Source organism: Camelus dromedarius, chromosome 31 (genome assembly GCF_036321535.1).
Source record: "Camelus dromedarius isolate mCamDro1 chromosome 31, mCamDro1.pat, whole genome shotgun sequence".
NCBI classification, from domain to species: Eukaryota; Metazoa; Chordata; class Mammalia; order Artiodactyla; family Camelidae; genus Camelus; species Camelus dromedarius.
Window position 1 is genome coordinate 5940905 of NC_087466.1, and position 59795 is coordinate 6000699.

The following is a 59795-nucleotide window of genomic DNA, read 5'->3' on the forward strand; positions in this document are numbered from 1 at the left end:
GCAGGGGGGCCACACGGGGCAATAATTACACAGCACTTAAGCCTTCACGACCTGCTGAGCCAAAGGGACCGCTGCATTTTACAGGAGGGGAGGCCGGACTGACCGACTGACTCGCGGTCACTTCAGACCTCAGCTTTCTGAGCTCAAAGCCCCGTGTCCTTCCCGCGGCCTGCCCTGTCTCCACCGAGTGTCGTGTTGGTTGGGAATCCAAGTCTTCAGATCTTACCGGCCGGAGAGCAGCTGTGGGTCGGAGGTGTGCGGAGCTGAGGGATCTGGAGACCCTGCCAGGAAGGACTGAGCGGGCGTTTGCACAGAGATAGGAGGAGCATGTGGTCTCCAGCCTGAGACACCTTCCTGGGCCCGGAGCTCCGGGAGCCTCCCATAAACACGACAACCCAGGGCCCAGCGCTGTTTCTACAACAATGAGAATATTTATTTTCTCCAGGCAGTAAAAATAACATTTTTCTCTCTTTTGTAAAAGTTAAGTACCATTACATTCCATTTTCTTAAATAACAAAATCCTAAAAATATATATTAAATTGTATACAGTGCATCACACTTCATCTTATATTTTAAAATACATGATGTTTCTATTTTATTCTCAAAGTTGCATATTAAGAGCATATTTACAGATAAAGCCTTGTCATCCAAAGTCAGGATCCCTGCGGGAAGGGGAGCCTGGATGTGGGCAGGTCTTGAGGCTGGGTGGACCCCACGGGGCGGCCCCCGACCCCTCACCCCATTGTGTGCTCCTGAAGACACGTCCTTTCTGAAGCAGTGATTTACCTCGGACTTTCTCCCACATCCCCCTGCTGCCTCATTGTGACAAGACAGGAACCTGTGAGGTGGGCCCCCCTGGGGTCCCTGTGGGCAGAGAGTGAGGCCCCGTCTCCCCCAAGCCACCAGCCTGAGGGGAGGCAGCTGCGGCTGGAAGGTCTGAAAAACACCCCACGCCAGGCAGCTAAGCTGAGAGGCCTGGCCAGGAGGTAGAACAGTGCGGAAGGTAAACAAAGACACGGAGGAGACAATCAGAGGGGCAGACATTCCCAAGGGGATAGCAGAGCAGACGTCAAACACCAAGGAGGAGACGGGAACCCAAGAGGGTCGCAGTTGACTGGGCTTTGGAGTGGGAGCTGGTCCGGCCCTGCAGACGAGGGGACCGGGTCTCGGAGGCCGATCGCCTTTAAGTGCTCTGGAAGATTAAGCGCCCAGGACGCACGGGGCTTGGTGACGGGCTGTGTGCCCCGCTGGTGTCAGGATGACCTGGCCGGACACTGAGCAGGTCAGGCAGACTCCCGCCTTGGGCTGACAATGGGACGTGCAGGCGGGGCCGTGCCCAGGCACGCCCCACGGGTTTGGCCTAAGGGCCAGGGCAGCTGTGCTTGCTAGTGGTTTGATCTTTGCGGGTTTCCAAACAATTGGAAGCTTGAGCCAGAACCCACACTTCAGAAGTTACAGCAACCTGGTTGCCACGCTCACACCCAGAGAGGGACCTCGACCCTGTTCTGACATGGGGGGCTGGGGGTGGGGTGCTGGGGGTTCATTCCTCCTCCTTCTCAGGGAAGAACACGGGCACCATGTGCCTCACAGAGAGGCCAGGAGACCCAGGTCCCGGCTGGCGGGGGCGGCGCACACTGGGGAGGCAGCACACACAAGGATGAGGAGGGCACACAGCCTCCTCCATGCTCTGTCACCTCAGGGCTGGGGCTCTGGGCAGGATGCTTTCAGAGCCCCATCCATTATGGTCCCCGAAGCCCCTACCCTCCTTCTTTCCTAAGCTTCTGTGTGATCTGTAACATGCTTTTCTCAGGGTCACCCTTTCCAGTCACCTCCAGCCCCCACTTCATCTCCTCCTTCGAAGCTTCAGTGAACACCTCCCCTCTTCTGGGACAATTTACATCTCTGTGTTTACTTAGCCACAGGGGGCCTGGGGGAGGCGGCTGACAGGTTCCAGCCAAGGCCACAGCTGGATTGTGTTTGTGGAGGTCAACCTGGGACAATTTATGGCGTCTCCCCAACGCTGTCCTGAGGCCGGTGTAGGTGTCCCGGGGCTGTTCTCGGGACAGTAAGTGGATCCAGGGGCACTGGGCTGTGCCAGGGCTGGCAGGAAGGAGCACCCTGGGGTCACAGCACTTCCGGGACCTCCAAAAAAGGGCTGCTCCAGCTGCTCAGACGGCACACAGTGACCCTTCACTATGACCCAAGTGTGAGGAGGGCAGGGTGGGCAGGTGAGCCGAGGGGACGCACCAGAGGCCAGTGGTCAGAGTAAGCCCAACTGCCTCTCGGTCAGGCGAGCCCCTCCCGGGTGGAATCCCACATTCCCTTTGTGCTGCACAAGGACCTATTCCCAGCACGGGGCCCTTTGTGACCACACGCACCTGACACTTGTGTTTGAGAGGAGATTCCATACAGGCCGGGAATAGCTTAGAGGGGAGACGGCACATGGCAGTATATTCCAGGGGTCCCTGGATGCAGCAGGCCTGTCTCCAGACCTGAGGCCAGTGGACAGCTGCCCCAGGGTAACGCCCTCTCCAGATCAAAGCATGAGGAAAGCCTTGCAGCTCGGTGCCCGTGGCCTCAGCCGGTGCTGGGGCAGCGCCCCCGCCCTCCTGTGGACACACTGCGTTTCCCCCCGAATGCCCCCTACCTGCCAGCTCCCAGCATCTCTCCTGGTTGGCCCCGTCTTTCTGGGGGCCAGGCGCAGACGGGTTGCTGGCGGAACCCTAGGGAAGGCCACATTTGGAAACTCGGGGAGGCAGGCAGGCAGGCAAAGTGCCCCAAAGAGGGAATCGGGGAGGCAGGAGGCCAAGCAAGGCCCAAGGCCCAGTGCCTGTGGGAGAGCCACGCTCCAGCAGAGCCCAGGCCTGGCCTTCGGAGGCACAGGTGCTGTTCCCAGCTGCTGTAGACAAAGCTGGCTTTTGACGGCGGGCCATCTAAACAGGAGGTGGCACCGACTCACACAGCCCACGGCCGCCACAGCTGCAGCTCTCAATCTTAGGAGGCCTTTCCTCAGAGGGTCTCCAGTTCCCAAACCCACCCTCCCCCTTGCACGCCACTCTGTGGGTTCCCCTCCCCATCTGGGAGGCAGGGTGGTGTGGGACCAGGAACAAGAGCCCTCTCCTTCCTGGCCGAGCCATTCCAAACCCTGTCCCCATAGGAAGGGGCACAGAGGCCCCAGAGACCACAAGCTGGGGAGTATCTTTCATCCTTTTTAAAAATGAGGGACACTAAGGGAGGGACTGCTGGCACCCGCCTCACATGATGCTGCCTGGATGCTAAACCACAATGTTTATACTCCCTGTTCTGAACCGAGAGTCACCTTAGAGCCATGGGGACAGGGCCTGGCTCAGGCTCTGCAGGACCACGAGATGCTCAGGGGAAAGGCCAGGCAAACCCATTCCCATGGGGAGTTAGGCAGCACCCAGAACGCTTTCAGCAGAGTCTGCTGTGTGAACAAGTGAATGAATGTTCTCTATGACCACTCCTCAAACTTGCTTTGCTGGTCACCAAGCTGTGAGAAGAAGCTACAGAAAGAAGCCTGTGTGGAAAGTGTCAGGTTCGATGTGAGTGGGGGTTGTCAGATCCACTTTCCAGGCCCCCTAAGGTTGCAGGAGGCCCATCCTCGTCCAGAGCCCAGAGAGCAAACCTGAGTCAGCACAGAGCATGGGCCTCCATCATGCTTTGGGGTTCTAACGCCCAGAAGTACAGGACCAAGCCAACCCTCGGGAGAGCCTCAGACATCTCTCCACCTGGCCCTATTCCAAACAATAAAGATCAGGAAAAAGTGATCTGTGTGTGGACAAAACAGAGAAGAAGCATCACCTACCCACTCCCTGACAGTCAGCTGGAACGTACCTGAGCCCAAAGCTGGACACGCCACCTCTGTCATCCCAGCCCCACTATCCCAACACCCCCACCCAGTCCCAGATTAGAGAGAGAGGCAGGAGGGGGGGACCACGGGGCCTTGAGTCTCTCCTAAGTGCAGCTGATGAAGCAGGATGAAGCCAGGCTACGCCTGCCTGGCCACAGGGAGCTCCTGCCTGGTCCATAGACGCTGCCCCTGAAGAAGCTGCGGGAGAGTCGATCAGCGGAAACCACGGGACAGGTGGTCTCCAGGGGCCTCGGACTCAGAGGGGTCTGGTGTCCTGGGCACGGAGTGGGGATCTTCTAGTCACTCACAAGAGGATTACGGTCATCTTGTTGACTCTGACCCTTAAGCTTCTTCTTAAAGATGGAGATTGACGTAGAAGGCTTATAAAAAATGCTCCAGATCTCCCCCGATGCTCCCGGTTGAGGACAATCCCGAAGGCCCCCTGTGGCAGGAACGCGATGGGACCTATCAAACAAAAGCAACTGACTTTTTCAAGCAGAAGAGAACAAAGCGTCCAACACCTCCTACCATCTCACAAGATACCTCCACCTGTAAAATGGGACACTTGGTGAGGCGAGGCCTCAGGAAACCCAACAGCTGCCTTTAGAGACCCGAAGGGCCGCCGTGTGGACAACACATGTCCTGGGGGATGGCAGCATGGTGGGGCAGAACTGGGCTGGCAGGATCATTTAGACCTGGAAAGGGCTGGCTGTGAGATTGTGAGTTTTCAAAATTCTTCTTTTTTTTTAAGTAGAAGAATTCTTTTCAAATGACACCGACCTGGAAGCCCACCTAGCTAAACAGGGTAAAAGTAAAACTGCTCTGCATGAAGCGGGTCCTGCCTTTCCACCAACACCCGCCCTGCCCCCGAGCCAGCCTCTGGGAGCTTGCAGAGGAGCTCGGTGTGGGTGTTGGATGGAGTCAGACAAGCGGTCTGGAGCCTCAGCGTGAGGTGAGCTGTGGGGCCCTACAGCGAGCGTCCTGCTCTCCCTGCCGTGGGGGACATGCAGACAGGACCGCGCCCAAGAGGCTTCCCCAGAATGCGTGCACTGCGACTCAAAAAAAAAAAAAAAAAAAAAGCAGCTCAGTAAACAGTAATGACGTTCTTTCCATGAAAACTGTAAAGTGCAGTGTGGAGAGGCCTATGGGTGGTGCCCAAGTGGCCAAGGGCAGCCTTCGGAGGGCAACGGAGGAGCCGGCATTCAATGTACAAAAAAAGCCTGCAGCCAAGAGCCAGGGAGAAGGTCAGGGAACAGGCAGCTTTTATGGGACACTGGTGCTCAGGAAGGCCGTAGAATGGGGAGAGCCTGTGTGTCAATTCTATCTCAATAAAACTAGGGGAGAATAGGAGACAGCCCGGGCTGGGAACCTGCTCTGGAAAGACAGAGCAGGGGCCTAGGGAAAGTGAGAACTCCCCTCTGTAAGTACACAAACGTGTGCAGCATGAGCAATCACCCGTTTCCTGGAAGGCAGAGCTGTTAACCTGAACAGTGGCAGTAAGGGAGGTAAATGTTTTTTTTCCAAATTGGTCAAAATCGAAGGATGAAGCTTTTATAAGCTTCTTAAACAATTGTTTTAAAATAATTTATAAGCAATAGTTAATGTTAGAATTCTCTCCCTGACTGTCTCAGTTTCTAGAAGGCATCAGGGAAAACATGCCTGGTGTTGTCTGAGAAATCTTTGTTCTTGTGTTTGTTCTTGTGTTCTTTAAGGGGCCAGCACAAGCCAAAAAAATGGAAATTGTTCCTTTTTATGCCCAGACTGTTTCAATCCTCCTTGAAATCGTATCCTTTGGACACAGGAACAAACACAATCCCTCAAACCTTAGTGAGATTTGTTCAGTTGTACATTTCACTCTGCAGAGAGCAAGGAATGTCTCCTGCCTTCTGTCGCCCAGGACCGAGGGCTCTGGAATCATGCGCTGACATTACAGTTGTGCTCAGACAAATGAAGCGTAGGGGGAGAGGAGCTCCGAGCCGTCCCTCCTGGAGGCGGGCGGCTCTCGTACTCACTTGAACGTGATGTGCAGAAGTATCTTTGCTATAATGGCTGTGACCGTGAGGACGAGGAGTGTTGCCAGGCCATACACCGTCCATCCTGCAGGTGCAAAAGAGGGGGCTGATCAGACTCCGTGAGCTCACTTTCCAGAAGGAGGTGTGTGTGAACCCCGAGTGAACCCTGGCAGTACAGAGGCAGGCCTGGCTGAGGAGTTCCCTGCAGGTGGCGACAGCCACGGAACGCAGCTGCGAGCCGGGCTGGCGCGGGGCCCCAGGCCTTCTGAGCACCTCGCCTTGCTCTAGAGCTTCTCTTGGAGGGAGGCAGGCAGTGTGGCCCAAAGCGCACGTGACTTGGAGTTGAAAGGGGATGGTGTACACTCTGCCTCTACCCCTGGAACCACTGTGCAGCCATGGATGAGTTACATAACTCTTCCAGTCTCAGTTTCCTCATCTGAGGAACGGGCGGTGTGACCTGTGAAATCCTACCAGATACATAAACCACAGGGTACACAGGGAGGGGCTCTCCTCCCTGACCTTCTACTGGGAGTCCTGCAGGGGAAAGCCGCTAGTCTGGGTAACACTAACACTCTGCAGCGCTACCAGCTCACAAAGACTCCAAATTTCTTGGCAGAAAAGAGAGAGTGAAAGTTCATACCCCACCAAGTCAGCCAGCTCGAATGGCCAGACCACCACCCACTCTGCCCCTCCTGCAGGACCTTCCCTCACGGCGCCTGTCGCGCTCTGACTTTTTATTTTGCTGCTTGTCTTCCTCCTCCCACTTGTAAGCCATAGGAGGGCAGGGATCTTATTTGGTTCACTGGGTAGTCCAGTGCCTACAACAGAGCCCGGCACCATTAAAGCACTTACATGTCTTCCGAGTGACTGAGTCAACAGAGCTGTGGCGACTGCCAACGCATTTAGGGAGCTACAGCTCGGGGCTGCAGAAAACCCTTCATTAGCTGTCAATCACCGTGTACTAAAGGCACCCGCGCTGGATCTTGGAGGTGAGCGCTTTTCCCTAAGGACTAAGGAATCAGCTGAAGAGAAAATGTCTCTCTGAGGCCAGAACAAACAATCTCAGAGCCAGGACCCCTAACCTGCCTCAGAAAGAGAAACACCCAAGAGCACTCTGTTTCTGTCACTGCCAAGGGCACCGCCTCCAAGCACTGTGGCTTCCCCCCTTTGATGGTGTCTGGGATCTGCTACCTGGGACGGTCTGGGGGGGGTGGCTGGGGCTGGTGGTGATGACGTAGAGGACTTTGGAGGACCGGGCAGCACTGACACTGAGGTTGGCCTGCTCCGTGATCACCTCGGCCAGCGTCTCGTTGGCAGGGGGCCTCTCCTCTGGCAGTTCTTCCTTGACGGCTGGAAGGTCAAAAGGAATTAACTGGGGGAGAGCCACGGAGACGACAGAGAGGAGGAGGCACTGGGCGTGAGGAGGAGGCAGTTTTCTCTGATTCAATTTTGGGCTCAGTTCCCTCCAGTGGCTCCGCTGCCCCAAAGCAGAACCTGCCAGGCTCTGGCTCTGAAGGAGCCACTTGACTGGTCTCTACAGGGACAGCCGAACACACTTCACGGTTTTCCTTCCCTCGTGCCTGGGCAGCCACGGTCCCTCTGCCTGGAGGGCCCTCTTTCTTCCCATCTACCCACCCCAATCCTGCCTGGTCCTCAAGCCTCTCCCACCTGCGGGGAGGCCGCCTCCCTCTGGCTTCCTGTAGCTACACACTGACTGAGCTCTTCTCGAGGCCCCCGACACCCAGGACAAGACCAGGTCTTGGATGCCTGCTGTGTTCTCATGTGCTGGTAAAGAGGTGTGCCCAGCACTCATGTGTTCACGTTAGAGGGACAGGGGAAGCTCCACCTTAGGAGGGTCTGAGGAAAGATGGAAAACCAGTCTTTCAGGACTGGCTGGGACGTTCAGAGGCAGGAGGATGGACCAACAATGACTTCTTTGGAGACTTCTGATTCTACCAATCTCAGCTCTTTCTTTTCATTATTCTTTTAACCTTCATGTGAAAACTGTCATGAGAACTACGAAAGTAGTAAAATTGACAGGTTTCACCTCTTTTCTGTATTATGAAATGTACACAAGTTATAAAACGGGAGTTGAGAAGATCTGCAAATCTGGTCTGAGGCTCCTGACTCACACAGTCGTCCTGGCAAGAACCAGCCCAGATCCGCAGGTCACAATGGGGTATGCGGGGAGCCCTGGGAGGCCAGAAGCCTTACCTTGGTATAAGACAGCAAATCCCTGGGCCTGATTGATGCGATCAGAGAAGAAATACAAGATGACAAAATCCAGAGAGACGTTAAAGGACAGGGGTGGGCGGTTCCTTCCGCTGAAACGGACCAGGACGTTGTGGGTGTAGCCGTCCAGCAGCTCCACCATGTCTGCGGAATCCCTGATGTCAAATAAGGTGAAGTTGAAGTGGATGTGGGAGGCTCCCGGGACCCGGATGGTCCAGTAGCAGACCCTCCCTGTGGCGTAGGTGTCGGGAAAGTCAGGGGAGTAGACCACGGAAGTCATGGCCGAGTAATTCCCACCACAGGCGCCGACCAGAGCTGCAGGAGACAAAAGGACACCAGCCCTCAGCCTGGGGCCCGGCCACAGGGCTCACTTTTCAGCCTGTCACAAACAAAACTTCCTAACTGATGTGATTCAGTTTGGGATATTGTTTTTTGTCCGTAAAACCAGACTGTCTTATGTTTCAGGATCGAATCACAGAATGAATCACTGAAACCCTGAACAAATGACTGGAGGCTTCTTTTTTTTTTTTTTTTTTCCACCCAGGAGACCTTCAAGTCAGGGCACAGCACAGCAGTGCAGCCCAGGTTGGGGCTGGGCTGGAGTCAGAGAGTCTGGGCTCGGGACCCGCTGGGCCACGTGATCCCAGGGGCCACACCTCACATCAGGCCTCTCGCTTCTTTCGGTTTTGAGGGCGGAGAGACCACCACCTGCTCCCGTGTCACGAGTGTGTGAGGACAGATGAGATAAAGCACCTGAAAACAGGGGGCCTCTCCGCAGCAGGGCACTCCAGGAAGTAAGGTGGTTAAAAGCCAAGGGTGTCTCCCTGGTACCTTGGAGGTGTCAGTCTCACACAAGGGGCCACACTTGGTTTTCAGGTGGGAAACTGTGGCACAAGGACTGACTTCCTGCACAGGGGAGACGCATGAGATCTTGCTGGCTCTGCGCCCCCACACTGGAGGTCTCTGGTCCCCAGTTTCTGCTGGCAGGTTCTGGGAAGGGGATACTACCGCTGCACTGCATCTTATGTGCTCACATGTAAACAAGATCTTGGAAATCAAAGTCCCTGGGAGGGAGCGTAGGGCTAGGATTTGAAAAATAGACTCGGGGGGAGTTCCACCTCCCTTTAGGATATAGAAGCTGCTTCCACCCCAACAATGACAGAAGTCTCAGAACTTTGCTTCAACCCATCAGAAACCTGAGCTCTCCCGACAAGCAAGGGAATTTAATTCTAGAAAGTAAGAAGCCCCTCGGAGGAGAGTCAGGCCACACAGTGTTTAATCTTTGACGGAGCAAAGGAGGAAGAGGCGGCCACCATGAAATCAAGTAAGAAGAAAGCAGCTAAAATTTTAGCAAATTTCTAAAGGCTGAATGTGGGCTAGCTTCTCAGTCTAGGTTAGCCTGGGGCCCAGACACAAGGGGAGTCTGCACTCACTTGCGGGCCATTCTGTGCAGGCCTCCACCCAGTGCCCATAAGGAGGAATGGGGGTGAGCGGGAGACCCAAGGGCCCCCACTGGGGGAACCAGTGAGCAAGTGGTGATGAGTAGGAGTAAAGTAGAAGAAATAACCGAGGAGATAATGGCCAAGAAAACTCCGAAGTTGATGAGAGGTAACTGAAGAAACTCAGCAATCTCTAAGCAAATAAATTAAAAAACAAAAATAAAAAAACAAACAAAAAATACACCTAGACACATCATAATCAAATCCTGAAAACCAAAACCAGAGAAAGTCCTGAAAGGAGGCAGAAGGAGGGAAAAGGCTACAAGCAAATATAGAGCAGGCATCTCCAGAAACCATGAAAGCCACAAGACAAAGGAGCAACGTTTTTGAAGTACTGAAAGGAAAAAAAAACTGTCAGCATAGAATTCAATATCTAGCAAAATTATTCTTCAAAAATGAAGGTGAAATATGGCTTTCTCAAACCAAAGCTGAGAGAAGCCATTAACAGCAGACCTGCATTAGAGAAAATGCTAAAGGAACTTCTTTAGGCCAAAAGAATATGATACAGATCGCAAGTAAGAACATGAAAAGGCGTTCAACATCCTTAGAAATTACGGAAATGCAAATTAAAACCATGAGTTACCACTACACACCTGACAGAATGGCTAACATTAAAAAACAGACAATACTAAAATTCAGGTGACGATGCGGTGCAACTCAAAGTCTCACGTATTGTCAGTCAGAATGCAAAACGTGACGGCCACGTCGGAAACCAGCTGGCAGGGTCTCATAAATGCCAAGTACACACCTAGAAATGCTGGAACCCCCAAGTGCTTACCCAGGAGAAATGAAAACACACATTCACTCACACAAACACCTGCTCGTGCGTGTCTCTAGCAGCCGCACTGCATCTTCGTCATGGACAGTCTGACGTCTATCGGTTGGTAAATGATGAACGAGTTGTGATGCAGCCGTACAAAGGCGTGCTTCTTAGCAACAAAAAGAAACTACTGAGGGGGGAAGGTATAGCTCAAGTGGTAGAGTGCATGCCTAGCACACGTAAGGTCCTGGGGATTGAACCCAGGACCTCCTCTAAAAATAAATAAATAAACCTAATTACCTCCCCTCTTAAAAAAAAAAAAAGGAACTACTGAAACAACTGAAGTGAATCTCAAAAGCATTATTTTAAGTGCGAGAAGCCAAGACGCAAATTTTTAAGTATTGTATGATTCCATTTATGTGACATTGTTCAGAAGGCAAAACTATACAGATAGAATCCGGGACCAGTGGTTGCTGAGGGCTGGGGGGTGTTGACACAAAAGGGCACAAAAGAATTTTTTGAGGTGATGAAAATATCCTATATCTTGACTGTGTATATATTTGCCAAATCTTATTGACCTGTGTAACTAAAAGGGTGACTTTTACTGTATGTAAATTATACCTCAATGAACATAAATTAAAAAAAAAAAGATTTCCAGGTTCTAACCCTGACTTTACCACATACTATGAATTTGAGCAAGATACTTAACTTCTATATACTTCAGTTTCCTCATCTATAAAATGAAATTAAGAATGGTTTCTCACTTATGGGGTAATAAGAATTAAAATGATTTGATATTTGTAAAGTGTCTAGTATAAGATCTGGCACACAGTACAACCTCAATTAAGTTTTAGCTACTATAATTATTTGAAAACAATAAAGTATGCAGGTTAAACTGATACTTTGTTCTTTTTGTTTTTAATTTTTTTAATTGAAGTATAGTTGATTTACACTGTTGTATAATTTCTGGTGTACTGCAAAGGGATTCAGTTATACATATATGTTGTTTTTCATATTCTTTTCCATTATAGTTTATTACAAGACATTGACTATAGTTTCCTGTGCTCTACAGTAGGACTTTGTTGTTTATCTTTTTTATATATAGTAGTTTGTATCTGCTAATCCCAAACTCCTCATTTATCCCTCACCCACCACTGCCTTTCCCCTTTGGTAACCGTAAGTTCGTTTTCTGTCTATGAGTCTTAAACCGATATTTCAGCAGCAAAGGCAGACCTTAAACTGAGAACTTTCGACTCCCGGATGTGTGCTGCCATGCTGGCAGCACATCCAAGTCAGCAATTTTGAGAAGAAACACATGACATCTATGACAGGTTATTAAAGTTCAGAGATAATTCAGGAAATAAACTTATAATTAAGATCATAAGGGAATCTGAAATTTAGAAACAGGTTGAAGATCTTATTTTTTCAAGGGGACATTGGCCTGACACACACAAGCTACGCCTTTCAGCCAATGTATGCCGTTAAAGTATAACTGGAAGCATTGTTTTCCCTCAGTGGTATGTGAAATAAAGTTGTCATCACGCCCAAAAGAAAACCTGTGTCTGTCGAGCAGTTGCTTCTCATTCTTGCCCTCCCCTTCGCAACCATTAATCCGTTTTCTGTCTGTATGGATTTGCCTATTCTGGACATTCCTTACAAATGGAATCATGAACTACATGGCCCAGTGTGTCTGGTTTCTTTCGCTGAGCATAATGTTTTCAAGGTTCCCCATGTTGTGGCAGGTGTCAGTACTTCATTCTCATGGGGGCTAAACAATACTCCCTTGTGTGGACGTACCACGTTCTGTTTATTCGTCAGCTGATGGACATTTGTGTTGTTGCCACTTCTGGGCTATTATGAATAATGCTCCTACGAACACTCGTGTACAGGTTTTTGTGGAAACATGTTTTCAACTCTCTCGGACATACACCTAGGAGGGGAATTGCTGGGCCATAAGGTAATTTTGTTTCACATCTGACGAACTGCCAGACTGTTCCAAAGGAGCTGCACCAGTTAACGCTTACACCAGCAATGTGTGAGGGTTCTAATTTCTCCGTAGTCTCACCAACACTTATTTCCCATTAAAAAAAAAATTAACACCATATTCTGTTTAAAGTCAAACAATGGAGGTGAACCCACACAAACTGCTTTTGTTTATTTGCCAACTATTCTCCTTTAAACATCAACTAAGGTTCAGACTTTAACAGAGGTGCTAAAACTGAGCATAACAGGAATGCATAGGAAGCCACTGGTCCTATATGGTCTCCAACAGTCACACAACTAAAAAGACCAACAGGGGTTCTGCTTGCCAGTCCTTCCCTGTCCTCCCCACAAACACACACGCTGTAGACAGCGTCTAAGCTACAACCTGCAAAAGCATGTTATAAACTCGGGTTGGGTTTCACAGTCGCCGTTCGTTGTGGCTGAACTGTGTCCTCTGAGGTCTATTCCAGTTTGGATGCCTGCTCTCTCTGACTCTGACCTTCCTGGAAACAGGGTCTTTACAGCCGTTATCAAGTTAAATAGACTGGGGTAGGTCTAATCCAATGACTAGTGTCCTTATAAGGAGATACAGAGTGATGCAGAGGCCCAGACACAGAGGCAAGCCAGCCCCATGAAGGAGGCAGCGATTGGAGTCAAGGAGTGCCAAGGACGGCCAGGAATGACCAGAAAGTAGGAAGAGGCAAAGGAAGATTCTTCCCTGGAGCCTTCGGAGGGAGCATGGCCCTGATGACATCGTGACTTTTGGACTTCTGGCCTCTCAAAGCAGGAGGGAATACATTTTGGCTGTTTATTAAGCCACCCAGTTGGTGATAATTTGTTATGGCAGCCCCAGGACACCACATGACAGTTTTGCCTAAAACTGAGCCACTCTGCCTGGTGGCAATGTTAAGAAAAGACCCACGCAAGCCTAGTGACCAACAAAGATGCTGTAAACTCTATTGCAAATTGCAGTCATCTCAAGCCTTTCCTTTTGTCTGCTTCATTTGTGACTGTCCTTTCTACCACCTTAAAATCTGACGTTTCACCAGCACTACAACTCTCACAAAGGCTCACTACCACTGAGTAGATTGGGTAGATTATGAGGGACTGGGTGGCCCAGCGGCCAGAGAGGTCAAGGCCCCAGACCATACCCTGCTCAGACTCTCTGCCCCTAGCCACTGGCTCACCAGGGTAGTGAGTCAGGGAGGAGGTGGGGCAGGGCGCACTCAGTACCAGGACTGGAAAGACAGCTCAAAGCTTAGGCTCGCTTCTCCGCTGTATCACAGTGACATAAATCTCAAATGCCTAAGAAAACACTAAAAGGGTTGGTAAGTTACACTGAAATGAGAGGATCTTAGAGCTCACGCTGAGCAATTACATCAGCGTCCCCATTACGCTGGAAGGGCTGCCTTTTCTAGGTGGTCTAAGCACCTCACAATAGGCCACGTCTCTGCAAAGCACATGGCGCGCCGTCATTAATGACTTGTTAAAGGTCTGTCCTCCCTTCTAGAGTCTTCTTGTTCAGTGCTGTATCCTCAGGGTTGGGTCAGTGCCCAGCCTGCAGCAGGTGCTTACTAAGTACTACCAAGTGACCAGAAGGGAGGGAGGTGGGCGGGCTTGTCCCTCGGCCCACGGACCCCTGTGCCTGGGACAGTGCCGGGCACACGGCACACTCACTGTCAAAGAGGATGATCCTGCCGTCGCCGCCACAGGGCTGGGTGTGGTCCCCGAAGCAGACGCTGTTGCACTCCGTACTGGCCGCCTCACCGTACTTCCAGTAATCTGGATTGTTTCCACAGAAGCAGGCGTAGCCCGACTCCATCCCGGCAAACTGCCATAACAGAGAAGCGGTGCTAGGTGAGTGGCGGTCAGGGGTGTCGTGGGGCCTGAAGGAACCTGGCAGGGTTGGGCCCCCAGCAAGCAACCAGCTGGTCTTCCCAGCCCATGGTCCCCAGGACCTCTGCCTTGTCCCACCCACTCACCATGCTGCATCACAGGCTGACCAGTAACTCCGCTCCGCCACGGTGCTCCCTCTTCAGTGAGCACCCCTTATTAATGTTCCCATTTCTACCACATTTAAGTAAGTGGTGGTGGGGAATCCATTAACTTGAAACACTGATAACAACAACATTGTATTGAATGTTTACTACATGCCAAGTGGTAAGTGCTTCATAGTCAGTCCTCAGAGCAAACTTATTGAAGCCCCCATTTAAAATTCTTATATTGCCGGACAGTAAAACTATTTATATGGTGTTCAGTCTTGTGAATGCTAACCCATGTATAGAGTTGAACCACCACCACTACAGTCAGGATACCGAACAGGCGTGCCCCCCCAGCAACCTTTCTTGTGCTATTGCTGTAAACCTCCCCCTCCTAGAGCCCCTGGCAACCACTAATTAATAGTTTTATGTCAGGAATGTCATATGCTATAGACTGCATGTCTGTGCCATCCCCTCTAATTCATATGTTGAAAGCTAATTCTCAATGTGATGGTACTTGGAGGTGGGACCTTTGGGAAGTGGCTGGGTCATGAGGGCAAGCCCTCATGAACACGATTAGTGCCTTTATAAAAGAGACCCCAAACCTCCCCGGTCCCTTCGGCCACGAGGACACAGCAAGGAGACGGCCGTGTAGGAGCCAGGAGTCGAGCCACCACCAGACACCAAATCTGCCAATGCCTTAACCTTGGGCTTCTCGGCCTCCAGAACAATGAGAGATGATGAACTTTCACCCACTGCGGCGAAAACTTCTATTCCCCATCTGTGAGGATGTGGAGTATTTTCATTCCTTGATATCTGTTCTCTGCGTCAGTTATTACTATGATGGTTGCCAAATGCTGAACTTTCTAATTCCATCATTTCTTCTACATTTATTAGTTGGTTTTCTCCTGTAAGGAAATGCTTTTCTTCTCCTCATTTATTTACTCACTAATTTATTTATATCAGCATGGATTTAAGGACTCTTATTTTATTCAGTGGAGTACAATTATTACTATTACTATTTGTTTTGAAGCTCAAATGTTAGATTTGGCCAGTGGGCGCCCCTTCAAGCTGGTTCCTGTGCCTTTTTGACGAGCCCCTCGCATTGCTGACTTTCCTGTACAAGATGTTTCGGGGTCATGTGCTTTCTCAAAATTCAGCAATTTTCTCCAAGGAGCCCTAGTTCTTTTTAATGGAGAACAGTATTTAGAAGCCAAGATACGAGTGCTAAGTGTGCCTTTTACTGTCTCACTGTTCCAGGCCCTCTCAGTGGACAGAGCTAAGAAATACATAAGTATAAATACACAAACACACACACACGCTTTCATACTTACAATTTTTTCTAGATCTATCTCTCTATATAGCGAAAATCATGCATTAGACTAATAACTTCAATCCCTGTCCCACACTACAGGATCCATCCGTCTTCTTGGCCCCCTCCTCCTACAGTGAGAAACCCGGCTCCCATTAGCCTCAATATGTTTACTTACATACTCAGTCTTTTGTGAGCAACCAGCCACCTGATCACGTTGGGCCAACTGTCTTGCTCAGCCACCTGCCTCACACAGGCCCTGAACCCCACGGGCTTTTCTCCCTGCTGGGGCCTGATTAATGGCCTTTTGACTGAATTATTAAAGAAGGAAGGAAGGGACTTTTCTTTTCTTTCTTTCTTTTTTTTGATATGACAAACAATAGCATTATTGTGGCCAACACATGAGTTTCAGATAGAAGAATGGAAAGGAAGGAAAGAAAATGTTTTGGACTGGTGTCCAGACTGGGGCCCCTTCGTGTATCACAGAAGGGATCACTACTTTGGCTTATTCCCAGGTCCCCTCTGGGGCCAGAGATGTCTCTGCTCATAACATACAGGGGTTTAAGGAAACATCGGACTCTGTTGGAGGCCAAAATGGGATGCAGATATTAGGGGCTTTCCTCCCCTTTTCTCTCAGTCTTTGGACAAGAGTGCTGCCTCACCCCCTGAATTCCCCTGTTCCTCTAACGTCTCCTTGGCAGAAAAGCAGAGTCACATGGCCTCACAGGGTTTTGTTTTTTGTTTTTTGTTTTTTTAATTTATACATTTTTAAGAGGCATCTCAGCAGAAAGCATTTACACCTTTATCCTTTCCCGTAAACATGTGGCCACAGAACCGTCACCTTGAACCTCTGACTCCGACAAAAGCTGATGCAGGTTTGTATGGTAAGTTTGTTAGACGTTTTACTGGCGCCAGTTAGAGGAGGTGGGTTGCCATGATCCTTGTAGCAGCCGAGGTTTCCAGGCACTGGAGAAATAAAGAAAAAGAAAAGAGTTTTACAACATCTGGCTGTGAAACACCAAGGAGACGCGTGTTGTGCCAGGTACTCTCATCTCAGCCAATATTTCCACTCCTAAGGTGTAAATCACTAACAAGCCAGAAGCTTTAAAAATGGAAGCCTCAGTGTCCTCTGCGAACTGCTACGTTTCTGCTTTATGTTGACGAGTATGTGAGGCCCATATAACTAACCCTAAGAAATTTTTTACCTGTTCAATACTGATAGGATTTAATATTGAAGAGAACTAGGAGTAACTTCCTAAAAAGAGAGAGGCTACAATATGTAAATTATGTTTCAGAGTCCCTGGAGGGCACAAAAAGCCCTTGGAAGCTTTTTGCCTTATGCTTCCCCTTGTCCCTTAAAAAGCCCCACAAGTTGGCTTCTTTGGGTCCTTTGGTGAATATATTAGCTTCCTATTGCTGCTGGAATAAATTACCACAAATCTATCGGCTTAAAATAGCGTAAATTTATTGCCTTATAGGTCAGGAGTTCAGAAGTACTACATGGGTGATATGGGGCTAAAATCAAGGTGTCAGCAGAACTGTGTTCCCTCTGCAGGCTCAGAGGGACAGTCAATCCCTCGCCTTTCATCTCCTCACAGCCGTCCCTGTTCCTTGGCTGGTGGCTGCCCCATTCCAGCCTCGGCTTCCATCACCATCTTGCCTTCTCTGACTCTGCTGCACCTGCTTCCCCGTGTGATTGCACTAGCCCACCTGAGTAACTCAGGATAATCTCCCCATCTCAAAATTCTCAAAATTCTTAACTTAATCACATAGGCCATGTAAAGTAACATATTTTAAGATTCCAGGGATTACAACATAGATATTTTAGGGAAGGGGGATTATTCAGTTTACCACAGTGACAACATCAGAGTTTCACAACCACACAATCAGATGGTCTGGTCTAGTAGAGAAAGCTGTCACTGAGAATAAATGTACCAACTGTGGTAGAGAGCTTTCAAAGCCAGCGCTCAGTGACCCCCACCCCCTAGTGTCCATGCCCTTGTGTGATCCCCTCTGCTTGAGTGTGGGTTGGACTAGTGACTTGCTTTTGTCCAACAGAATGTGGCAAAGTTGACGGGATGTCACTTCTGTGATTAGGTTACAAGAGACTGACGTCTGCTTGTTAGTAGACTCTATTGCCTTCTCGGCTTATATACTTTGATGAAGTAAGGTATCATGTCAGAGAGGTCATGTGGCAAGGAACTGAGAATGGCCTTCAGCCAACAGCCAGCAAGAAGCCAAGACTTTCAGTGTCTGCAAGAACTGAATCTCATCACCAGCCACGTACGCCTGAAGTAGCTCCTTCCCCAGAGGAACGTTCAGATGAGACCCCGGCCCTGGCAGGCACCCTGACTGCAGCCTCGTGAGAGACCTTGAAGTAGAGGACCCAGTTAAACCATGTCCAGATTTCCAGACACTAAGTTCTAGGGTAATCTGTCACACAGCAATAGAAAATTAACACACCTTAAATAATATATATGAAATACATACTTACTGAATGAATGAATAAATGAATGAATGAATGTATTGTAGGCCGTGGACAAATCAACCTCTCTGCCCCTTAGTTTTCCATCTGTGTTATTAATTTATGAATCACTCCATCGTCAGATGAAATCCTTTCCCTACATTCTGTTTGGTTTCTCACAGTGGATATAACTGAAGGTATAATAAGACACGAATGAGGCCTGGTCCTCGCACTTCTAGGTCAGTCAAGAGTTACACATTATCCAGCTTCAAAGTGAGACATACAGACTCTTAGAAAGCACTTTTCCTTTATGTTTCAGACTGGAAAACAGCATGGTCCAGTTTAGCAAGCTTCATATCCATATTAGTTTATTTGGTATATAAAAATTATGCATGTGTATGTATATATGTATACACACACACACACAAATTTTTAAATTTCTTCCATCATCTACATCTAACCAGCTCATTTTAAATTGGCAGGAAGCTAACCCGAAACCACCCTTCCCCCTCTAAGCCAAGTGGTCACCCTTCTCCCTTGCGTCACACATGGTTCAAATACAACAAATGTGGCTCACCACACAAATGTTAAAATGCATCTTTCGGAAACAAACCAAATCTCTATAGTAGCAAATGTAAACAGAAAAGCTCTAGGCAGTAGGAGCTCAGTGTTCAGCGGGGGCCTGGCTTGGGAATGGCTGGGTTTTAGAGTTTAAACAAATGCAGCGAGTTAAAGCATCTCCCGTTGGGGGCATACCATATAAGCTGAGTTGTTAAAGGGGCCTTATGTATGGAGCCATGTGTTTAATGGTTTTTAATAAGAGCTACTTGATCATGATCACCTTGGTCATTTACATTGATTTCTATCCCATTTATTCCATTATGCTCACAAGTAAGCATGTTATTATGTATTCGTTTATAGACAGCCCAAGGCACATAATCATAAATGTTAAGATTAGACACAAACAAGGCCGTGGTTTGCACTGATGCAGCTGGAACCTATAAGCTTTATTCACAACAATTCGGTGAGCAAATCCAGGCAGCTCATGTTCCACTGGGGCAGTGAGGTCCCAAAACACACCAGGAGGTAGATCACTGGCAATCAGACCACACCGTGTTGCTGCTCCATCCACCTGAACGTCAGTGGCCTTAGGTATTATCCTTGCCACCCAAGTCAACCACCTACCAGACACTCAATTTTACCTCCTAAAATACTGCAGACACCTGTCCACGTCTTTCTACCCACGTTGCCATCTCCCCGGTCTAGGCCACGGCCCCCTCCCCCCTGGACCAGTCCTATTCCATCATCCTGTTTCTAGGGTCACCCTACTCTAACCCAGTCAGTACACTGCAACCAGAATAATCTTTATGGTGCATTCCAGGCAGAAGGAAGGCCAAGGGCAAAGGCCTAAGGCAAGAATGACCTTGGCCTTTGCAGGAACACAAAGAAGTGAGTATAACTAGTGACAGAGAGAGGGAAACACGGCAGGAGCTGGAAAGCTATGTGGCAGCCCTGCCTAAAACCCTCAAAGCTCCTGGGTGCCCTTTGGGATGAAGTCCAAACTCTCTCCCATGGTACACAAGGCCCCGCCTGATCAGTGCTGCTACCCTCCCCTCCCCGTCAGCATGAGCCTTCTCTCTGTCCCTCAGCCCACATTCTATATGAAAGTGAAAATAAATCATAGCGTATTTGCAGGTTTCCCACCTGCACATTGCTCTCTGGCCTCTGGACTTTTGTGCAAGCTATTCCTTCTGCTTAGAATACTCTTCCTGCTTAAGACTGCAGCCTGAGCATCATTGCCCTTGGGAAGCCCCATGGGCTTCCATCATCCTCCCATTCCACAGAAAAGAGGACATGCCCCTGCTGTGCAGTCCTACAGCAGTCTATACTAAGCTTAAGGGGAGGACTGTATCTTCTGCACACTGTTGTATTCCCAGGGTCTGGCATGGTCCTAGCAGGTGCTCTAAAACTGTGTGCTGAGTGAACAAAGATGGCCCATGTAGCCCGCTGCAACTGTGGAGTGAGCGGTCCAGGTACCTCTTAGGCAGCAGTGAATGAAGAGAGCAGAGCAGAAGCGAAAGGCAGAGCTGATCGGCATCAGGACGTCCACTCAGAGCCAGTAACCACTGGTCCTGACTCCTCACTGCCCTCTTTGGCTACCTAGAAACACCATTCCAGATAACCAAGTTCTCCATAAAGGTTAATTTTAAAACTGAAAATTTTATCTTCATCATTTTGGATGAAACTTTTCTAAAATGCAATAGCTACTCAAAAAAATATTGGTTTCACCTATGTACTTTGTTTTTCTTGGTGGTTTGAGGTCCTCAAATGCACGTCACAGAATGGCCCCAGCCTGGGTGTGCTCCTCTGTGTCCTTGTGTCTGACTTTAATAATCTGTCTCTTCGGTTACTTACTGCTGGGGCGGCTGAACACTCAGAACATTAGAACTGGAAGCATCTACTTCTTGCTACTCTCAGTGCCTGTGGTCAGTGCTTAACCTCTTCTTAATTTGCTGCTTCTTAGGCTTAGAACAAAATCGCTGAACTCTGGCCCCTCCACCACGGCCTTTCTAAGCTCAGCTTCATCCACAGCGGAATGAGGAACAATAAGAGCCTCAAAGGGTTCTTGTGAGAAATAAAACTAGACAATGTAAATAAAGTAAACACCGCAAGGCCTGGCAATATCTTGTGCTGAGTAAACAGTGCTTATTCTCATTATATATAATAAGGCTTTCATCATGTACCATGCAAGCAAGAATAACCTGCTTGGTTAACAGAAAAGTAAAACAGCACTGAGTGAAAAGACAAAAATCAAAGGCAGCCACCTTGGAAAACCGGGCTCGATTCCAGATATTAAAATACGAATCTCTTACATCTGGCTAGACACAGTGCCCTTCCAGGCGAGCATCTCACAGGAACCTCACAGCCCTTTCAGGAAGGCGGGCAGGTGATGTTCTTCTGAGACGACAGAGAAGAAACCACAGTTCAGCACAGTTAAGGTCCTTGAGCAGGAGAGAACACGAGGTGGAAGTGGAGAGCAGAGGTAAGCTCTAGTGTTGCAGAACCTCACTCCACGGTTTTTTTCTTAGTGTCCCTGGCCCCCCCTTTCCTTATAGGGCCAGTCTGGGAGCTAAATGAAAATGACTTCCTGAGATTAAAGACTGAATTTGCAAAAGCGTTAGTCCCTCAGTGCTCTGTGCACCACAAGGCCGATCTCTGAGGGCTGTCACTGCCCTCTGACTTGCACTGGAAAGTGTGGCTCGAAGTCTCGCCGAAGAAGACACGTCATTGTAGTCTTCAAAAGCATTACTGGTCAACTGAGTGGATTTCCAGACTGTGTCCCACCCCCAGCTCTTCCCAGAAGCAGGGAGGAAAAGTCAACTTGAAAAGGGATATTTGTTCTCAAATTCCTTTTTACTTTCAAGACCACTTTAAAGTCCTGTGGCTTGGTCATGCATTTTTCCTCTTACCAAAGAGGCTTCATCACTTTCAATTTTTAAAAAATCATCTTAAAATACAAGTGGACCCCTTGTTTATCACAGTAGATGCTGTAACACTCATGACAGTTAGTTACCAACATTCTCTTCAGATGTTCAGAGTCCCTAACAGAGATAAAAGTTTCAGAGGAGGCTGAGGGAAGATGATCCTTCACTAGGATTAATCCGGGAACTACTGTTCTTTTACCACCACGAGGAACTGTTGGGAAGCAACCTGGAAGGCTTCCTAAACAACCATTAAGTTTGGGTATAACCGTGGCCTCACTGTGAAGGTGCTACACATCCCGCCATGGGGGCCTCTACGGCCAACAGCCCTTTTCTCAGAACCACCTTCTCCCATGGCACCTTCTCAGAGGATCTGCTCCCACAACTGCTGCTGGTGGGTAACAGGCCAAAGAACCCCACCCTCTGGTCTCCCACTGGGGCCACCAGGATCTCTCTCCTAGGATTCCAGTTAGTGAATTGCAGACATCGGATTTGTAGGGTTCTCTCAAATAGGGATTAAGGCAACCTGCCATGTTCGGGCCACATGAGTTGATGAATGAGTTGCTTCTGCTGGTCCAGCAAGAGGAAGAAGACTGGACGCCATGCCGAGAGAAGGGCAGAGATGGGAGACCATGTGGCTCCAGAGAAAGATGGTAAGAGTGGGTACTTTTTTGTCCCAGGTTCTTGGGACATAGGGATTGGGTTCTATGATATACTCCCAATGTCCTTCCAACAAATCTCTTTTGCTCAGGTTAGTTTGAGTGAGTTCTACTCCTGGCAATCAAACAATTCCTGACAAAGACAGAAAGCATGCCCATTACGGTAAAAGCTCCATCTGAATATAAACCTTCAGATGGTAATTTGCATAAGAAGTCCTGACTGGTTAGTGTGTTTTCTATTCCAGTGCTCTGACCAAATCTGAGATACCTGTTTAGGAAAACAGAAGCAAAGCTCTTGTCTTGTGTTTTAGAAAACTCTTCTCCGGCTCTGCAGAACTCCTTTTACTTTTTCTTGTAAATAAAATCTGATTCTGCAGATATGATACAGCGACTCTACTTATTTTAAATGTCATCTAACCTTGTGTGGCACAGACCATCTTCTGCCTTAGGGGCTCCACACTGGTGCCTGAATCCTCCCTTCCACGGGAACAAGGACTAAGCACACATGAGATGATACTGCTGGTGTCCTGTTGGAGGACCAGTCATTTCAAATACTCCCTTCAGAGCATCAATGGCTTAAGTGTGGATTGTCCCACACTCTCAGCCGATGGCCCTGAGCACACTGTACCCGGGCCTGTCCACCTACAACTTCCGTTCCAAATCTGAGAGCTGCCATCTTAGTCCAAGTCCTTTCATAACATGGCCCCACCCAACCGCTATAACTGTATTTCTAAACATCAACTCTCATTTTCAGTCACTCTGATTCTCGTGCCTCTGACTCACATATCGACTCACCCAAATAAATACGCATAGCCTTTTCTTTCCCTAAGAAATTTTAGGGGAAGGTAATAAGAGTTCCTGGGGATCCTGACCTCTGTGTGGCCCTGATGTGTCACAGAGGTAGTCTTCCTCCTGTGGGAGTTCCTTCCCTGAAACTTAATTTCCGGCGATATGATGTGGTAGAGACAGTCTCCAAAAGAGGCTCTAGCCATTTCTCTCCTCCTCATACGTGAGTGACTCCCCATTTTAAAACTTGGAATCAATTTCCTCTCCTCTTGAATCTGGGCAACCTTGTGACTCGCTTTTACCAGTAATAGAAAGTGGTGGACGTCCACGTTTACTCCTTAAGAGGACTGGCAGCTTCTGCCTCCTCTCTCCTGGAACCCAGCCACCACACCAGCGGTCTAAACATGTGCTGGAGAGACAGGTCGCCCAGGTAGAGGTCTGAGGCCGTCTTGGACGTCCTCGCCCCAGCAGAGCCCCCATGTGGATGCAGCCACCTGACTGAGCCCCAACAAGAGGAGGAGGAGCCCCGACAAGAGGAGGAGGAGCACTGCCGAGCTGAAACTCAGCCAACCCACAGAATCAGGAGAAATTACAAGCTGTTGTTTTAAGCCACCAGGGTTTTGGGTGGCTTGTTATGCACTATCAGACAACTGAAACACCTTACTCCACAATGGGTCAGTCTGAGTTCGAGAGGAATGATGCAGCTGTGCCTCTGGGAAGAAGAACTCAGTTTGTTGACTTGAACTTTTTTTTCAGGGACACCACAAATATCCCAGGCAAAGAACCACAGAGTCATCCTTCACTCTTCCTGCTGTTTCACCCCTTACATATTCCACTTGTCATCAACTTCTGCCTTCCCCCTATGTGCATCTTGGATTTAACCCTTCCTGCATCATCCCACTGCTGCCGCCACCACCTTATCCCCTGCACTTAGAAATCGACACCCGTCCTCTCCTCCCCAAATTTCCTTCCTCCCCACCATCCTATAAGTGGACACTGAGCTCATTTTCCTAAATGAGGGCTTCCAGCGTGTCAGTCCTCATCTCAGCACTGGCTTTCAAGGTTCTAAACTGGCTCCCCTCCGTCCACGCCTCTCCTCGGGTGGCATGGTTTCCACTGCGATGCACAGCAACCCCGAGTCCTCCTTCCAAGTCTCCGTCAGGCTGTTCCCTGACCTGCTGTGCCCTGTCCAGCCCCATTGGCCTTTCTCTATGAGGCCTCCAACTTTCCAAGCCTCACTGAGCCCTCTCATCTTCAAAAACTCACAGCATTCTACCTCATAATTCAACTTGATTTATATAACTGGTGGGCTGGTCTCCAATTTTCTCCTGTGTTTACAGCAAGTACAGATTTTCAGTAAAATCATCCTTATTGATCTGAACGATTTTCCCTTTTTAAGTTACTGGTGTGCTTTAGAACATTTTGGAATTGCAGTATACATAGCTGTCACTGAGGAAAATGTCCACATGGTTCAGAAAGTCTATTTTTTAAATGAAAAATTAAATAATATCCACTGCCAAAAACAAAGAGTAATTGAGTATACTCCAGATTTGGAACCATAAATCTGCACTGTCAGAACAAATGCAGGGCCTCCTGTGTTCCCTGAGTGCAAGTGCCACATCGGAGCCCAGGGGGACAGCTTCCCAGCAGCTGAGGCACGCTCCGGAGCCCCTGGAGCCAATCAGATAGAGAAGGAATGGACAGAAATAAAATGCAGGTTTAGGAATTAGCTGACAGGAACATGCCAGTGGTGATCTATTCCTTGGGGAAAGCACAGGCCCCCACAATCCCTGCCAGTCCTTTCATGCCTACAACTTGCTAGGTCCTGGACTTAGAGTCATGCATATTTTACTCATTTAATCTTCAAAATAACCCTGGAAGGCACAGATGAGGAAACCAAGGCTCAAGGGAGAGTCATTTTGCCATGAGCTATAAAGTGAGTAACGATTCCAGCCTAAGCCGGTGTGACTCTGGAGTCTACATTCTTTCCACTAAATTGTGTTGTCTCTCTTGTTGGAAGAGCTATGACAATCGCATCAGCAGGAATATTTGGTGAGCACCTGTCACGGCCTCCGCCGTGCTAAATGTTGTGGAAGGGTGTTAAAATATACGGCTGGAGTCGGGGAAGCACCCATAAATTCCATCAGCACCCTTCCGTAAATAAACGTACATACAGTCCAAGTAAAATGAGGGTGCCTGCGAAGCAAACACAGCTTTCAGAGAAATCCTGGAGCTCCCTTCTACCCAAAGTCTCCCCGTCACAGAGATTCCACAGCTACCCCTGCACGCTATCTGAACAGCTTAGTCCAGCTGGGAAAACAAAACTGCTCACATAACCCAAGAATAAACAATAAAAACAAGATTCTGACTGTGCTAATTTGGGCAGTCTGAAAGAGTTCAATTAGACAAAAATGTTAAGTAATTACAGTGGAAAGAGAGAAAAGGTAAAAAAAAAGTCTGTATAATTTATATTTTTAACGTTCACTTCAATATTGCTTTGGCTATCAGCTAAAGTCTGAGGTTTCGTTTCGGCTGTAAAGTATTAATGACGTGCAGAGATGTGTCTTTTTCAAGGTGAAGTTCAGCCCAGGCAATGGAAACGTGGTGCTGGGAGAGAGCTTGGGGCCTGGACAAGGTCGCTGATGCAGGGCTTCACGCAAAGGGTCCAACTCTGGGGACCCCCTTCCCAGCTGAGAACAGCTGGGCCGGGAACACCCGCGGAGACAGGCCCAGCATTCTGCACAGCGGCTCTGCCTCTGCCTCTGCCGTGCAACAGACGCTTCCTGGATGCCATCACAGCCTGCTTACTCCGGGGACTTGGGAGTTCCCAAACTCAAAGAGGGAGAGAAAATGACCTAGAGCCAACAGCTTGAACTGCAGACCCTCTGTCGCCACTGAGTTAATCCTTTGGTTTCCACAATGTGAAAAAGGCAATCCCAATAATTCAGCATACTATCAGAATTTCAGACTCTAATTCCCAAACAACCCACAGAGAAAAATTCTCAAGAATGACCTCAACAGTAGCCTGGATCCATCCCAAGGCCCCCCGTTTTTAAGGAAATAAAGGGAACGAGGCTGTTCTCAAGTACTGGATGGAAAGGGCTCTGGTCTTGCCATTAGGAGTCCTAGATTCAAATCCTAACGGCTCAGAGGCTCAGAAGGTAATCCTCATCAAACCCTTAACTACTCCAGCTTCACTTTCCCATCAGCCCCAGGTGGGCAGGAGGGAGGGCACGTACCACCTGTTTCACAGGCCTGTTAGAAGGTTAAACAAAAAAAAAGGAAATATAAGTGCTTTCTACATGCTAAGTACTCAGTAATAACTGAAATAAAAGCTAAAACATAAAAAAAAAATCAGGGTTGACATTAAAGTGCAGAAAGTGCTGACAGGAATAAAACATTTTCTGTAACTGAGAGACTGCCGTGACCACCCCCTGACAAAGTGCCCTTGGCTTTTTACTCAAACTCTGAACTTAGCTTTAAAAATTCTTATCAGGGATCACAACTGGAAGCTTTCAAATCCTGTTTTTTGGGGGTTGCATTTCTGTAAGGAACAACAAATCTGTTTTTAACAAAGTCAGCGTGTCATTCAATTAAAAGGAACCTGAGCCAGGGAGGTCACTGGCTGGAGGTCCCATAGGGCAGGGTTGCCAGAGCTGGTTCCTCTTAGGGCTAGTCTGCGAGGATGATACAGTCGCTGGAGACCATCTCACGGATTAGGAGGAAGAAACCTCATTCCATTCTGTAACACAGGGAGAGGCTTAAGACATGGTGGAGAAATGCTTCTTTCAGACACCCCACACCCACCTCAGCCTCATCACCAGCTCCCAGGCCAAGTTCTGTACCCCAAACACAAGACTGCCATTATCTGGCCCCATCTGATTCTTCTTGGACCTCACCTCCTGCCCTTCCTTCTTAAATCTGATGTCTCAGCAACACTGAATTTGCTTGGGAATTTGTATGTGTGTGTATGTGCGTGAGCGCACGCGCGTGCACACGTGCAAACTCTCCCCTCTGCCCCCAGTGTCCTCCCTACTCTGCCCCAACCCTGACCTCTAGAACCTGGCTATTTAAAGTGTGGTCCTGAAGCTCTAGCATCCCAGGGGCCTGTTGGAAATGCAGTCTCAGGTCTGTCCCAGAACTACTGAATCAAAACATGCATTTTATTTATTTATTTACAATTTTTTAAAATTTTTTATTTATTTTAACTGGGGGGTGGGGTTAGGTTTACTTATTTATTTATTTTTAGAGGCGATACTGGGGACTGAACCAAGACCTCGTGTACGCTAAGCATGGGCTCTACCACTAGAGCTATACCCTCCCCCTCAAAATCTGCATTTTAATAAGATCCCTGGTGATGGTATGCACCTTAAACTTGGAGAAGACCCACACTAAGGCCCTACTTCTTCCAGAAGCTCTCTGACAAAACAGCAGCCCTGCCTCCCACCATGCCCAGGCAGACACCCCTCTTCAGGGCTCCCAACCCCTGCTCATCTCACTTACTGCAGAGCATCTTGCATAAGCTTATCTGTTCACGTGTCTGTCTTCAGTCCTACCCTCGGGGCGCGCCCTTCCCACAGGCTGCAGACGGCACCACCCTTGTATCCCCCACTTGGTACAAGGTCTGGCATGTGGTTAGAGCTTAAATAATGTCATGTGTTGCAGCTAATAACTTCTAAAGTCCCTGTGATTTTAAACGTTAATAACTAATTTTAAATAACTGACTTTAACTTTAATAACTAATAGTTTTAATGACTTTAAATAACCATAGTTTTAATAAGTTTAACAACTAACGTTAATAACTAACTCAAATACCTGCGAGCTATGTTTAAAGGTACTGCAATTTAGGTTAGTCATGTTACACACTTGAATCTAGACACTTTGAATGTTGTACTTATGCCTTCACTTCTTAATTTTTAAAAACTTATAACTTTTTAAAAATATTATGAAAATTATTTTTTATAATTGAAGCTTTCAAACATACACAAAAGTAGGAGAGAATAGGAGCCCCTCACCTGTTATCAACAAATATTCCCTTTTTTTAAACCATTCTCACTCCATTTATTTCCCTCACCCCCCACCCACTCACTCTTTGGAAAGCTAGATCATTTTAAAACAAATCCCAAAGATGGTATAATTTCCACCACAAATACTTCAATATGTATCTAATTTAAAAGGACTTTATATATATGTAAAACTACCATGCCATTACTGCACCTAATAAAGTTAACAGTGATTCCTTAACATAATCGAATGCTCAGTCTGCATTCAAATTTCCCTATTTCAAAGGTGAATTTTTATAGTCAGGTTTGTAGAAATCAGGTGAATGTTTATTAGCAAGCCAAAAATAGCTCTCAGAGCTGAGAAGATAAGTTTCTCATGCATGTAGCCTCAGGCCCGAATCAGCTAGCTATGTGAAGAAAATTAAATTTGCCTTTAAATGCCATTTGCAGGTTCTGCTCCCCGCCCTCAAATAGATAATTTACTTTCAAAAACTGTACAAAACTTTATAAAGAACCTATACGTAAAAGAGAGAAAAGCAAAAGCCATGCTGAGGTCCACAAGAAAGCCATGAAGGAAACAGGAATTGCAGGGTGAGGATGACTATTTAACAAGAGACAGATGTGCAAAGCGCGGACATTAGGCAGAATGACCTCCCCCTCAGCAGCCAGACCAGCAGGACTTAGAGATTTAGAAGGTGGGATATAGAGAGATGGTACACTCGATGATGTTGAAATTTCCTTTTAAAACTGCATTTCTTCCGTCTGCAGTAACAATGGATTTTCTGAGAAACACGGGCAGAAGCAGTTTGAAGAGCAAATCCAATTACCTCGGAGCTGTTCTCCTTTTAACAGTAAGTTCTGATCCATGCTCCACAGGTCAAGAGCACAGTCAGATTCCTCTTTGCCCCCTTTTGGGCCAGACTTCGCCTCTGCCTCCTGCTCATTTTAGCTGTCGATGTCACGCACCGAGGGGCAGGGCTTCCGGCCTCCACACAATGGCCCCCCATTCAGCCACCCTCTGCTCCGTCCCTGAACACTCATCCCCCCGGGCTCCTGCTGGGTTTGTTATATTCAGATATGAACTTTCCAGGAATCTGATCGTGTCACAGGCCTTTTCCTGTATGACAAGTTCAATGCTAATCATGAATAGCGGGCTTCACACAGAGGGATAGTATTATTCATGAAAATTATGTCTCCACATCCAGAAATAGGGCAAAACTGCCTAAAATAGGCAGCCTACATCTCTGTTGAGTCAACCAGGCAATCACTAAGGCCTCTTGCTGCAAACAGCACACACAGGAGGTTTTCTCAACGATGTTAATCAGACACGTTAGAAGTGTGATATTCTTCCAGACTCAAGGTCTCAGGCCTGGCTTGGTGGGCAGCCCTGGTGCCCACGGGGTGAACAGAACCAAAGCCAGACACTGCCCCCACCGCCCACATCCCCAAACCAGGGACTCCCCAGTTCTCAGCCCCAACTTCTGCCTGTCTCCCCACCTGACTGACTTCAAGGCTGGCTTTAGAAGATTTGAGAGGGTCACCAAAGCACCTTAAGAAAAAGAAATGTATTTAACCTTTCTTTTTTGAAATAGTGAGGAACATCTGACAAATATCACAAATTAGAGGAGAACTAGATGGTTGATACTGTTTTGCTATAATCCTCTTCTGGAACACAGCCTCAGTGACCACATGAGTCTGCTCCTGTTGGCCCAAATTATATTTTATAAATGCAAGTTGAGGATTATCTTTCCAAACAGAATAGCCCAGATTGAAACGCCCTCTTCGCCATTCCTGAGAGAATGACAGGCTGGTGCTAAAAGACTATCTTTGTGTAGAACAAATGGACCGAGGAAAATCTGCTTTCCTCTCCCCCTGCCCCTTTCCTCTTTACATAACTGGAGCCAAATGAGATGTTTTTCATTTTAAAACTTCTGATTAAGCAGACTGGGCAAACGCTCACGCTTCTGGTCTTTACTATTTTCTCAGTTTGGGGGCTGAATCAAGGCACGCTGGGTTGGAAGGACAGGGAAGCGAGGGCCTGACTGCCAGGCAGTGGTGACGTGTGGAAGTTTGGTTCAGGGAAGACGAGCACTGGTTCAGGGGGTGGCCTGTCCCTTTGAGGCATCAGAACTGAGACCACTGTCGTGGGCATGAGTGAGAGGGTCCCAGGTCCCACGTGAACCCCTGTACCCTCTTTGTACGCAGCCTCCTGACCTGAGGAGTGAGAGAGCTAGCCAGGTTTAAATAAAGAAAAAAAAAAAAACAGGTGGAATTGTTATGAACAAGCTGTCCTTTTCTTCAGCTTTGGAAACCGAGAAACCTTGTTCCTTTGGCATATTTAACAGGATATTTTAAACATCATGTTAGTGAACTCCTTCCAGTATCTCGTTTGGTTTTGGTTTCTTTGCTTTAAATCTTCCCCCAGTATTTTCCACCTGTTTGGAAGTATCTTCTTAAGATTCCCTGCCACATCACATATTCCCTGAGGGTCGGGGTATCTTTCTGCCTTTGCAGCTTGCATATGAGAAACAATTAATACAGAAATGAATGAATGAACCAGTTAGAAAACAAGTCTTGAGCTAAAAGGCTGGAGAAACTGGGTTTTCTGGTAGTAGAGAGTGACAAGTTTTGTGAGTTATCAAAACAACAATAGAACATCTTTATGCCAACGTGAGGAGAGGGATTATCACATTGGCTTTGGAGGGGACCTAATTAGACATTTACTGAATGCCATTTTTCGGGGGACACAGCACGTCAAATCTGAACAATAAGCAGTGTCATAACTTAGTTTTACTGTCTATAAAGGGCTCTTCATTCATTCTAAAAAGTTAATTCTCAGAAGTGCAAGGTCCTTTTTTTTTTTTTTCTGGACTGCTCCTGGGCTGTTGTCATCTCTAGCCCTGAAAGAATCAGCATGAGGAAATTAAGTAGCAGCAGAAAATCTGGTTGGGTTTATCCGTCAAGGGACTGGGGTCCTCTGGGAACCAAGCAGTTTCTGAAAAGCCTCAACAAGAGAAATGAAAAGCCTCAGCCCAGGTGGCTTCTCCTTCCATCTGCTCCAGGAAATCCACCTGCCTGAACTACCTGCCCTCTGGCGACCGCCTTCCACTCCGCACTCTTAGCACCCAGGGTGCTGAAACCTCCGGACGGTGCGTCAGAGGCTTACTCTGGCAAGCGGGAATCTCACAGTATTTCCAGTAGACACCGTCCTCGTGCTCCGCCACGTAGCACCAGGGGCTCACATCTCCGTCTGGGTTTCTGTGGAGGGAAAAGGACACACCCCGTAACATTCCCATTGTTTTAAGTCACTGCTTTTCTGCTTTAACAAAAAAAGGAAAACAAAAACCACTTCAGCTTCTGTGTTATTTCTAATAATTCGTAGGTATCTCAATGCCACCTCTTACGAAGAAGAAAACAATGGCGATACCACGAGAGCAAAGTGTCTGACAGACACTTCAGAGGTGGGGGGCAGGGAGTGAGCAAAGGTGAGGGATGTTTACACAAACTCACAAGAGTGTAACCAGGACAACTGAGCACTGAACGCATGGTGCCAAACAGCACCGGCACCCGTGACTCCACGGCTGGGGGAGAGCAGGCGCTCTGGCGACTGCGGATAAAGATGTGAATGGAGCAGGAGCAAATGGTCATGAGGGTCAAAGACCCTAAAAATACACAAACTCCCTTTCCTCAGCAATTTCTCCTTCAGCACTATATTCCAAGGAAATCTTTACATACGAAGAGGTTCACCACAACATCTTTATAGTGTGAAAAAGTTAGAAATAACAATTAAGGATTGGTTAAACACGTTATGTCCATATAAGGATATGCTCGGCAGCTAGTAAAAATGTGGTGTGGGGACACGTTTATTAATATGGAGAGATAGTCACGATGTCTTGTTAGGTTTTTTTTTAAAGGCAGCCCCAAAACATGACGGATGACACAATCTCATTTCTGAAAAGGTGTATTTAGGGAAGGATACACACTAAACCCTTTAAAGTATTTATTGCTGGATGATGGGGCTATTGGTAATTTTAATTTTTTTTCTTTTCTTTTCTGATTCTCTTTATTTTTTTATTTCATCTACAAATGAACACTGATTGTGTAGTTTTGAAACCATAAAATAAAATTTACATCATCTAGACTCCGCTGACATGCTTTCACCAGGATCAGGCTGGTCAACCCACGCTGGATAGAAATGGGTCCTATTCTTACCTCAAAATGCTAACTTCTCAGAGAATTCGGAAGAAAACAATGCCAATGAGTTTCCGCCAGAACATACAGTCTTGTAAATCCTGGTACCAGCCTCTGACATGGCAATAATAATTGTAAAAGGCTCATTTCACATTTCTAAATGAGTGGCTTGGAATAAATGCCTTTAAGGTCTTTTCAACTCAGAGACGCCATGACAAAAATGGGCAGAGCTGCTGAAACAGACCAAAAAACGGCAGGGGTTACAGGACACACAGGAAAGCCTCGCCTCTCGTCACTGCTTCCCGAGCTCCCTTTATTTTGAGTCAGGACACTGGAAACCTGACACTCCGGTTAGGCCGGAAATGGGCATAAAGACCCTACAGCGGAGCTTGGGAGCAACCCCTATCAGGCCTGGGAGGGAGCAGCCTATTGTGTAGCTCAGAAGATAAGCTACCGTGAAGCACAAAGGGTCCTTTTATTTTTTGTACCCAAAGGCAGGTGCCAGCGCCAACTCTGCTCGTCCCAGTCTCTCTGTCTCCCCGGCCTCAAGCCCAGGGAAGTGCGTTCCCATCACTCGCTGTCTCGCAGACATCTAGACTGGGACGGGCCTGGAAACATCGCACAAGACAAACATGGTGTCGGATGTCAGCTGAGAAATCAAAGTAGGAGAACTTGTACAAAGCCCTTCTTTAAACAGTATTTCACTGTCATTTTCCCTGCTCTATTCAGTGTTTGGCTTTGATGTAGTATTTGGTAAAGGCCTTAGAAAACAACTGTTTATTATCAATGTCAAAACCATTTGGAAAAAGCATCGGAATAGCTTATAAAGAACAAGCGAATTCACTTTTGACTCTGCTGCAGTGCTAAGACAAAAGGCCCAGACTCTCTGATGTGGTAATGATCGACGATTTCAGTATCCCTTTTTTTGAAGGATAAACTGGTAGTTCAGGTCTGGTACATTCCATCAAATCAAAGGAGAGGGCTGCAGCCGGCCAAGGCTCAGGAGGAAGGCAGTCCTCCCTGGCTCTCAAAGTTTTCTTAATGGATATTTACTGCTGCATTTCTGGGGGCCTTAAGGGTAAAAGTGAGTGCTACTCTACAAGGGAAGATTTTTTCTTCATATAAATTAAACATCATTGGAAATTTAAAATTTACTTCAAAGTCAGACTTAAAAACAGAAGCACTGCTGAAAATACTTGCTTGATAGAAGGCGACAGAATAACAGAATAAACCAACAGCCTAATACCAAGAAACACTTTAGAACAAGAAGTAACTATGTAAAAACAAAAAACAAGCGCTGGTTACTCTTCCTAAATACTCTTCTTACCCCAACTCAACTATTCCTATGAATAGGAAAACTAGGGGAAGGAAATAGACCAGAAGTGGAGTGGGGTTAATTTTTTCAACTATGCAAGAAAAAAATTAACAAACATTGGGGGGAGGGTATAGCTCAAGTGGTAGAGCACATGCTTAGCATGCACGAGGTCCTGGGTTCAATCCCCAGGACCTCTAAAATCCTCTAAAAATAAATAAATGAATAAACCTAATTACCAACCCCCTTAAAAAAAAAGAAAAAAAAACAATAATAATTAACAAACATGTGTAACGTTGAAAATAAAATGTAAAAGAATTATTTAACGAGCACGTGTAATTTTAACAATAAAATACAAAAGACAGCAAAATGTGAAGTGGCATGTATACAAATGGCTACCTCTGGGAAGTGGGGCTTGTTGGAGAGGATTTAGGAGGAAAGAGTAAACTGGGGACTTTATTTGAACAATTTACATGTCCACAGTGTTTTAGAATTTTGGGGAGAAAATTTTCCAATACTTTTATAACAAACAAATAATAAAAGGTAACACATAAAACATAACAATCAAATAACAAACTGAAAAACAACACAATAGCAACTATGGGGGAATGGCCAGCTGGTACGAATCAGAACCAAGGGGAATAAAAGAGCGGAGGGCACAGGGATAAAGACAACATGGACTGCAGGCCTCCAGACTTCAAGATAACCACAAGGGTCCTGGAGTGTTAGCCAAGGCACGGAGGGAGGGCAATATGTATACACTGAGGCCCATGCCATGCAGGTATAAATGTGTTGGCTCAGCTGGGTCAACAGTGCCATGGTTGAGATTCCGACACTCTGGTAGAAGTGTAACTCAAAGAGCAGCTCAGCCATTGTGTCCCCCGTTCCAGTGGCTCCAGAGGCTGCCTCCACACCTGTCCTAATAATAATTAAATCCAACACATTGCTGAACCATGAGTCACATTACCAGGATCCTGGCTGTAAACAGCCAAAACGCAGCTATAATCAAGGTGCTCTGGTCCCTACCGACCAGCGATGATTAACTCGTTCTGGATCACTGACAACTTTGAGAATCTGATCAAAGCCATGAATCATCTCCCCAGAAAATCACAAGCACACACTGGAAGCCTCAGGGATCGCAGCCCCTGCGAGAGTCAGACAGGAGGTGAAAGTGCAGAGGAACACCTTAGTCGCTGAAAGGAAGGGAACAGCACAAGTCTAATGGCTACGATCGCTCCCAGAGCAAGATGATCCCAGGCTGGCAGGACAGAAGCAGAGGAAGGCTTGGGCCCCAGGTGGTGATCTGCTTGTCCACGACATTCATAGCAGCTTAAGAGGCTCTGCTGTCTGGCCAACTAAGAAAAAGTCTCCCAAAGAGACACGTAAGTGACCAGACAGAAAAGCAGAGCTCTGAAAACCAGTATCAAAGTGACCCAAGTTGAAAAGAGTGGTACTGTGTGTGTGTGTGTGTGTGTGTGTACAGTTTTGGGAGAAAGACGTTTAAAATAGTAACAAGAAAGGCCTTCTGGGTTGGGCAAAAGAAGACAAAGCTTCCCCTAGTTGTGAGCAAGGCTGGAAGAAGTTGGAAGAGGGAACCAGAGATCTGTTGTTTTTTTAAGTTCCGTGGAGCCCCATCTTACCTGCAGTAGTTATGCTCGCCCAGGCCCCCCTCCCCGTTGGGGTATTTCAGAGTGTTGTATGGGTGCTGGAAAGTCTCGTTCCAGAACAGACATGGCTTTCCGCCTTGCAGTGCCGTCCAGTTCTGTGTTCCCCTGTAATCCGCACCATTGGCTGTGAAACATTCTAGGAGAAAGAAAGACAGAGCAAACTAATTTTCTGGCAACGTCTACAGCCTCCTCCCTCTCTGCTTCATGTTTTATTTGTTTTGCTTGGACCAAGCTAGAAATGGATAGTGTCCTGCTAGACCCTGGACACAGTGAATTTAATATCACTAGGGCTGAGTGAACCAGAAATGAGGTACCCTCCGAATGCTAGGCTCATCCTGGCACTTGCTTGCCTGCAAACACTAGAACAGTTTCGCCTCAAGTATACAGATCCCAGCTAAGATATAAACAGGGAGCTGAAATGTACTGAAGCCCATGAAGTGAACCAGGAAACCCCCAAATCTGGGAACAGTTGGTAACAGCCATCCATGAGGAACTCTGGGTGCTCGGAGGGGGTCACTGCTCTTGCCAGCATCTCTGTGCGGTAACTAGAACCAGGGCACGGGCTGTAACCGAGCTCTCCCCTACAGTCTGAAAGGCTACACAGACACTTGGATTTAATAAGACCATCGGATACAGCAATGCTTTGGAATCCCAATCACACAAGTCTGGGAATGACTCACATTCCCTGGTAATGAAGAACAGTCCTCCCCAAGCTGTTTGAGATAGAGGTGCCACAAAGCAGTCAACAGGAGGGAGCAGGGGCTGAGCTGGCATCTTCTCTTGCTTCTTTTTTGAAATTCCTTCCCACAGGGCACATTCAACGTGGTCTCGGGTCCATTTCATAAAATGACAAAATCCTTGCAGGTGCAACAATGTGTGTCTAGAATCTGCCTCTCGGACTTTCGGGGGATGGGAACTGAGGCTGCCAGGACTTCCCCACACATATTGCACGCATTAAATTCACAGAGGTTCATGAGAAAGGCACGGTACAAAAAGCAATTTTTAAAAATTAGCTTAGTTGGAACTGACAGATAGAAGCACTTCAAACACTTCTTTAAGATGTATCACTAGGAACCTGACAATCTGGGGGAGTTACACTGACATTCTCAGCTTTGTTTCTTTCCTTCCCCTGGCATGTGCTGACCTATAACTTCCAGTGTGAAGGACTCTCAGTGCTGTCTCTTGCTGCAGTCCGTGTGCCTCCCCCATCCTAAGCATGTGCACAACACAGCACATCTATATTCTGGAAGATACTTCTTTCAATATTTAAAATTTGTCCACAGACCATCTCTCTTCCTGCACCCCGTTTCTCCCACTCTCTAGGCCCTGTGTTTTGTCTAGAATAGCATGGTTTTAGGGGCAGCCCCAGTAACCTGGAATCCCCGGCTGCACAGGACACCCCGGTAATTTATTGTGTTTGGTGTGACATTCATTGTTATGTTACGATCAGTACAACTCATCATGTCCCAAGTCGACCAAGCCCTCCACCAAGAGTCTGCACAAATAAAAAAGCTCAAAGGTAATTAAAGGAGGCAACTCAGTATAGCATAAAATACACTGAACTAGGAGGCTAAACCCCAGCTTCTCGTCTTGGACCTGCTGCTGACCAGCTATGTGACCCTGGACGAATCACCACCATCTGCATCACCACTAATGCTTCCATAGTGCATTAGTGTTGAGCTCTGTTCTAAGTGCTTTACAAATATCAACTCACCACCAACCCAGTGTGGAGGTCCCTTAATACTCCCCATTTTACTGATGAGATGACTGGGGCACTCAATCACACCCTATACTGCCTCCGACAGAACCCCCTTGGCATCATCCTTGCTTTCCCACACTCTTCCTCACCCCCTTGCTGCTTATCAGGAAGTCCAGTTGACTTTCTTAAGATATGTTCCCTGAAAGCGCCCTCTGCTCTCCACCTTGGGTGCCGCCATGGTAGTCCCATTCACCATCGGAGGACAATACAGTCTTGTTCAGGTCTCATAGCTTCCACTTTTGTGCTCCTGCAACCCACCCTCCACATCGGGCTCCAAGTTCCCAGGAAAACGTGAGCACTGGCGAGAAAACCCAGAGCCTTCATCCTTGTCTGCAAAGCCCCCATGATGTGGCCCAGGCCCTCCCTCCACCGCACCTGAGCTCTTCCCCTAGTCACTTGCTGTGCTCCAGCCACACTGTTCTGCTTTTAATTCTGTAAACACACCATGCTATTTCCTGCCTGAGCTCTTCCCCTAATACCTCCCATCACAGACTCAACAGTACCTCCTCCAAAAACCCTTCCCCACCACCCATCTCCACTCCTCTTTTTATGCCCTTCATTTGTTTGCTTCATAGCACTTATTACCATTAGGAATACATACAATCTGCTAGAGAGAGAGAGAAAAAGGAGGACGGACCGTGCGTGAGTGTGTATGCGCGCACGCACGTGTGTGCCACACCAGAGCCCCACCCAACCCCAGGGTTAGCCTGGGACCTGGCAACCTCTATTTCTAAGTAAGTTGCCCAGGTGATGATTCTGGGAACATCAAGTCAGTCTTTGCCAATTGCTCGAATTTTCATTGCTATGTGTTAATACATCCTTTTCTCCTATCAAAAGTGGTTGAAGAGTGGCTTGGGGGTGAGAAGTGCAGGCCAACCAATGGAAAGCCTTAGCTACAGACAGGAACCTGCAGGGCGGTGTGGTCAATGTTCCCAGAGGCTCAGATGACTTGGTTTGTAACACGACAGAATGTGGCAGCCATCCTCGCAAGTGCCAGTCCTCATGAATGGGATGAGGTGGCATCTGAGAGAGGGAATGTTCTGGAAAGAGCAGGCTTGTTTGTTTTAGTCTGTTTCTCCCAGACCCAGTCTTGTTCTCAGCTAGACTAGGGAAACTGAGTCAGTGCACCAGATTTTACAACTTTTTTTTTTTAAATAGACTTGCCCATGTCAATTGAGGGGAAAAGCAAGAAAAACAAACCTGAGAGTTCTGGATTGAAGTCACATGTGCATCTTGATTTCATCAGAATATGGGGGTGTATACTAGGTAATGAGGACCCCTGCCTCCCCTGTTTCCCACTGCTATGAAACTGATATACGCTCTGGCTAGCTAAGTAAGGAGGGGCTTAGACCAATAAAAAAATAAACTATTACACAGCTGGCTGCATATGTATATATTCAGTGAAAGAGAATGAGCAAAGGTGACAGACCGAATGTCTAGGATATTATTAATTAATTCATTCAACAAATATTTATTCAATCCTTACTATGTGTCCAGCACTGTCCACAGCACTGGGACTGCAGCGGTGAACACTCTGCATTCACAGAGCTCACATGCTAACAGGGGATTCACGCTTATAATAAACCAATCAAAATTAACATTAGACAGCGAGAAGTGCTACCAGGGAAAACGGCGTAAGGGGAAGGAGATCGAATGGCGGGGGTCCTCTTGTGAGGAGGTGGGGCAGGAAAGGCCCGGAGGGGAGGAGACATCTGCCCAGAGATGTGGAGGAAGGGAGACACAAACGTAAATGACATGGGAAGAGAGCTGGGGCAGAGGGCACTGCTGACGCACACCCTGCCAGCAGCGCTGTGCTGGGGGGCTTGGGGAACTGGCAACTCCTCTGATGTGACTGGAGTGGGGTGAGTACGCAGGGCCGGGGTGGGTGGTGGGTAGGAAATGAAGAGGAGGTGGAGGTAGGCCTGCTCAGGTTGTGTAAGGTCCTGAGGGCTTGTACACTAGATTGTGGCTTTTGTTCTAAGTGTGAGAAGAAGCCATTGGAGGTCTTTGAGCAGCGATAGGACGTGATCTGACTTATATTTTGGTAGAACTGTAGCTGCTGGATGGAGGAGAGCTGTAGAGAGACAGCCAAGAATTCAGCAGGGAGACCAGATAGGTGACCACTGCAGAAGGATGAGCTAGAAAGGAGGACGGCCTGGGCCAGGCTGGTAGCTGAAGGGTAGGGAGAAGCAGCAGGATTCTGGATACATTTTGAAGGTAGAATCAAAAGCATTTGCTGGGGGTCTGAATCCAGGGTCCGAGAGAAAGAGAGTCAGTATGACACCGAGGAGGTGGGCCTGAGCAGCTGGGTGAGCAGTGATGCCATTTACTACCATGCGGAGGACCCAAGGGGGACAGAGTGTCTTGGGATGGAATGAAGGGTTTGGTTTGGGACAGGAAAATTGGGTGGAGATACAGAGTAAGCAGATGGCTACGTGAGCCTGGAGTTGAGGAAAGCAGCCAAAGCGAGATGGAGAAGTGTGGGGGCAACGGCACTTGTGTGCAGAGAGAACAGGGTTACTGCGCGTGGAGAGAGACGACATCCGGGGCTCAGCCCTGGGGCCCTGCCACATTTCAGGCTTGGGAAGACGAGGGCCCAGCGGTGATGACTGGGAAAGTGCGGCCTGGGAGGTGGCAGAAGAATTAAGAAAGTGTGTGGGTCTCGGAAGTAAAGGGAGAAGGTGTTTGGAGAAGGAAGGAATGATGAATTGTGAGAAGTGCTGCTTTATCTCCTCCCTGTCTCCTCTAGCTGGAACCCATGCCATTCATCTGTTGGACCCTACCTCGCCATCAGAAAATTCCAAATCTTTCGTCTTGGAAATTGAATAAAAACAGCCCTTAAGGTAAGACACAAGCCTGACAAAAAATCAGCAAATACAGCAGAAAAATTCCTTAATAAAAATTTCCAAGGCTGGCATCAAAGCACTCAGGATTAATTCTAGCTTTCTAAGCTAGAGAGTCCTTATCTTTTTCTCCATTACCAAAATCCTCCCAAGTATGGTGTATGGTATGTATTGTTAAAAGTTGGAGATGCTAATTTCTTTGAAATTCTCTTGAGATAAGTGGAATCACATTAGGGTATACAAATCCTCAGGTGAGACTCTTTTAGCAAATGGTTTTGTGCAGACCAGCCGTTTTCTGTAGGACCTGCTACTGCATGAAGGCCTGGAGGTCATCCCTGTGCTAGTAAGATCTGAGGGCAAAGACTGGCTGGGTTAAAGCTCACTACCCGCCGTCGCTAAGAACAGCAAGCTGGAGTTTTCGCTCTACACCTATTATTGTTCATTATGCTTGGAATTTAAGACAGGTTGGTATAAAGAAAAGACTGACTTGATGGCACATATATCCTAAACTTTGATATGTACCCCTCAAATCCCATAGGCTCTTGCATATTCACATGCTGTATGTAAAATTGTTTACATTTCAATTAATTTAAAGGCATGACCTATAGAGCTGGAAACATTCCCAGTTACACTTTCCACGTAATTGCCAATGTCAGTCTACCTAGTGATTTAATGGGCAAAAGTTTAGCAGTTTATGAATTGCACCCACTGGTATGGAGCGGTGCAGCCTGGACCTCGTAAAGGGACGGTGGTTATAGAGCAGTGAAAGAGGCATGGACCTGCACTGACGTGGCTGCCTGACAGCAGCAGGTAGCATGACCTCTGCTTCGGGGCGGGAGGAGCACTCCCCGCCCTGCTCTGGCTCTGACTTGGCCACTCTGTGCTGCCTTTGTGCACACAACATCCTTTTCACAACTCAAGTTTCTTTATCTCTGACATGAGGGGGGTTGGCTAGATCAGGAGTCCTAATCATTTAGATATACACAGATTCTCTTGGAGAATCAGTTGAAAGATAGGGACCCCAGTCAACACACACATACACCCACAAACACACAGAGAAATTTATAGCACTGAGGTCTAAGGGTTATAAAATAGTTTAAATCAAATACTTTTCTCAGTACTGTTTAGCAGGGAAAAAATCTAGCAACAGTGCGGTACAGCATGTGTGGTGCACATGTTAGGGGCTGGAGTCAGACCACAGCTTTGGGGCTTACAGGCCACAGGCACTCAGTAAACCTCTCTAAGCCTCAGTTTCTTCACTGGTAAAATGAGGGATTTGATCATCAACACTCAGGGCAAGTGGAAGAATTGGAGGATCTGCAAGTAAAATGCCTAGCACCCAGTAGGCACCCAATAAATTATTATGTAACTGTAAAGTCTGAAAAATAATCAAACTTTACTATAAATTTGGAAGTATTATAACTATCAAGATCCTGTAGTCTATTCTGGTCCATAACAGCACTTAGCTATAAAAGGCAATAGAACATGAGCAGATGGGCACATGATCCTACCACAACTCTGCTGTCAGTTATCAAGCTGCCATCAGGATAGGAAAAAATATATATAGTTTGAACCCTATGTTGAATCCCAGCATTCAGTGAATAACAGGTAAGGAAAAAAAGGTATAATGGAGCAAATATATTTTTCTTAATCAAAATTTCAACTGTGAAGGTGATGAAACACATCTTTGTTTATAGATGATACTGAAATCACATATTCAATATTTGTACTTATTATAAGTGAGAAAAATGCTAAGAGTCCCAGGCAATTTAACTCTGACAGGTTACACATGCACTGCATTTTTAAAGTTCATGCTTAAAACTGTAACCAGGTATTCTTTTAAAATAATTAAAACTTGACATATATGAGATATGTCTTTTAGATCTTCCTTTCCATTCATGGAAACAGTATCCTTAAAAACAGCAACAGAAGAAAAAGCCAGACCTCTCAAAGTTATTGTAACCAAAGAATTCATACTTTTGGAAGGGGACCTGAGGTCTCCTATTTGAATCTCCAGTTTTTTCATCTTATTAACAGATAAAATAATTAATTAAAAGACTAGTCCAAGAAAAACTGAACCTATAGTAAGCAATGGACTAGAGGTTTAAATTCAGAAGACCCATGAAAACACTTCAGAGAGGGGTCCTTGTTATTCATTATATAAAACTTTGAGAAGGTAGAGCTGATCCAGAGTGCAGTGCAGCTTGGGTACCACTCTTAACCATCTGGCTCTCACCTTGAATATGCTCCCCCTCTGCCCAGGCCGGACCCTTGGGAAAGCATGCTGGGGCTATCCCTGTGAAGCACATGTGTTTTTTTTTGCCAGGAAGAGTCACTATGAACATATATGCAGTGGTGCTTGAGGAATTTATGTTTATCATCTAGGGTATTATAAACAATAATAATCATCGAATTGAAGTCCAAGAGATAGTTTTTAAGAAAAAATAATGACCATTAGCCTGTCAACATCCAGCTCTACAACAAACACAGAGAGATTAGGCCAAGCCTCAGCTGCAGCGTGGACTCACTCGCTCGGAAGTCACCAGCTCAGCAGAACTCTAAGGAAAGTGCTTCATTAATCGACCATGCACTTTGCTGCCAGTCCTGACAGAACACGTCCTGTCACAGTGTGGTGATGGTACTTGTCTCAGCACAACGTTTGAATATGAATGGATGTACTTTAGATATTTATTTATAAGCATCCTCTTCAATCTTGAAATAAGATTTCACACTAGAAGGAATTTTCACATAAGGAAATGGGAAGCATGAGAGGTTTTGAAGCTCAAAGTCCAGGGCTCTGATGGATAGTAACGCAGTGCATTGTAAGTCAGCTCTGAAGCAAAACACAAAACAAAAGATGGAGAACTATTTGAAGGCTCAGGGTCTAGAAGAGATAGCACTATACTCCTGTGGAAACCAGGGGCTCTAAAACAGGTCCCACGGTGAGTGCCTGCTGCCACCGCTCCTGTGAGACCTGACGGCCTTGAACTGTAAATGTTCAAGAAGCACTTGGCCCTGCTTCCACTAGCCCATGAGTTTCCTGAGTGTCTCACTTGTCTTTGTATTCTCAGCCACTACAGACCACACAGAACGTGCCTGGCAAATGTTTGTCGAATGAGGGAAACAGGTGTGTGGGGAGCTAAGGGCGGAAAATACCCATGACAGACCTAATCAGAGCGCCCTGGTTTCCTCACCAACTTGTGCCTCTAGGCTAGCAATCATGCCCTACCTAGCAATGACCTAAGACAAGTTCCAGAAAAGTTTATGTAAGTCAAGTATTTGAAAATCAAATACTTGCTATATAAACCAGGGGAACACTATTTAAAGGAAATTGATGGTAAAGCTATTTGTAATAGGGAATAAGCAACCCCCTTTGTAATGAATACACGTGTTTATAGCCTGAGTTGGCGTTCAGCAGGCAACCCCTGGCTCAGTCTACCCTTGTCTCACCATCACTTGAGCAACACTATTTCACCCTGTCTGAAGCTCTCGATCAGACTAAAAGGAGATAAAATAAACTGAAATAATCCAGCTTCTGGACAAGTTTCACCAATATTGCCTATGCTCTATTTTTAATTTCAGATGGCAAGAAAGTTCCCCAATAATGGAGTTCTGGAGGGCAGCCAACACTTCATGGAAGCCAGGCTCTGGGCTCTTCAGCTTCCCTTGGCCAACATGGAATGGGCAAATAACACAACAGTTCTTGAGTGGGGAGCTGACTGCCAGGTAGACAGCACATCTCCAGGGCACATCTTTAAAGCAAAACTTGAGGCAACCAAGTTGTAGTCTTCTATGAATTGGCACAGGGACGAGTCCTAGTCGGAGATGCTGGGCATACAGTAAGCATTTGATAAGTGTTTGTTAGTTGCTCCAAGATAAAAATATGACTCAAGGGACAAGTTTCAGAAGTTCTGGCCACAGGGACAGTTTGAGGCAGAAGGCAAGACTCAATGTAGCGCTAACTTCTAAACAAGAACACACACTGCTGTCATCTCTGGTCACCCAGAACAGTAAGGGCAGATGGTGGCCAACAGATTGATTTGTTATTCAAAGGTTTAAAGTTTCATAGATCCAGAGTCTGATTGCCAAATGAAAGTACAAGATGCCCAGTTAAATCTGAACTTTAGACAAGCAACAAATGATTTTTTAAAGATAAATATTGCATGAGACTAATATGAAAAAAATTATTGTTTATCTGAAATTCAAATGTAATTGAATGTCCTGAATTTAATCTAGCAATCTTACTTTAGAGGGAGCAGAAACATACTGTGACCCACAGATCTCCTTACTCAGTTTGATTTCTGAAACACTATTCACAGAAACGCTAAAGGAGTTTAGATGTGGATAATGAAGATTCCACTTTCCTAAGTGTGAAAAAAAGGTGTCGATCAGAGCTGCGTACTCCTAGGCCACAGTGAAGGGCAGGACATGAGAACAATATAATCAGGACAGGGTTTCTCAATCTCAGCAGTACTGACGATTTGGGTTGGATAGTTCTGTGAAGGGCTGTCCTGTGCATTCCAGGATGTTTAGCAGCAACCCCGGCCCCTACCTGCTAGATGCCAGTAGCACACCCCTCCCCACCCTAAGCAGTGACAAGCAAAAATGTATCTAGATATTGCCAAATGTCCCCCGGGGGCAAAAAATCTCCTCCAGTTGAAACCACTGAATTAGAAGGAATGGTCAAATAAACAGAAACTGTCATATCCATTAACCAGTGGTCACATAACAAAAGATTCTTCTCAAGGGAGAAATTTGCAGCTCGCCCAGGCCATCAAGCCCACAACAAGGATGAGAGGACTGTCATTTCAGCTAAGACAATCAGAAACCTTTTGTCTGCCAGAAGCACCGGAAAAGAATCCTTGGTGAGCCACGCCAGCGAAGCTCTGCATGGCACTGCACACATCACAGCAAGCAGGGCGTCGCACCCAGCCTTTGAAGACGTTCCTTTTAAGTGAACCTCCCTTCCAACTAAACTTTTTCCAAATCTCTTCCTGCCATTTGGAAGTTGAGTGATTCTCAGCTGAAAAAGCCTGTATATACGAGGTGCAGATGGCAGCAGTTACGGCCCTCACCAGATGCTGCAGTCTCTAATTTGATTGAAAGGATATAATTAGACAACAGAAACACTTTAATGAAAGAGCAAAACATGGAGGGAGGGAAGGATTGAAGGCCCTTAACTGATGCCAAAACACCCACCAGTAATAGAGGCTTTGAGTCTGGGGAAAAGGAAGGGGAAAGCCCCTTAAAAGGACAGTCCCCATCCTGTTTATTTCCCCATAGACGTAGAAATAGGGATTTTATTATTGTAGATTTCCACTGTATTTTATGTGGGAACAATCTGATTAAAACCAGAAGAAGTCTTCGGAAGAACATCAAAGAAAAACAAATATGGCTTCTGTGGTCATTATTAAAAATATTTTTTACCAGTCCAATAATTTTCTTTGAAGATGAATTTTTATAGATTGAACAGCAGCAAGTAATTTACATACTGGGAGGACAAACCCTACTGTTCTAGAAGAGAACTACTTGGCTGCCATGTTTTCCTCCAACTTTAGGACACCAAGGAACATGGAAACCCATCTAACATATCTGTTTGGAAGACATAAAGAAACCATGCATAGTTAGTCCTATGTGCCAATGCTGCAACCGTTCTGAATCATCTTTAAAAGATGCCGTCTTTATTATTTCCTAGCATTTAAACTTTGAGTGTCAGTATACTGCTCTGGTTCTAACCAAGAACCTAACTAAGCTGAAAGAAATCCAGCCCTCAAAGTCTGAAGTTGCTAATGTGGTGTGACACTGGGGTTTGGAAGCCTCCTCAGCCCACTAGAAGCAGGGCCTCGCCCTCGTGGTAAACTGAACAATAAAAGTTTAATGCTTTGGCTACTTGCCAGGGATTAAACCAGTGGCAAGAGAAACTAGAAGCCGGGCCCAGCAGAGGAGCAGCCCCCAGAGGGTACTATTGTAACTGGGAGGGAGAGAGGAAACCTTGTGTGTGCAATGAACTAAAATCTTTTTTCTGTAGAGTACTTCCTAGCCCCCAACTATGTTCCTCTTCAAACTGGTGCAAGTCCAGGCTAGGGAGGTGTTTACCTAGAAAGAGGATTAAAAGGCGGGTGGGGGAAGATTTCCCTAGACGGGGAGAAGACAAGTTTCTGAACAGTGGCTGTTTTTGAGGAGTATGGCCACCCTGTGACATTTTTACAACAGCCTCTTTCCTTTCCCTGTTCCATTCGAATCCAGGATAATGTCTCAGAGGTGAGGTCTGGGGAAGAAGCACTGCCACCTTGAGAGGAAGACAATGAAGACAACAGAGAGAGGGCAAAAAACAGGGTGACCTCGGGCTCCTCTCCTAGACTGAGACTTCCAGGTTCCAGCTGGATTCTCAAGGTCAAACTGAGTATGGAAGGATCTCAGTCGCCCTTCTCAACCTTTCAGGGGCTGCGCCGCCAGCCAGCCAGAAACTAACCTGCCAGGTGACATTAGGGGCTTGAGGAGACCTCACCTCAAAACCTGCACAGGTAGTTCTCTGAGGGACACACTCACTTCCTCCTCCATTGTCTTTATTCAGGAGGCGGAAATTCAGGCACAAGCTGCAGACCCAAACTTCCGGCCTCTCTCAAGTGTTTTGCATTAACTGTTCCACAGCACAAACACAATCCACTTGGTATGTTTGAATGTTTCATTTGTTTTTTTTTCCAAAAATGCTTTAATTAAAACAAAATAATCACCCATGCTAAGCATATTGTTGTTTTTTAAAGGCCATTTTAAAAATGACAACAGAACCATGGAAATAAAATTCAACTGTTTAGGGAAGATAGAAATTTGTTTTCTTCTCCCAGCCTGCTGTGGGGGTTTTCTTTTGTGTGTGTGTGTGTGTGTTTTTTTTTTTTAACGTCTCAGGGCTGGTGCCACCTGCTGCCTGGGCTTTCCTCTGAGAAACAAATCTCTCAACAGTTTGATCCAAGCAACATCTGCATAGCTGAAAAAACCACGGACTGGTTCTGAGGCAGGCACTACTTTCCTTATGTAGTGCACACTGAACTGTACTGAATTTCTTTTTAAAGTGTTTTTTCAAGTCTTATTAAAGATCCAATTTTATGTGCATGAACTGCCCCCCATATGTATCCTTTTAAAAATTTGTGGTAAAATACACATAACATTTACCATTTTACCATTTCTCCCATATGTCTCTTAAAGTTAGTTAATAGTAAAAGGTAAAAGGTTCATTCATTCACCAAAATCAAGCCTCCCTGTCACCCTTCCAGACCAGTGAAGAAATCAATACATATGGACTTAGAGCAGGACTTGGGCAAGCCCAGCCTGTGGGCCGACTCTGGCCCACTGCCCGTTTTGTACGGCCCATGAGCTAAAAATGTTTTTTAAACTGTTAAATGACTAAAGATAACTAAAAGAACAATATTTTGTGACACATTAAAAATTACAGGAAATTCAAATATCAGTCAGTGTCCATGTAAGTTTTATTGGAAACCAGCCACACCCTTTCATTTACATTTTGTCTAGGGCTGTTTCTGCCTTAGAAAGTCAGAGTTGAGTAATTGCAACATACAGTACATGGCCCACAAGGCCCATATTTATTGTCTAGCCCTTTACAAAAAATGTTTGTTAACACCTGACCTACAGCCTCAGATGGCATTACAGACTCAAAAATTCTAAACTAAAGATGGTATAGTGCCCATCACCAAAACCCCCTAATCTGTATATGGTGAAGCCTTTTAAAGCAAAATATTTTACCTTCATTATTTATCCCTGTTGGCCAAATATGCTAACTCATAAGTGAGTGTATCAATAATATCTATATTCAGTGCACCAACTTGCTGTTTAATAGCTTTGAGATTTAAATGTCTCTTTGCCGTATCTCGAACACTTAAATAGCTTTGTCTAGTGGCTAAAACAAATTTTCACAAAAAAAGATCAGAGTTCTTTGATACCAGGTCAGTTTTGACCATTTTGTTTTTCGTAAAAGTCTCAAAGCACAAAAGCAACCGGTATGCACTTTGGTTGCCTCCACTCCTCTCAGCCCTTGTGCTGTACACAGGGAACTCTGTTAACATTAAGGAAGCCCCAGAGAGGGACAGGGCTCTGTACAATATGAAGCTTTCACTGTTAACTGAACTCACTGGTTTTATGACAAGATAAACCGGCCAGTAGGACAAATTCTAGATAAGAAGTCGGAGAATAAGCAACAACTACAAAAGGCCGTTCACAGCGAACATAACCCGAGTTGAAAAGCTCTGTTAATGCACATCTGATAGCCCCTAAAAGCAGTGAAACACCCAAGCAGGTATTTGCCTTAGGCGGAAAACTCGGAGCTGAAGTCCACCCAGCCTTCTCTGCTCTTCCTACCTCTCGGCTGTCCCCTGCAGGTCAGTAAATTCCAGACGGGAATCCGCTTCGGAAAGCCCATTAGCCCCCGTGGCCCTGGCTGCCCTCGTTCTTGAAAAGGGAGTCTAAATTCCACCACTAACCTCCACCTACCTTCTTATCAGTTATGAAGGAAGGGAGAGAATCTCAAAGAATGAAGAGAAGGGAGATCATCTGGGGTTGGCTACACACTGTAATTAGAAGTAGCATTGATGGGGAATGAGCTAACTGTTTTTATAAAGCCAGCATTCAAAAAATGCAAACCACCAGTAATTTAAATATTACAAAATTGTGCAGAATATAAGTATTGAAATAATTTTTTCCATCCACAAAATTTTAGAGAAAATTACAGTATCAAAAAATATGAAATGGCAAGTTTGGCATCTCCTCAGAGGAAAACGTGTTTTTTATTGGAAAGGATTTTTAAAAACTAGTGGGCAGGCTCTAGACAGGATATGACCCTGAAGACCATGTGGCATCTCCTTAAAACTGCTTCTGGAACTAAATAGGAAAAAAATCACAAAGGCAGTGATGTACCAGGATGGTAGGGAAAAAAGCTGGTGAGGCTCACTGAATTGGGAACTTGGGCCACTTACCATAAATCATTTCACAATGGTTATTTATTTGTCTCTACCCCCGGACTCCCGAATAAAAGCACACCAAGGTTTGCAGTTCAACCTACTTAAGAACTGACCCTTCCTAGCAAAGCAAAGGTGCCTGAGGAGGGGACACCACCTTCTAACAAGCATAAGCACAGAGCTGGCCCACTTCACACTTTTCAGAGCTATTACTCTGCCCTTTCCAGGAGAGGAACCAGTTTATTTCCACCCATACCTCTCTCTCGCTGTAGAGGACATTAAATCCTGACCACACAGATGGCAAAGTGGAGCTAAGGGGTTACTAGGTTACAGTTATGTTGACATATCCTGGCTCTAAGAAAGTTCCTCCTTCATTCCTCACATACGGGAAACATTAGAAGTGATCAAACTTTTGCAGAAGTTTCTGCAGAAGTCCCACAGAAGGCTGCTGATCACTCAAAAACCACTTCTTGACCGTAAGGTTTACAACACCTGGAGACACCCCTTCTGCTGATCTAAAGCCAAGCTTTGCCTTTAATAAAAATTAATCAGAATGGAAGCTCACAGCATTCCCAGGGCAAATGAGGTGTCCAGCACTTGGTAAACTGTGAAGCTCTATAAAAAGTATTATTAAAATGTTTAGTGACTGTCTTCCCTGTGTAGGTGTGTTACCTGCAGTATATCACTTAACTGTCATAACACCCTGCTAGGTCACTATCATCATCCCTCCTTTACAGATGAGGAAACTGAGGCTCAGAGCTGAAGGCACAGCCCAAAGTCACACAGTAAGTCCCAACACTAAATCCTATCTTTATCACTAATCCAAACTGGTAAGTAAACAAAACAACTCTTGAGATTTCTTTCTACAGCAAAATCCTGTCTTTCCAACGTCACAGTTTACGACTTTGGGTTAGGAACCCAGAGGCCAGTTTCCTTACTAGGGCAAACCTGTAACGCACTCTTCCCGTCCCTTCCACTAATGCCCAATTCTGAACACCTGTGGGACCTGCAGAGAAATGTAACTGGGCCAGACAATGCCCTCTTCCTTGCTTTTCAACTTAGGGAGTTTCGCTGCAAGGAAGGGTGTGCGGGGAAGCTAAGCAAAACCCCAGCTTCCATTCCGGTCTAGGGCCCCACCTCGGGAAGACCTGGCCTTGACCTCGGCCTAGGGGGCGGGTGACCCTGCTCAAAGTGTGTAGCTACCCGGGAAACCGGGCTCTGCACTGCACTCTCAGGATAAGCACCCCAAGCTCTGTAGGGGAGAAGTCTCCCATCACCCTGTCTTTCTTCCCCTCTCCACGCTGGACCGGCACCCGAGTCATGGGGAAGTTCAAAGCGGCCCTGGGCGGAGGGAGGGGACTTTCGGGCTGGGAAGAGCGGGTCGTCTCGGGACCCGGACCTGCCTCTTGCAGGGCAGGCAGGTCAACCTGACTACTCACGAGGCAGAAATTACAGTGTGAGGCGAGCGGGTGCAGCCGGGACCCCAGCAGACGGGCGCCAGCTCTCGTCGCCTCCGCACCCGCTCCAGAGCCTCTGGCGCGGGGGTCCACGGGCGCGGGTGGGAGAGGGCACTGGGGGCGCGGGGGCGTCCTTGTGGGGCTTGCGGGGGGGCCGGGCCCAGAGTGTCGCTGAGGGGTTTGGGGAGGGGGTAGCGTCTAGGGCCGAGGTGGGGGGCGACCCAGCCCGAGGTGCGTCGCTGGGAGACTTAGGGACGAAGTCTCAGGAGGTGCTTGGGCAGAGCGGGCGTCCCCGCCCGAGGGCGTCGCTGAGGGACTCGAGCTGGGGGTGCCGGGTCCTGAGACAAGAGGAGACGTCCCCGCCCCAGGGCGTCACTGAGAAGCCGGGCGAAAGGGTCTCTGAGGTACGGAGGCAGAGAGGGCGCCGGCCTGGGGGCGTCGCCGAGGGGCCTGCGGGAGTCCCGGGCTCTGAGGTGGGGACCGCCCCCGCCCGAGGGGCGTCGCTGCGGGGCTGGAGAAGAAGTCCCAGAAAGTAGAGGCGAGGGGGTTGGGCGCCCCGCGCGGGCTCCGCGCACCGCGGGCGCTGGGGGTCCCTCACTCACCGGGTCCGGGGCCGAGGCCGGGGCTGGGCGCGGGCCGGGCCGCCAGCGTGAGCGCGGCGGCGGAGAGCAGAGCGAGGCGGGCGGCGGGCGGCGCCATGGGCGGTCAGTGCGGGGCCCCGGGGCGCGGCCCGGGGGAGAGGGGGCAGCGCAGGGAGCTGGGGGCGGCCATGGGAGCGGGACGCTGGGCTCGAGCGTGGCCCCGCCCCGGCTGCCCGGCCGCCCCGCCCCGGCCCGCCTTCCCCAGCGCCGCCACCGCCCCGGCCGCCTGGGGCCCGCCCGGCTCCGCCGTGAGGCCCGAGGGGAGGAGCCGACTGCGCTCGCCCGCTCCGCCCACGCCTGCCACTCACGCGCCAGTCCCCGCCCACACCCCTTCACCTGGGCCCGCCCACCCACGGAGGGCATCCCGGGTACGTTCAAGGGGCGGGACCAGCAGGTGAGGGGTGGGGTCTAGAGCCCCGCCTCCGAGTCCAAGAGTAGGTTTGGCCCGGTTGGACCGGGCCGGGCGCCCAGTGACCCCTGCTCCACCCTCACTCGGGTCGTGACCCACACCGCGGGCTCAACCGCAACCGTAATAATCATAACAGCAGTTTGCAAACCGCTTTTCGCAGCTTGGCTCATCGTCGTGATTTATGTAAGGGTGCTCTGCAGTCAGCCTATCCGGGTTCATATCCTCCTTGATCACCTGCAAGATTTTAGGCAGATTTAAAGGAAAAAGTAGCTCTCTTCAATTTCCCCGTCTGTTTAATGCGGGCGTTGATAGCAATTACTCCCAAAGCAGTTGTACTAAACGAGACAGTGTGTAAACTTACGCACACACAGATTAGGATATGTTAAGTTCCTTTCACCACCCCAGTTCTTGCAGCCACGAGGGAGGCAGCATACTGAGGCCTGGTTCCGGATCCTACCGCACATTCTTTGTCAACTGGGGCATGTTTTCTGCTTTGTCAGAGCCTGTCATCTGCAAAATAAGAATAATAAAAGGCCTTCACAAGATTAGATAAGATGGAAGCGAGTAAAGCGCCCGACACTGAGAAATTCCAGAAGTGGATGGTCAATGATGCTTTCTTAGAGACTGCGATCCCGGGGCTGGCAGTGCGCGTGCCTCGCTTAAACCCTCGGCCCCCGCTTGGCCGGGGCTTTGCCCATCACTCACCCACAAGGTCTTCCCCGCCCACCCTCGGGGTCTGCCGTGGGCCTCTCTCCTCCCCCGCATTCCTCCAGGCAGAGACTATCCTTCGGCTCCCGCCTAAAGCGCTGCGGTGACGCCCCGCTGGGCATGTCCGGGCGGCTCGGCGGGCGCTTTTAAGTCCCTGGTCCCAGACGTGCAAGTGCGGGCCTGCGCCCGGCGCGGCGGCAACAGCTTCTGCCCTCCTATGCCGACTCGCCGCGCCCTGAACGGGGCTGGGCTGTCCCCGCCCCGCGGGCTCCCAGGCCCGCCTTAGGTCCACCAGTCCCTGCGCCCCCTAGCCACCCAGGAGCCGTCCCCTCGCCCAATCTCAAGTCCCCCCACCCCATGCCCCCGCATCCCCCCACCCCAGCTGCTCCCGGAGATGGGCCCCAAAGGCGCAGCTACCTCCCACGAGGCTTCCCAGCGCAGTCCCTCTCCACCCACACGACCCAGCACCGCGGCAAGAATAATCTTGTTCAGTCATTGTTTTCACTGTGTCATTCTCGAACTCAAGAATCCTCTGGGCTCCTTATTGAAGCAGGGGGACACCCCCCCACACTAGGTCCCCGGGGACACACCCTCCACATCCCACCTGGTGTCTTGCTTACCCTCTCTCTTCAGCACCATTTTGGGCCCTTCCCCACTTCCAAAAGCACCTCCTCCAACAGAACCTGGGAATTCTTTACCTCTTAACTTGCACCCTCATGGGCAGGGGCACCTTGAAGAAGAATCAGATGTGAAGATGCAAGTAAAACCATCAGCACAAAGCAAGCGCTCAGTTAAGATTCCTCCATTTAACAAATATTCAGTGAGGAGCCTGCCAAGAGCACCAGCAGAAGAACTCCCACTCTAACGGAGGGGAGAGTCCAGTCAACCAACCTCAAAGTCATGTGAATTTCAGAGAGCAAAAAGTACTACAAAGACAAGGAAATGATGTTGACAGAGAACTGGACTGTTTCAGATAGCGCTCTGGGGAGAGGTTTTAGCAAAGCAGGACACAGCTCTCTACAGTTTGCAAAGGCTCTTTCACATCTCATCCTCATTTCAGAGGAGGGACTAAGAAGGGGCAGATAGGGGTTTGACATCAGGTTTATTTGGCCAAATCTGGTGACTTATGCCTAATGGTAGTAGCTTCCACCTGCCTTAATGCCCAGCTGGGTGGGTACGAGCCCCCTTTATTCTGCTCTCTTGGCCTCTGTAACCCGAATGGGTTACAGTGAGAAATGAAAATGTGGGGTCCCTTGTTCAAAATTATTAATAATTTCAAGATGATGACAACAGGGCATTAAACCAAGTCGGGGGCCCTTCTAAGCTTGGGGGCCTAAGTCTCTAACTACACAGGATGCACACCCTTGAAAGCTGGTGTGTACAATAGAACTCAGAACTAGTGTGCAAGCCCCTGCTCCTGCTGGCTGTCCCCAGGCCTCCCTCCTCTTTTCCAGCGCAAAGCCCAGCACAGGTGATGGAAACAGCACACAGAGGCTAAAAATACAGCCGAGCAGGTCTAGGTCAGGGCACGTAGTGGCTCAAGGTCTTTGCTCAGTTATGTGGCCCTGGGCCCTGGCAAGGAGCAGCCTGGGCTATTCATTTCAGTGCTTCACATGCCCCTGTCATTGAGCAGCTTTATTTCATGGAAAGAGTGAGGGCATTGACTATAGCCCCTGAGGCCTCCAGGAAGATGTTGGTGTCTGTCTGTCTGCCTGCTCTCGCTCTGCAGTCAGGTCCTTAAGGGCAGCAGGATGTGCCAAGCAGCTGGGAGATCTCAGCTGGTGGAGTCTGGGTGATTCTGGTATCTTTGACCATTGCCTTTTTTTTAAATGGAGCTACTGGGGATTAAACCCAGGACCTCGTGTATGCTATGCATGCATTCTACCACTGAGCTATACCCTTCCCCTGATCCTGGTGTCTTTGAAACTCCAGTTGGGATGAATTCTGCTCAAAGGGCAGTTGTGTTGTGGAGAGAGCCCTGGATGAGGAGTCTGCAACCTTTTATTGAGGATTTTACTAAACTCTGAGCAGGGTGCAGTGTTTGCCATCACATCTCATGTCTGATGGTAGCCCTCGGAGGGAGGCACCGTTACCACCCACCTCATCCAGAGAGGTTAAACGGCTGGCCCAAGGTGGCGGAGCTGGGTTGGAATCCAGTCAGTGGGACTCCAGGACTCTACTCCTAATTACTGTGGTGAATCGCCTTCTGGGGTTCTAGCAACAAGCGCTTACTGACTGGTCCAAGGCGAGGCAAGAGAGGCATTTGCCTCAGGCACAAGACTCAAGGGGGCCACCCAAATTCAGAAATCAAGAGAAATATATATTTAATCCATTTTAAAATATATTATATTTAATGGAGAGTGTTTTAATGCAATATCTTTTGAAAATCTAAATTCATGATGAACAGAATATCGAAGTTTTAAAAAAAAAGATCTAGATGCTTGGTTTTCCTTTAGCCTCAGGCTTGACTCGGCACAGTTCTGCTACTGCTCCTGTCTCCCAGGTTTCTGGGTCAGGCAACTGGTGATGGAAGAATCAAGGGGAGTAGCACTTTGCCTGTTCTGAGAGGGGTTGGTGGGGGACACAACAGGCTAGAGGTGTCTGTGTGCATCCAGGTGGCCACGTCAGAGACCGCAGAGCCAGGTGGACCAGGGCAGCAGGAGGGGCAAGCCACTGTTATTTCACATACTTGGCCCAGATAGGTGTGTATCCGGCACATGTGGTCTAAATCACTGGTCCTCTAACTTTGCATCATGGTTCAGGAATCTTTTCAAATTTTCTCATCCAAAGTTTTTCTCTTCTTTCTGAAAACTTCTACATCATGAACCTCAGATATGTTCCCATATGGGTGTGGAAGTTTACTCGCTTGGGTGTGAAAATAAAAACATCTTCTTAGGAAATTAAAAACAATTAAATTCCACTAGAATTTGGGGGTGGGGCATGAAGGAGGAAGGGGAGGATTCATTAGAATTGGCTCAATTTCCTCTTTATTAACTGAGCATCCAGAAAGAGAATAGGAGCTCAGGGAAATTAAAGAGAAGAAAGGTGGTAGTAAAGGAAAAGGAGAAAGAAGAAAGATTACAAGGGCTAAGAATACAGTGAGGAGAGCCTGGATCAGTATTAGAGAAGGGCCGATGTGTTTCCAAATAGAAGCAGTGGTTTAGATACGTCAGGGAGAACGGCTACAAACGATGGGTGGGAAATAAAGGTTATTTAGACAGATCTCAGCAAAATAAAAAAGGTTCATTGAAGAATCAAACTGAGGAACAGGCTTTTCTGCAACACAGAAGCCCTACGGCCTCAACCCTAAGTTCTCCAAATCAAGTGTTGGCACCAACAATGGAAATTCCTGCCATGGCTTCAGGACCCTGGACCAGATAGAGTCTTTCCATCCTGACTTTATAATTCTCAGCAACCTTCAATGGAACAACCTCTGTTAAAGACTAGTTACTTTCCTTAGTGTGTCCTCAGGTACCTACTTCCGCTTCCATCTAACAAAGCATGGGATATTCGGGACAACTGCTGCAACCAGGAGGAAATGTAGGTTCTGCAGATACATCATGTCCTCAAGGTGGACGAATCTGATAAATGTTTAGCGAAAATGGAACATGGGAAGAGAAATGTCAGATACCCAAGTCAGGTCAGAATCGTTCCCAGATTCAAGAGGCTCATTGCTTTCAACAAGGATTGACTGTATAGCACAGGGAACTATATTCAATATCTTGTAAGGTCCTATCATGGAAAAGAATCTGAAAAGTTATGTATGTATAACTGACTCACTTTGCTGCACACCTGAAGTTAACACAGTATTGTAAATCAACTATACTTCAATTAAAAAAAAAAAAAGACTCTCATTGCTTGACCAGATGGACACATATGAAGGACCTGGGATGAAGTTCATATCAAAGGTTGGGTTATGTCACTCACATGAACAACAGGAATTCCAGAAAGGGTCAGGTGAACAAATGGGCCACAATATTAATAGCAGTAATAAGAAGTTTGTTTCTTGAGCACTAACTCTGTGCCAGGAGCCACACCAAATGCTTCCCATGCATTGTCCCATTTCCTCCTCACAGTGATTCTTGGGTAGGGACTACTATTATCCCCATTTCACAGATGAGGAAAGTAATGTCCAGAGATGTGAATTCACTTGCTCATTGAGAGATGGATCTGGGATGTCAGCTCGGGCAGACCAACTCCTGAGTCCAGAGAAAGTCTCATGACAAGGACAGGACTAGTTGTGGTCTGTGTCCACATGTGGTATGTGGCTGGGGCAACTAGACGTGAGGCAAGGCGCCACAATGAGGGCTCTGAGTGGATGAGGGCAGGGTGGTACAGACCATGGTTGGGTTGAGTCCAGCCTTTGGCAGGTTCCTAGCTTTGGGACCTGGGGCCACAGTCCTTAAGTGCCTCAGTTTCTTTGTCTTTAAAGCAGGGATGGCAACAGTCCCAAACTCATAAGACTGTTGGTGGCATTTCACGTGATGGTGTTTGTAAAGTGTCTAGAACCATGTTTGGATTTCAGTAAGCATTCAATAAATACGGATTTTACTGGAAAAGGAGAAATAGCACAGGCCAAATTACCCTGAGTTAGTTTTAAGGGATGTGAGGGTTACCTACTGGGCCACCGTCAATTGGAGGGAGTGATGTGGAAGGGAGAGAAGGTGGAATTTGATGGAATTGGAAGACTGTGCATCAGCTGCCAACATGAGAACAGCTCTGTGCTAGAAGGAGGGTCTGAGAGCTCCTCAGAGCCTGAGCAGTGCCACTTGGTCATTGAGTAGAAGGCCTGGAAAGCAAATCCATTTGAGTGTCTGGAAAAAGGTGGTGCAGGAAAGCCAACCTCAAGATGCGGAAGGATAGAAGGGAAACAGACGAGCAGCTCCTAGCCCACCTTTCTTGCCCAAAATCTCCCTTCTGTCTCTGTAGCCCAAGAGCCTGGTGGTACTTCTTTGGGATTCACCAGTTTGGGAAGGATGCTTGGCTGCCCAGTCTCCAGACACTTGCAAACCCTTCCCAAAGACAAACCCTTTCCAGCACCCTGCTGTAAAACTGACCCACCTCTTGGGAGGTGAGGCCAGGCCTTGCTGCTGAATGGGTCCCATTGTCCTCCCAAGCGTCTGTGGGTCCAGATGCCGTGGGCCTGGAGGTGGTTCCACCACAGCCTGCGGTGCAGTCTGCTTGCAGACTTTGATTCAGTCCAGGGACCAAAAAAAATCAAACAGGCAACACATGTGATTCCAGGAACTCCTGCCAGACTCCTACTCTGTTTTTCCATCATTTCGCTCCCCGCCCCCTGGGGAAGGAGCCTCCTTTGGCATCCTACACATGAAAAATCAAAACCACCAACAGGACAAGCACCTGATAAGGAGCTAGGCATTGCCCAAGTGTTCCCAGGAAGAGGCGTCTTTGTTCTGGTTTCAAGCCCTTGACACCGCTAACAGCTCTAATTACTGCATTTGCCATGGGATGTAAAATAAAACCGCATTCCAGAAACCATGTAGTCTCTCGGGGAGAGACACTGCAGGAACGTGTTCTTTCATTTCTGGTCCCTAACTTTGGCAGCTATTCTGAGAACTTAACAGTACCTTCTTTATGTTCACGGAGAAGGGCGCTTTCGCACATGTAAGGGTGCATCTCGCTACCTGTATCCACAAATCTGGTCTGCATATTTGACTCTGCTGCGTGCAAAGCATGCTTCTTAAGAATGTCAGGACCTTCAAAATTCACCCAAGCCATTTTGGAGGAAATGAGGACTTTAGAATTTCCTGAGGCTGGAAGCACAAGAAAATAGAATTTCTTCCAACATAATTTAACTATAAAAATCTGATGATGTAACACCTACCCACACCCACATCACAAACCAAAGTGACATCACAAATACTAGAGATAATGGTTCAAAACTGCCTGCATGTGAGCCAAAGTCTAAACAAACAGCAATTTGCCCATACATGACTGAGGCAGAAAAAGACAGGTGATAGAAATACTAAAACAAAACAAAATTTAAAAAGACAATAAACAAAAGAGAAAAAAAGGGAAAAGAAAATACATATTTCTTCCCCCTACTAAGCTAGCTAAAATAAAATTTAAGGCAACTGAAATATGGTAAGGTGATTTCATTTTTTTATAGATGACATTTCTTAGAAAGCTAGGTCTCTTTTAAGTGTGTGATTCTGATCTAGCCAAATTATTCTCTTGTTCTTGGCTGGTCATGGGAAATGGAGACCAGCAACACTTACATTGTGTTTTTGCCTTTAGAGACCCTAGAGTGTATTTCCTTGCTTAGCAGCTTTTCTTGGCTCATGGCAGTCTGGTGAGAAAGTGATCTGGGGGCTTGGCAGGATTTTTACCTTTTGTCATTCCTGGGTTGAGGAATTGCAACAGAGACGAGGAGGGGCTACAGCTCCTATAGGAATCTTGACTGAGCCTGTCTCCCATTCCTTTTCTTAGCTTTCCAGGAGAAAGAAATTGTCTTTAATTCCTTATATATGCTCCCTGACCCTCCCTCTGCTTCCAGCCCGAGCAAGCTATGTTCTTTGAGAGCCTGAATATCACTGTGACCTTGTGAAGTTACCACTGCTTCTTTCTTCCTTGGTACAAAAGGCCTTGATGAACAAGATGTGTAGGAAGATTTCTAAGAGCTGGGTGGAAGGAATGACCTATAAAAAGATGTTAATACTTTTCCTCCAATGTAGACCTTCTAGTCTCTGCTTGAGAATTGGTCTTTTTAAATTCCTTTTTGTTCCCATATAATTCTAGCATCCAATCCATGTGAGACGAGATCCCAGCATCCCCACCTATGGACTCCGGCCGTCTATCTTGCTGAACACGAGGCTTCAGGACTGCTATGTGGACTCGCCAGCCCTCACCAACATCTGGACAACTAGAACATCTGCAAAGCAGAACACTGCTGCCCCTGCACTGGGTACCACCTCTTCTTGGGAAGTTGTAAAGAATCCATTAGTTGCCAGCTCATTCTCCCTGGTTAAACTGGTGCTCAGGCGACAACTGAAGGAGGAATGCTGCCCAATACCACGCAAGTTTGGAGACGCAAAACCCTCGAAGAGATTAAAGCCCAAGGATAGTTCAGTAATGAAAGCCGCCCAGCGGGGCAGGATAATAGAGTCCATCAGTTCCAAGAGCAAGCGGACAATGGGGCAGGGGATGGGCTCACCGAGGTGCAGGAGGCCTGCAGGAGGCGTTAACAAGGTAAGATGATGGCTGGTGGTGGAGAAAATGTGATGGAGTGGGGAGAGGGACAGGCAAGCTAGAGATACTTAATGCTTACGAGATTCAGAAGAGAAGGACGTCCTAAAGGGTGAGGATGGGGGTGGGCGGCTAGAGTGGAGACAGTTCCTGTTTATACTCTGCCTAGTTTGGAAAGGAGGCAAGTGGCTTTCATAAGCAGAGACAAAAGGAACTCAACGTGAAGGGAAAGTAAGAATGGGAGAGGTTCCGGCAGACACGCTTGAACCCCAGATCTGGCTACAGACTTCCACGTGGAGAACTTGGCATCCAAAGGCCTGATCTGAGTCTACTCCATCACTCCATGGGGCCAGCAGAGCTCAGAGTGCACCCTGGAGCTAGGCGGTCAGGGTTCAGATCCCAACTCTGACTGTAACTGGGGACAACCGTGGACTTAGTCTCTTTCTACCTTGCTGTCTGTTTATAAAATGGGGAGTAGCCCTTCCCTCCTCGGGTTTCCCCGAGGATGAAATGAGTGTATACACACAAAGGGCTTTCGAACAGAGCCTGGCACAGAGTAAATGCTTTGAGTCCTGCATGGCCCTCTGTGGGTGA

General features: G+C 47.5%; 1 protein-coding gene across 2 annotated transcripts; it reads right to left on the reverse strand.

The window, feature by feature from the left end:
• Nucleotides 1-2029: 2029 nt before the first annotated feature.
• On the reverse strand, nucleotides 2030-52112 carry KREMEN1 (kringle containing transmembrane protein 1). Of its 2 annotated transcripts, XM_031442978.2 has the most exons (10): nucleotides 51993-52112; nucleotides 51649-51797; nucleotides 35186-35348; nucleotides 31209-31300; nucleotides 16490-16614; nucleotides 14035-14188; nucleotides 8098-8430; nucleotides 7075-7233; nucleotides 5884-5968; nucleotides 2030-4336 (listed from the first exon to the last, which is right to left on the reverse strand). In XM_031442978.2, the coding sequence occupies exons 2-10, from the start codon at nucleotides 51749-51751 to the stop codon at nucleotides 4168-4170; spliced, it is 1383 nt and encodes a 460-aa protein (XP_031298838.1). In that variant the 5' UTR covers nucleotides 51752-51797; nucleotides 51993-52112; the 3' UTR covers nucleotides 2030-4167. The 2 variants fall into 2 exon arrangements, with proteins under 2 accessions (XP_031298838.1, XP_064337175.1); XM_064481105.1 differs by lacking the exons at nucleotides 51649-51797; nucleotides 51993-52112 and adding an exon at nucleotides 50840-51026.
• Nucleotides 52113-59795: the final 7683 nt, after the last annotated feature.

What these genes read in the sequence shown, in the direction of transcription:
- KREMEN1 (XM_031442978.2), bottom strand. Translation starts at nt 51,751, where the DNA reads ATGTGCGGTAGGATCCGGAACCAGGCCTCAGTATGCTGCCTCCCTCGT. An exon ending in TGAGATTCCCGCTTGCCAGA is followed by an intron (nt 16,615 to 31,208) that starts GTAAGCCTCTGA and finishes TTATTTCTCCAG; the next exon opens with TGCCTGGAAACCTCGGCTGC. An exon ending in GTCGGAGTCAGAGGTTCAAG is followed by an intron (nt 14,189 to 16,489) that starts GTGACGGTTCTG and finishes CTGTTATGGCAG; the next exon opens with TTTGCCGGGATGGAGTCGGG.